The following is a 72,089-nucleotide window of genomic DNA, read 5'->3' as shown; positions in this document are numbered from 1 at the left end:
TCTCTGTGTCTCTCTCTGTCTCTCTCTCTCTTTCTCTCTCTCTCTGTCTCTCTCTCTCTCTCTCTCTCTCTCTGTCTCTCTCTCTCTCTGTGTCTCTATCTCTCTGTGTCTCTCTATCTCTCTGTCTCTCTCTCTCTCTCTCTCTCTCTCTCTCTCTCTCTCTCTCTCTGTGTCTCTCTATCTCTCTGTCTCTCTCTCTCTCTCTCTCTGTGTCTCTCTCTCTCTCTCTTTCTCTCTGTCTCTCCCTCTCTCTCTCTGTGTGTGTCTCTCTCTCTCTCTCTCTCTCTCTCTCTCTCTCTGTGTGTCTCTCTCTCTCTCTCTCTCTCTCTCACTCTGTCTCTCTCTCTCTCTCTGAATAAACAGATGCGTCTGATGAGAACCTGCATAAAGGTGTTCCGTGATGCAGTATGAAGCTGTTGCCATGGCGACATCCTCCTCTGAGCAGCCAGTGAGCATTCTGAATCAAATCTGAGATGACAGGCTCGATATCTGCTCATGATCCTCTGGGTCAGAGAGATCTGCATCTCCGTTTGCCCTTCAACACACAAGCTTTTCTATTCTGTCTCAAATCAGACCTAATACTGTCCATTCATGTTCATTGTGTGTGTTGTGAGTCTCATTAAAACTCCTGTGACACACACACACACACACACACATGTGACTCCTCTCAGCATGTCTCATGTGTTCTCTCTTTAGTCTGGCTTGTTCTCATGCTCTACTTCTCGTGTGGATGCGGTCAATGATGGATGAGCACGCTGGCTGAAGTCTCGCTCACCACAAACACCTCTCTAGAGAATCTGTGAGAACTCTCTCAGTGTATATTCAGTGTAGAACAATTCAACAGTGCAGATCCACAGGACGATGGTCCAAACATCAGCTTCTTGCGTTCATTGAATGTGTCTCATGAAGCAGAAGTTTTGCTTCCAAGAGTTAAAGAAAAACTTCTGTGGGCTGCCAATCATCTTGACCTGGCCCGCCTTAACATTTCAAAGGAGTGGAGAGATTAAAGTCCCAGTGAACTTAAAAATGAGTGTTTGTACAGGTGTCACTTTAGTAGTCCACTGTGAGTTCCTCCATCTTTCATTACATCCTTCAGAATGATGTTAAATCCGTCAGTGATTGACATCACGTGTGTTCCTGCAGGCTTAAAAGCAAAACACTACAGCAGAGTCTTCAGCTACTTTTCTTTGAGGGCCAGATTCCACATGTGTGTGTTTGTTTGTTTGTATGTGTGTGTGTGTGCTATTGTGTGTGCTATTGTGTTCGTGTGGTGTTTTCTTCTCATTCATTGTGTCCTAGAAAATGTAATTGGATACTCCTGACAGATGCTGCTCAGTCTATTTAAATGTGTTTAATTGAAATCTTTCCTCGTCTCCTCTCCCTGGTGTCCCTGGATACACCTTAGCAACAACATAGCAACCACCCACAACACCCTATAGCACAGTGGCACAATCACAATGGTGTGTATTTATCACAAACGAATGTGAGTTTTGTGTTTTTTTAATGATCTCATGTAGAGTCTCAGTCAGTCATACAGTATTTTTCTTTTGTGTTTTTATAATGTTTGCGTTTGTCTGAACCAGTTCAATAATTTAGACCTCGAAACCTCTAACTTCGAGTGAGAAAAGAACAGCGAGACGTTTGTAATGTGTGTAATGTGGCACAAGATGTGATGATCTACCGCCCCAGATAAAGACAGAAGAATGGAATCTAACTTCCAGACGCTTCAATATGTGAATTTAATTATGAGGAACAGGTGTGGAGCGCTCTCACCCCGCCAAACACATTTACTAATGTCATGTGAGAGACTGCAGGGAGTCCCACAACACACACCAACACACACACTCACACACACACATACTCACACACATCTGGTTCATTATCTCCGTGGGGACAGTCCATAGGAATAATGATTTTTCTACGGTACAAACTGTACATTTTATCCCCTAAACCTAAAGATCATTAAAATTTAACACAACTTTGTATAAATACATATGGTGTTTATTCAGGTTTAGGTCCCCTCTTGGATATAAAAACAAGATCCAACACACTCTCACTCACATACTCACACACTCACATACACAGACACATGTGCAGATGGTTTTCACATGAAAGACACACTCAAATACACACAAACAGTCTCTCACACACACACATGTGCACACATTTCTTCACATGAAATACACACACACACACACACACACACAAGACATATTTTATTATATCCAATCAGTGAAGAAATTAAGAGACCATTTCAAACTCAGTTTTTCTGACTTTAAATGTATATGACACATTTTGAATAATACTTCCTGTTTGTTCCCTAAAACATTTCAAAGACATTTTTATCGAGTGATTTGATTTTGTTCTCTCTCCATTTGTTTTCAGGTTACACTACAGACATAAACACTGACATCAGAAAACTGAACTAAAGCTTCAGAAGCGTGATGTTCAGGTAAAGTTTGACTCCTCATGATTATTATTTTCACTTGTGTTTGCTGGTGTATGTGAGCGCATCATTCATCACTGAAGGACACACACAGACGGTGAAATGAGTAAAGATGAGTAAACATATCTAGTGCACATCAAGTTCAGAATGAGAGCGGGCTGAAAACTTTCTTGTTTCTGCATCAGGTCTCTTTAGACTTTTCCTGCAGAATCTGGACTCTGTCAACCGGATGGTTTCTCTCTGGAATGTTTAAACAGGATTGTTGTGACAGTGAGACACAGAACGGAATGAAGACGTTATGACATGTTTGCATGAGCAGTATTCAAAGAGTTTTGTTCAATAAAACTACACAAAAAAATGCTGTGTTATTTTAACGCGTGTTGTGTTTTGGTGTATATACTTCACTCTCATGTGATATATGATGTGACAACTGAGCACACAAAGATCATGTGTTATGTTTAACACCGTATCCCACAATGCATTGGCTTCATCTTGACCTTCTGTCTCCGGTGTTAGAAACGAGCCAGAGATAACGTCAGACTACAGCTGGAGTTTTAACATCTCTTTGACTCATTAACGGTGTTGTGAATGCAAATATGAGGTTGTGTTCGGCCAGGTGCATTATGGGATACTGTATCAGTGTCACACATACTGTGCTCTGCCATTCAGAATCGTCATTTTGATTGGACGAGCCAAAGTAAAGAGATGTAAAGAGGCGCACCTGTGCCTTCTATTTTAATATTCTGGTTGCTAGGCAACCACGCACAGCCTGCAGCCTGTTTCTAGGTTCCGGATCATGAGTAAATGATGCTGTCTTTCCTCATGTCTGCTTGTGGCCTCCTGTGTGTGTGTTATTGCTTTGACATATGCAATTAATCAAAGTTTTCTATACATTATAATTCGCAGTATGCATACTACACATGTGTGCTTCTAAACATGCAAAAAATACAAAAAGTTTAATGGTTCAGTGCAGAGGCTTTTGAAAATATCTTTGCTTGATTTTATCATTTTTACACAAGTGTGAATTTAAAATACAAATCAAACCATTTATTTTAGAGATGATGACTGGACATAACAGTAAGTGCACTTATAGATGCATCAGAGGCTGCGTCTGAATTCTCCCACTATCACCTATGTAGTGCTCTAAATCAGGTGTCCGCCATTTTGTCGTGTTGTCCGAATTCTGAGTAAACAACTCATTACATTTATTCACTACATTTTACCCAAAATGCATTCTGATTTTGAGTGTACATCTGATCAGTGTTGGGTAAGTTACTCTGAAAAAGTAATGAATTACTACTTACTTGTAACATTTTCAATAGTGTAATTATATTACTGTACAAATGACTCTCTCCACAAAGTATTTAATTACTTGCTACTAATTTCTTTCTATATCCACATCAACCTTGATTAGTTAAGTGATTCAAGGATATGAAAATTCTATTTTAATTCATTCAAATAACTATAAAACTATATAAAGTAGTAATATTACCCAACCAAAGTATTACAAAAGTGAGAATTATACATTAAAGCACAGATTTTAAAGTTTGACTTGAATTTGCACACACTTATATTACACAAAGTATTGAGTTTAATTACATCAGAAGAAACTAATTAAATTATAGAAAGGGAAAAGTAATTAAATTAAATTAAATTACAGTAACTAACTACTTAGTAACTAGTTACACCCAACACTGCATCCGATGTTCGCTCACTCATATTTCCCATGATGCAACGCGAATCAAGCGTCAGATTAGAATCAGGTGGAGGAGAGTGATCGTTGTCGCTACCCGATCCGTCCCGAAAACACGATTTGTTCCGCGCATGCGCGAAAGTGCGTCTACTTCCGGTCGAAATAATTTACGGCAAACACGATTTGTTCCGCGCATGCGTGAAACTCCGTCTAATTCTGTTCGAAACAATTTACGGCAGTTTTAATAAAAAAAGTTGTTTGTCCATACCGGAAATATTTTTTTAAATAAACTCTGTATAAAAAAAGAGCAATTAACATCAAAAGACATCAAACATATTACAAATGATAATGGTTTGGTGAAACGTACGGAGGGATACACAAGGAATCCTGTAAAGAGTGAAAAGTAGTTTTTCTCTAATAATCTTTATGTTTCTTTTTATTATATTTTTTGATTCCAAGAAAATACAATATGACAAAATATTATATGTCAGGAGTGAGAAACTGATTTTTATATATAAAAATACTTCTTTATTTATAGAAAAACTATACAACTTAAAATGAATATGTTTATTAGTGATTCTCTTAAAACCTTTTTTTATGGCAAAATATGTCAAGGTTAATATGTGGCACAAATTGATAACCTAATTAGATTATTGAAATCCTTGGTTGCCCTTGACAAGCAGGATTTTCAGAATTCATCCAATTAATTTTTACATTTGTTCCTTATTTTCTTTAGTCATTCACTAAATCTCAACCTCCCACCCAGCCTCTCTCAGTCACACAATCAAACATCTATTCATTTACTTAACTTGCTGATTAAGGAACAGGGCATTGACCTTACTTTTCTAATATTTTAACAAATGTCTGTATTTAAGAAACACACAGAAAAAGTTATTTATGTATTTATTACATTTATTTACACATTTGGTTATTCCAAACAACCACCCAAACCCCACCCACCCACTCAGTCAACCTAACGACGCTCTGAAGGACTGACTAGAGAAATTTCTGAAGTCGTTCATAAAACACAAACGAATCCATTTTTGTACTCTCCAACATCGCCACTAACAGACTGTCGTAAAACATCTAAGATAACAGGAAGTGGCGCCAATTAGAACGCATCGAGTCGACTGTCGTGAAAATGGGAATTACCGGAAGTAGACGCACTTTCGCGCATGCGCGGAACAAATCGTGTTTCCGGGACGGATCGTGTACGTTCATACCAAGAGACAATCTTCCGGTCTCTCTCGTGGAACTAAGACGGAAGTGACTAAATCTGACCGCTATAGGCCGGATCTAAACACAGCAGAATCTCATTGAGCCCCGTGTTAAAATGGCCAACTTTACAGCATAAAAAAGGATGTTTACAGCCTGGTACAAAAAAATATTTTGGGCTATAGAGGTAATTTTGGGGGGTGATTTTTTGTAACTAATCCGTTTAGATTATATTAAGCATTAAAATTCTGCAAATTAGAGTTACAAAATTAGAATTACTTGAGTGACAAGTGGTTTCAGCAACCAGGTGCCTCAGCTCTAACCACTTCCCGCCTCTTTGCCCATTTTCGATTATCCGGTTGTGACGCGCTGCTAAAATGGCGAAGGCCGGCTCCTCCTACTTTAGGCTTCGTTATTTACTCTTCACAAACCTTCGGGTGACGTCACGGACACTGCGTCCATATTTTATTTAGTCTATGGTTTATACACTTGTGTTTGTTCTTGTTGACAGTTATATCACGTAACGAAATGTAATTGTAAATAAACGTGGCAATCATTTGTTTTGTTCTCTTTATTAAATACTAATATAATAAACGTGACAAATAATGTAACAATGAACGTTTACCATTTCACAGAACAAAACATAAATATTTTTTTTTAACAATCCAATCCACACAGGTGTAATATAATCGTTAAGACGTATCTCCTCGACAGTACTGTCAGACGCAGGATATATGACGTCATTGTCTGAAAGTTTTCACTCATTTTCATTCACTTCTTCCCCATATAGTGCACTATTTAGTGTTCGCTATATAGGTAACAGTGAATGAGTGTAAAAGAGAGCGTGGTATCTTCAAATACGTGGTATCTGTGTAGTGTGTTGTGTGTAGTGTGTTCTGTGTTGTGTGTAGTGTGTAGTGTGTAGTGTGTAGTGTGTTGTGTGTAGTGTGTTGTGTGTAGTGTACACCTCTTAGATGCGGACAGAACCGTGCGCGCTTCAGAGTGAAGTATGCAGTGCGCACTGTAGAGACACACTCAAGTGTAGTGCGTTGATGTTGTGTCGTGAACACAGCCTCCTGTGCACAGAAGAGTACAGAGAGATAGAGAGAGATAGAGAGAGATAGAGAGAGATAGAGAGAGAGAGAGAGAGAGAGAGAGAGAGAGAGAGAGAGAGAGAGAGAGAGAAACTAGTTTCAGCTCAACAGGAGAAAGATCAGATTCTCCATCACAGATCAGAAATCAGACCGATGGACACGAGCTTCGTCTCATCCGGTGAGCGAATCAATATTGACTTTACTCCACAAAAACTTGTCGGATGATGATCCCTGTGCTGTGTTGTTTGTGTAACTGTGTGTTATTGTGTCATTAGCGGTGTGCGTGTTTTATCTGAGAAAATGGAACAAAATCAATGACACTGTGCGCGCGCTTCTGAGACAAATGTGTGAGGAACAGACGATCATTTACCGTCTGAATAACAGCGAAAATGTGTGTAATGTGATTGATCTTTGTGACGTTTAATAATTCAGTTGTTGTCTGTTTCATTATGTCAGATGTGTAACACTGTCGCGTGTAGAAATCATTCTCTGACGAGAGGCTTTTACTACAACTAGCGTTGAGTGCGCGCGGACTGACCATGCGTTACTACAGTGACCAGTATAACCAATGCCATGCGATGTGGAGAAAAACTCTCTTTTATTTCCCAAAAGAAGCCTCTAGATTGTCATGTATGCTACTATGTCGCGTGCATGCGCGTGATTTGATTATATTCGTTTGAAATAAACACAAGGCGCTTGATTTTCATGTATTATGTAGCTATGCTTTAATATTCACGTCATTGTATCAAGTGAACACCTTTCAGAAGCTCACAGAGAGATCTCGTTTACATCTGAGATCCAGATCAGAGGATCCACATAAGACCATCATGACAGATAATGTTAGTATGACGTTTCTTATGTGATCTACCAATGAATAACCGAACCAGAGAAAAAACACCTCAATGTGACCTCAGAGCTGTTCACTTAAATAAATCACGAGCTCAAACTCCACGTGAAGAGGACCCGGGGCTAGTTGTCACAGTGTGTTTGATTCATTGCTTGTTTTTCTCTAGCAGTTGTTTTAATTGTTCACATTTGTGTCTTGTGAATATATTCAAATAAGGGTTTTGATATCATATGAAGAGTTTGGTTCTCATTTTTTTAATCAAAAATCATGTTTTTTTATTGTGCATTCCAATTAATATCATTCAAACTGCAGTTTGTTTGTTTTGATTTAGGCCATATTAAAAAATATATATAGCTAACGCAATAAAGCACAATAAAAACTGGATAACATGATAAAAAACATGATTTTTCAAAAAATAAATATCCCATTTTGGAACCAAGCTCTTCATATATTTGTCAGGTGTCAGTTAAAGCACATTCGGCACTAAAGCATGAAAAGAGTTCCTGTAACTCAGATCGTTGCATTAAAGCATCACAGAGATGGAGGGTTTGATCTTCAGAGAGCACACACACATACTGAAACCCCATCTAGTAATGCACTCAGAGTCGCTTTAGAGAAAAGTGTCTGCCGAATGCAGAAAGGGAAAGCGAGTGACCTAGAATAGATAATGAAGGTAGATCTTAACAAGAAGGTGGAATTGTGTTCTCAAGAGCATTTCTGATAAATGTCAGGTTGGTGTGAGCCATTAAATAAGTTTTACAAGTTTTAATTTAAAAAATGTGACATTTTTAAAGTAATGTAATACCCTTAGTTTCAGCACTATATTAAAGCGGGCGTAACACAGGGGGTTTCTGCCAATCTCATATTAATCTTGAGTATCTATAGAGTAGTATTGCAAACTTTGTATCTTCAAAGATTATTCAGTTTGATCACATTTATAAAAGATAGATACAGCTTAACAATTGTTTCTGAAATCATATGGCACCTGTGGGTGGGGGGAATGGTAGACTGAACTAAAGCACGTGAGTGTAACGGAGGCAAGGTAGTTTAGAGCTGTGCAGTATGTAAACCTCACTTCCCGACCTCAAGGACTCTCTCTAGTGACAGACGCTAGGGACTGCGGTCTTTAGCCTCCTCACTAGAGCGCCCGATTCCCATGCCGAACCGACCCGGTTCGAAGCCCGCCTGGTGCAGGTGTGGTTCATTCCGGTTACATGAACACACATTGTCAACTAAACACAGACATCAGTTTCACTTACTGCATGTCCGGCATCTTTTAGCGCTGGGAAGGCTCCATATATCAGTTCCAAACAATCTCCAAATCCAGCAGTATATCCACAGTTTATATAACATTCATAACCCTAATGCTGTAAACATACAAACATCTGAACTTCACTTCATATGCTCTCTCTCCTGCACACAAGTGAAATTGACGTCTGCGCATGCTCCATCTCCTGCTCTCCTGTGGCCGTCCCGTATGCTTTTCCGGGAGAATTTTCCAATAAGGGACTAAGAAAGGTTGTTGCGAAATGGTTTTATATGTTCGGAAAAAACTTTCCAAAACCTGTACGATCACTGGGGGAGTGTATCGGGAACACAAATAATACGTCATACAACCAAATCGTTTTTTGTCAAGTTGATCATGTAAAGCATGAGAAGACAGCACATTTAACATTGTAAAGAAGTCAGAATGGATGAAACACATGGCCGCTTTAAGAGACGTGTGTGAAGTATTCAGCGCTGTGTCATTCTGGGAGAGATGTTGTTTATAACAGATTAACCAAAACACCACCACCAGCTCATCCGGGTTCCTCAGATGACCGGTCGGATTTCTCTTCCAGCAGCATTTAAGGGACACTTCACCCAAAAAATGAAAATTCTGTCAACGCACTTCGAATTGTTCCAAACGTGTATAAGTGTCCCTTTTAAGGTTCATGGATGTGTTGAGATTTAAGGAGTAAAATGGGGTGAAGAGGAGACGACGCTGTAAAGATCACGAGACACAGACCAGAACATCATAAGCTGCGAAATTCATTCATCGTGTCTTCATCTCTTTGTTCTTTAAAGGTTAAACCGTTTGGTTGTTTGAGGAGTCGAGCTATGTGGTTGCTAAGGAGTTGTGATGCTGGCTGGTTACTAGGGTGTTGCTGGGTGCTTATTGATGTGCTGATCTTGTTTCTCGTGTTCTCATTCACCGCTCTGAAGTGTTTACATTAACGTTGATCCTTTGGATTTCGCTCTCGCGGTGTTTTTCTGCAGTTATGGAGAAGGGGTTGAAAGCGTCTGTGAAGTTCCACGGCCTCATTGACGTTCTCTGAAGGGGGTCTGTCTGACTCACAGCTTTCAAAGCACCATCCGTCCATCCATCCATCCATCCATCTGTCTGTCATTCACACACTGTCACATTTCCACCGACAGACTGTCACCACGGTTGAGCTGAGGATATTTCATCACATGAATTATTCATGAAAACATCAGCGTGTGTGATGGGTCCATCTGATGGGTTCTAGATGCACTGGAAGAGATGAATGATGGAGAAATCACATCTGCCTGTGTTATCCATTATCTGCTTCAACTCCAGAATGAGATTTGTGCACATGAAAAAAGACAATTGACAGGTGAGATTTGTTCTACATGAGATGAATACTCCTTTTCAAACCCATGCGCCCCACATCCAAATATCTCAAAGAAATGTCATCATCTCAGCATGTGTCGGTTAACAGATGTGTTACTAATACAAGATTATAAAAGTAAACATCTGTATGTTGACTTGAGATAAAGCGTTTCAGACATCCGACCTCTCTCTGAATCCCCAATTTCTTTAACTTATCAAACAGTTTAACTGAAATAATTGTATTAAATGCAGATTTATAATCAACAAAAAGGACTCTAACATAAGAATTGTGGGCTTCAAGATGTTGCAAAATTGAATGGAAACACAGTGCAAAGACCTTAACTCAGTGATGTTTCACCGCTTTATTCGTTTGTCTTTCTTTCCGCCCACAGGATGATTGACAGGCACATCATCCAATAGGCACAATGATAGCGACAGGTGGCCTCCTGAGGATTTCACGGCGCCAGGACTCTCTCCGCACCAAGAACCGAGCGGAAAACAGAAAGAAAAGGAAAGCGCAGAAGAAGCGTAAAACGGACATGGTTGTTGTGAAGGGAAAAGTCAAACTGTGCTCTCTCTCCGGCCTGGTGGCTGCACTGGGAATTCTCATCTTACTGGTGGGCGTCGCCATGGCTGTACTGGGATACTGGCCCAAAGAAAACCCCAAACACCCGGAGAGGTTCTTCAGGAAGATAGAGGCCACGCGAGTCACCTGGGACGCATCAAACGTCACGAGCAACAGAAAGTTCTTTGCGTTGAGCCAAGTCAACGGCACGGACAGCAGAAACTCTTCATCCCCAAGCGCGCGGCCCCTGGGATTCCTTGCGAGTCTCTTTGCCAGTTATTTGTACTCGGATAACCTGAAAGTGTTCGGACCTCTGGTGATGGGCGTCGGAATCTTCCTCTTCATCTGCGCCAACGCCGTTCTGCACGAGGATCGAGACAAGAAGACCAAAATCATCAATCTGAGAGACATTTACTCCACCGTCATAGACATCCACAGCCTGCGTGCCAAAGACCTGGCGCCCTTCAACGGTCTCATCAGTTATGTGCAGTCCAGGAGCGCCGAGGTCAAATCATCCAGCACTGGACATTCCAGACGCCTGTCGCACGCCAGAGAGTACTGCTCGAGCGCAAAGAGGCCGTCGTTTACAGATGCGATATACAGCATCTACAGAGAGCAGAGTGGCGGCCGTGAGCCATGCGGTACTCCGAGACGCTGGGAGACGCGTTCCATAGTCACATCCTCCGTCAACGCGTTCACTTTACCCGTCATTAAACTCAACAACTGCGACATGCAGGAGAGAGATGAGAAGGAAGCCCATGCGGCGCGTCGCAAGAGCTGCGGCTCGTTTATCGGCGCTGCCGTGGAAACCGCAGTGGAAGTGTCAAGGACAGGACTCTCCACATCCCAGGAATCTCAGCTGGATGACAGACCGATCGGGAACTCCCAGCTGCTGCCTCCCACCCCCGTGATGCGGGTGAGCAGGTCACATCTGTCCCTCAATGCTCTGTCGGATGCGGGCACCAGCTGGTGTCAGGACGAGAGATCACGGAGGTTCAGCTGTCCGAGGCTGGATCGCTCGGGCAGTAAAGGCTACATTAAACTGGCCGATCTGGCCGGTGATTCGTTTGACGGAACGTCCGGCGCGGGTGTAGGAGGATGCGAGGATGAATTGACGCGTGCATGCACTGACACACAGACTCATGAATAACCACAGATCTGTAAACAAACTGCTGTTCAGATGCAAGAACCTGTCATTGTTTGGATCAACGTGTAGCTGAAATGCGTTTCAAGACATTATTCTGCTGCCAACACAGCACTCGTGTAGAGAAATCTTTCACACAAAAAACTGTAAACGATGTCATGATTTATTCACCCTTACGTCACTCAAAACATGTTTAACCATCTTTCTACACTCTTAAAAAAAGTTGCTTCAAAAGGTTCTTCCTGACTCCGAAAAGGTTCTTCAGATTGGAAAAAAGTTAGAAAAATAGGGTTCTTTGAAGAACCTTTGGCTGAACTGATCTCTGTGGAACCAAAAATGGTTCTTCTATGGCATCGATGTGAAGAACCTGTTAAACCTGTTAACTGTCACTGCCCTTTTTGATGCACTATCCAAAATAAAATGGTTATACAGATCTAAGGTTGGTTGAAAGAAAACATTTAGCAGATTATTGCTGAAGTGGAATCACTTTTTTTGAAAAAAGTTCATTTGATGCTTATGAAAATATAAAAAATAGATATATATTTATAAATAGATATTTATGTAAATAAATATTTGATTCAGCAAAGAAATGCTAAAAATTCAAAGACACAAGTGTAATGAAGTTGCGTTTTGAATTTGTTTCAAATTTGTTTCGTTTGTCATTATTAGGATGGAATTTTATTGCATAATATTGAAACAAACCTCAGTGTTCCACCGGTGGAACAGACATTTGGCAGTATATAATAATTCTTATGCGCACTCCTGTCATAAATGCATCAATTACTGCAGCTACAAACACTGGTCACAAGTGTATTCTAGAGCCTCAGACCGTTCCAAAGATATAGAGTGTCATGGTTAGGATGGTGAATTTCTGTAAGTCAACTTTAGCGTGCAGTTTACAGGTTTTTAAAGCACCTTTATTTTCAAGAGTGTAAAACACAACTAAAGGACTGTTGTACTTGTTCAGGAGCACATTGTGTTTAGTACAGCACACTGCATACTCACACTAGTTTATTTAGTTGGCTACACAATCAAAAGAGTAAACACAACTACAAGTCAAGTTTGCTTGGTTATACTTTTAGTGTCTCTTGTAGACTTGAGCACTAGTCATGTATACTTAAAGCTTTAGTCTATTTCAGAGGAGTACATACTAATAGCACACTTGAAAAATCATTTTTTAAGTGTGTAAACAAAAGCAGTGGATTTATAAATAAAGCACGATACTGATTCAGTCGCTCTTTCTGTATTCTCACATCTCATGTTGTTTTCATTGAGCGCGTTTACATGCACAGTTTTACACCGATTACTCTTAATAAACTGATATGTAAGCTCATGTAAACTCGTAAAACGCTTTTGTTTGATCGGGAAAGCTCATAAAGGACTAGAGCAAAACCCGATCGGCAGAGGTAGTTTTTGGTGAATGACTCAGATTCGGCGCTGCATGTAAACGCCATTACCGCGTTTCTCTCAGTTTTGTTTATGTGCACTTCTCTGACAGCGCAGTAGTAAAAGTCCCAGACGGAAGTAATAAAATAACGCATAAAAGTCCGCCATGGAATCATGCAGTTAATATATAAACGACAAAACGAAAACTATTGTTGCATATGGATGTACTGCGTACATGAGAAGAGACATAGAAACACAGCTTATGACCGTTTTCCCGCTGCATTTTCAATGACATTTTCACGCGAGTAACACGGCGAGTCTCAAACTTCCATATAAATGCGGTTTTCTGCGTAACTTAGCCGGTTAATTACTCTGCATGTAAACACGTGAAAACACGTTTATTATTAATCAGATTTTTGATAGATATCCGTTTATTTTGTGCATTTAAACGCACTCAATAATCAGTAGAGATGCATTAACTGTTAATCTATTCATGAAGATGAATCAGATTCTTCTTTACAAATGTTTTAGAATGTATGCAAGAACACCGTGTCATACGTGGATGTGACTGTTTTAAACATTACCGGTGAAAAGCCATACACTGCAGTGATACAGTCATTAAAAAATGTTTATTCTGTCCATTAATGGGTTTATAACGTCCTTCTGTCATAAATGGAACGGATATAGTTCACTCATATATTACACATTATGTATTTGTGTTTGTTAGAGCACATGAACTAAATGAATATCAATGTGATGTTGTGTTAGACACGTCAGAGTAACATGACGTCACGTGTACACGCTGCTGTTTAGTTCATTATAAAGCCATGTTTATGCAGGTTTGTATGTGTTTTACATGTTTTTGTAGCAAATCACCTCTATCTTTCTTTAAAGAAAATAGATTGCAATGTTAACTGTATTTATACTGTTGTAAGTCAGAAACATTGTGTTTAAGATAAATATCACACCAGTGTTTGAGTAGAAATCGGGTTGTTTTCTGAATTTAGACAATGTTAAAACAACAATAGAATTGCTGTTTTATAAACTGGCTAATCATAAATACTAGATCATGACATTAGGATTAAACATCTCTTTGCACTAAAAAAATGTTCCAATCCAGGTAGCCTAGTTGTTTTTGTAATGTACGATTATGCAATGTTGCACATGTATTTGTGGTATCTTCACTCATTTTAGTGAGCAGGTTGTGTTAACACAAAGAGCAATAACAGATTTACAGTAGCGTGAGGACTCAGGTCTTGCGTTCATTCACATTGATGTATTTAGACAAGTGTTGAGAAGATATTGTGTGAATTATTGTGCATACATAAAGTTTAGATATAGTAACTCGATGAAAATAAAAGCATTTGTATAAAAACTGTTCTGGATTGATTCTTTCTCGTGTGGAATCAACTTTGATGTGATGGTGTCAGTGAGTCTATACTGACATCTAGCGGACAGTCACAGGTACAATCTCGTGCCTTGTCTAAAATAAAATAAAAAGTATCCTACAATACATCTGCAAGTATATAATAGAGTATAGAAATACAATATATAAGAAGTACAGATCAGATCATACACGATATTTTACAGTAATGTAAAACACATATCAAGAGAAACGCAATCACGTCAGAACGTGCTCACGGTTTAATGCCGTTGCAGTGATTATAAACAGATAGCGGGAGAGGTATGTGTGTGGGTGTGGTCTGCGCCGGAGGGACCCAATAGGAGAGACGTGGGCGGGGCCGTCACTGTGGGTCTCCGCCTGAGGAAACTGGACAGGCTGAAGCGTGAATGAAGTGGAAGGTCGACAGGTAAAAACTTTCTTTCTGAGAGAGAGTTTGAGGTAAACGGGGTAAAACCTTCTTACTCGAAGAGAGTTTGAGGTAAAACTGAGTAAAATGAGTGACAGCTGTTAAAGGACCTTCCGTGTGTCAGGTGACGTTTTTGCGTATAAGTGTCTCTTCGTTGACTAACATTCAGCGTTAGTTTTAGTTTACTATTCGTTTACTAACTTGTGTTGTTACTTTATCACGTTACGTTATTGCTATAAACGTAATGACGTCAAATCAAATCAGTGTTTATAATACTATACCAGTTGAACATATTCAGTTGTGATTTTACTTTTCGGAAACAGAAAATTGGGGTTGAATAGCTGAAAAGAAATCAATTTAATTCTAGAAATGTAATGTATATTTCTTTAGACATATTAAATACGATTTCAACCCATTCACTGAATTTTTTGATCTATCATTGATTTATTAGTATTTTATGTGTATACTCTTGAGGTTTAAATGTTTAAAAGTACAAATATATTTGACAAATATATGAAGAGGTTGGTACCAAAATGAGATGACTTCATTTTAAAAAAAGAACTAAAATCATGTTTATTTTGTTATCATGTTTTTATTGTGTTTTATTGCCTTTTTTTCTTTTTTATGGAATGCAATAAATTATTTTGCTACATGACTAAATGTAAATAAAAAAACATGATATTTGAAATGATTATTTCATTTTGGAACCAAACTCATCATATGAACACATGTGCGTAAAGACACGGATTGGATTCACTCATTAAATTCTAATGTTTCATGTTCTTCTTCTTCTGGAATATTGGATCTGTTTTCTGGATGTCACACCTGTATCGTGTTTCTTCTGTCGGTGAGTTGAAACTCTTTCGTTATTCTGTGATGCACTTTTGTCATCTGGGGCTTTTCCAGAATAAAAACTTCTTTCATGTATTTTTAGAGCAGGAAATCCCCAGAATGTGCCAGATTATACAGTTATAAGCCTTCAAGCATTGCTTTCAATCTGTGTTTTATATATATATAACAATAACAACAAAGGAAGAGTTTGCTTAGTGAGAAAGCTGACTGACGCTTATTGTTGATTTAAGGAAGTATACAGACAGACACTTGAATGAACTTTTTTGTGAGAGTCATAATAAATGATGTTTAAAAGTACAAGATGTGGTCATGATGAGAATAATATGATCTATATGTTGGCATGTTGATAATGTTAAATAGAGTCGAAATGTGTTGTTGAACGTTAAGAACTGTGTGTGTGTGTGTATGTGTGTGTGTTTGTGTGTGCATGTGATGTTAAGAGTGCAGATGGTCCTGTGGAAAGAGGAAGCTCCCGTCTTGAGTTTTCATTTCCTCAAACTGTTTTTTGCTGATGTGGATTTGACTTTTGTTGGTCCCTTCAGAAACCATTGCTAGAGAAAAGACGATCTTCACCCTACAAATAAATGTCGCTTTGCTTTTAAATGTGTGTAAACATCTGCTCTGCGGACTGTATCCTCAATGCTCTTTTGTGTTTGATAATGGCCGTCTGTCTTTGATAACATCTGTTGACCTGTTTTCTTCTTTGCCTGTCCTTCAAGATCGATTGGTTTGTCTGGAGGTTGTTTCTTATACGCGTAGATAAGCAGCAATGTGAATCATGTGGTGGGAAAGAGAGAAAGCGTCTGGCGGGTGTCACCGAACACCACAGCGTTAACCGTGTTGAATAAAAAGTTAGTAAGTCACCATGAAGATTCTAAGTTCATTTGGTGCAGGAGGATGCGGTCCGGGGGTCAGAGGTCGAGTGGGTGTGGCATATTTCTGCCTGTTTATCAGAGGGTGGCCGATAAGGAGACGCTCAAAGGTCCCTGTCGTCCATAGTACGCACTCTCCCGAGGTGGCGGGAGGCGTCCTCGTCTGTTTTTCCTCGCTGTTCAGCTGAGTTGGCACTGCAGACTTTGCTCACGCTCATTCATGCTCATCTGGCACTTTTTCCATCCAAGTTCCCGAACATGATGTTCATGTGACGTTTGTGCCGAGCTCAGCAGAAGACACACGGCGGTCCAGATAAAGCCAAAGGTCTGATAAGACGTCTGTGTCACTCAGCCGGAGGATTCTCGTGTCCATATAAAGACATCATCGGGGATTTATGATGAGAGTGCTTGTGTCACGCACATTCATAGATTCTGATCGTGTGAGCGTAAATGTGATGTTTTTCACGCTGAATTGAAAGTATTTGTGAAAACACATCCAGCCTATATTTGGCCCCAATTATTAGTGACATATTTCTATTATAAACGTCAGCAAAATCTCATGTGACTGTAAATATGTTAAGATACTTGTGTTTTTCTTACATCAGAAGTCAACGGGGTTCACTGTTCTGATCTTTAACATTCTTCAAAATATCTTCTGTTGTGTTCTGCTGGAGAAAGAACGTCATAAAATATTGGTTTAATGATCAATAAAGCTCTTGTTATCTTTATTATCTTTATAGGTTCACGGACTGTGAGAAAAACCTCACAGATACAGAAATCTTACGTTGAATGATGAATCTGAAATGAAGGTGAACTTGAGATTGAAGCACTGTGCACTTGTTACTGAGGTGCTTCGTTTAGAGGCGCTATTTATGGCTTTTATTTCATCACTTTTGAACAGTCGTGAAGGGTGATAAGAGTGATAATAGTGGGAATGTGCTACAGGCTCTGTCCTGGTTCAAAGGTCACACACGGCGTCTGTAGTGAGAGTGTTAGAGCTGTAAAGAGTGCAGATAACTCTTCAATGATTTAGCATATTTACCATATATATATATATATACATTAGGGATGTGCGAGACTAATCGACTAGTCGTTTAAATGGTTAGCTCCAAGTCGACATTGAAAACAACATTCGATTACACGCAAAAAATGACACAGAATGTTATCATTTAAATTAATGTTTAGTTTAAAAACCTTTTAAATGACATACTAAGTAATATCAGGGAAAGATTTTTTTTGTCAAATCTAGCATGTGTTTCCTTTGTGCCAATTGCAGCGTGGTCAGAAATGACAGCTAGAAAGATGAGTTAAAGGGCTTAAACAGGAGTAAAACGGGAAGGTTTAACAAAAACTATTCGTGGTATAATAATAATTTCACTGGAGCCATGCGTAACCATAATGTAATGAGTTCTTATTGTCACAACACGGACGGAAGCGTGAATGTGTGAATGAGCTGTGAATGTGGTGAATGCAGGGCTCTAGACTCATTTTTCCCAGTTTCTCAGTTGGTGGCACCCTTTTTATAATGACCTCAGTTGATGAATCGTTCAGTTAATTCGTCACTCTTTCTTTTAAAATAGTCGGCTATAGGCAGCTTCATATTTGTGCTGTAACACTCACAAGCCAAATAAACCCAAAATAAATGCAACGAAACTTTGTATTTGTTATTTTATATAGTTTATAATTTAGTTTTATATTCAAGAAATATATTGGCTATGAAATGATCTGACACAAATATATCCTGTCACTCTTCACAATCCTCCTTTATTGACCTCTTTGCAAAAAGCTGTGTTTGCCTCTTAAATCTATTTGGTAAAAATAAAGAAGGTCAATCAAATAAGCTAGCTTAAAACTCAAAAATAACTTGGAACTAAATTATTATATATGTAAACATTGTCATACTTTAAATCCTATCATTCTCCCTACTTTGACACAGCAGACGTGAGCACGCTGATGACGTATGATGTTTGCGTAAACAGGGTGCGCAGTGGTATGCAAAACATGTTTGCTGAAAATATACACATGGCCAGTCACAGCGTTCAGCCAGAACATTTTGATTGGGCGAAAGTTTTTTGGTCCTATGCCTTTCACAGACTATATATAATTTTACAAATATTATTTGACCACTATACTTCTTGATTGCTATCAGGATGTAAAGAGATTTCCAACCAGCATGACAAAAAAAATCTGGACAGGATCACCTATACTGCCTTTAATGTTTCCCGAAATTGTTTGCTTATGCTTGTGCATTTGTATTTTCGTTTGTGAACCCAAAAATACGCTGCTTATTTAAAGTGTAATGCTGTCCTTAAATATAATTGAAATAAACTAAAGTGTCTTTGCTCATTTTATTTCTAGAGTGCACTCTAGTAATTGATTAAAAATGAAAGACACAGCAAAGCGAAAACAAGCTAAATATTTGGGATTCAAATCTTTATTTAAAGGTACAGTTTGTAACAATTTCGCAGTGTGTTTATCCAAAAACCACATAGGCCAGTGTTATATATTTTGTTCAGCTGAGTACTTTGGCATTGTCAATTGGCGTCATATCCACGTTACTCTTTGTTTCCACCTTGACTGACGTAGAAACTGCATGACAACAGTGTTGTGGACAAATGCGGATGTCGTGTCTAGCATCTAGCAAGCCACTAGCTTGTTTAGAGACAATTTTAGGTTCCTGTCTGATTGATGGCATCAGCGGTGGAGTTGAGGACAACAGTTCCCATCATTCCACGCTCTTTCACAGCATTGTTGTTGTTTTGTTTTTGTGCGCCCTCTTGAGGTGGTTTTAACAAACTGTAGCTTTAAGTTAAATATTTTTGATATTCTTACCCCTGGGTCCGCCACGTTTCTGAGTCGGAGGCTGGCAATTAAACGGGTGTGCTATTTCCCAATGACCTTTATATTCTGTCTGGGAATTATGGGGAATGTAGGTTTGGGATTCATTTGCTTAATAGGGTTTTTTATATTTATATTATTTAAGTAGGTTGTATTTTTGTATATTATATTATATTATATTGTTACAGTACATTATATCTCATTTTTTGTATTTCTTTCATTTCACAACATGACGTCAGGCACAAAAAGGGGGTAGGAATATACTGGCCGTCCAATGGCGAGGCATTTTTAGCCCTTCCCTCGGGGCCCAATTTACAACAAACCAATCAGAAAGGGAAAGCCAAAATAAAGCTCCGCCCTACATTTTTTTCAAAACTCATTCACTCGTATATACGTCACGACAACTTCCGTTTCACGGTGACTTTATTCTGTTTTTAGTTTCAGCTGATACAGAATTATGATTTCAAAAATATAATAAATGAGATTATTGATGTTCTGAGGACCAGAGAATGTTTCATACATTTCAAGTCGTTCCGCATTACGATTTGATATCGTTATGTCCCGTGACTCCGCCCCTCAGTCCGTTGACTCCGCCCCACCTGGAGGAGAGCGGGGTCTTGTTTCTGCTGTAGCCGCTGTCAGACGCTCCGCGGCCGGGAGGAGAAGAGCGCGACACCCGAGGAGACAGCATGTCCGGTAACGTCCACGCGTTGTTTGTTTGTCTTATGTCATGCGTTAAGTGATATCACATTCGTGTTTCGTTCCACCGGCGCAGAAGACTGACAGAACCGAATGTTCCTCCGTGATTCTCCTGTTACACAATCTTGTGTAGTTACAGAACGTCTGCGTGAAAATAATCATATACGACCGCGCAGATCCTCAGTTATTTCCTCAGACACGCGAGATATTTCTCTGTCAAACACATCACGCGTTAATACAAACACACGAGTGGAAAGCGTGATTTCTGCAGATGTTAACATACATGTTCAGAACTACACGACATCACGACACAAGAACACCGGCGTAAGTGCGTTAGTGAGTCGACGCTCTGATTTGTTGATTCGATTTGTCTCGTGCAGTGTGAACAGATGTAATGTGTGTCAATCGACTGATGATTGCTAATCAATGTTTTCTATCGATGGTTGTATATTCTGCACGAATGTTTGATGATATATCGTGTAACTGTTTTCATTTTATTGCTGACTGGATTTAATTCCGCGGTTTACTGTTTTTCTGCACTTTTTTGGCCACAAATTGACTCTAGTGTCACAGTAGTCAATGCATTTGTAGTCAAATGTCAATCGATCTGCCAAAAACACTTTTACTATAGTAAAATCATTTGAATTGTTTGGGTGTAAATATAAAGTTGTTTACATTTAGTCATTTGGCAGACGCTTTTATCCAAAGCGACTTACAGTGCACTTATTACAGGGACAATCCCCCTGGAGCAACATGGAGTAAAGTGTCTTGCTCAAGGACACACTGGTGGTGACTGCTGGGATTGAACCAGCAACCTTTGATTTACCAGTTCAGTGGTTTAACCCACTAGAACACCATCTCCCTGTTTAAGGAGAAATGAGTTATTTCTTTCATGGATCGTTGAGTTTTATGTCTTCTATGAGTCTTCTTCATGGGGTTTAACTACAATGAATGTTTTGCAAAGATGTAGAAGAGTTTTATTGACATATTTTCTGTAGTGAATTACTGATCTTAGTTTGAGCTCATAATGTCATGATGTTTCTTGATTGTTTTATGAAATATCAAATCGAATGTGATAAACTCTCTTTCACGCGTAATTCGTTACATAGAACGTCATTACAGTTACATGTACAATTAATACATGTTATATATATATATATATAACATGCATGGGGTGAATACCGTTTTCGAGGTATACCGAGGTTTATAGAGTTTAGCTTTCAAAACAACTCAAGTTGTCTGTGATACGGTTTCTAAGGTATGAGCTGTGTTTACAGAAAGTCAATCATGCAATTTAATGTTTGATGTTTATCTCATATATATATATATATATATATGACAACAATATTTGTATTTAAAGAAAATTTAAAGGCTTTCTTTTTACCTGACACACATGTTCTGTATGTTGGTTCCAAAGAAAACTTATAGAGTTCAGTTGAAAAGTTGTTTTTGCATACGCAGATATTTGGAAGTAACACATTTTAGCTCCGTGATTTTTTGATTAAGGTTATTTTACCGCCAAATCTCATACCGGCCCATGTCTACTTGTGAAGGCAATTTGGATTAAGAAGTTAAAGTGATACTTCACCCAAAAATGAAAGATATTTGGAAGAATTCTTATAACCAGACCGATCTCGCCCCCCATTGACTCCCATAATAGGAAAAAAACAATGGTAGTCAAAAGTGCCCCAGAACTGTTTGCTCTCCGACATTCTTCAAAATATCTTCTTTTGTGTTCAACAGAACAAAACAAATGATAAAGTAATTGATCCTACAATGGAAGTCAATGGGAGGCAAAATTAACATTCTTCCAAATATCTTCTCTGTGTTCATAAGAAGATTGAACTCATCTGTGCTTTAAAAAATTGAAAGTGAACATCAGTGTTTAAATACATTTATTGTCTGATGTCAAAACTAGATGTTTGTTGTGTTTCACTCATGATCTATGATGTGGGTTCACATGAGTGTGTAAGGGTCAGAGGTCAAGGAGAAACTATATAATGTTGAGTGATGGATTGTGTAATGAAATGAGGATGATTGATTGATTCACATTCACAGTGTCTCTGTTATCTGCTGTGACATTAAAAGGTTGATTTTACAGAACACTTCAAATGATTCAGTCATTACAAACTCAACGTGACGACACGGCACTGATGAATCTTTCCTCCTCTGTTCTCTCTGAGGTTGTTTTCCAGACGTTTAGAGCTGGTCGGTGCTTTATTTTCTCTTGCGCTTGACTTTGATTTTGAGTTCATCAGGAGTTTGACATCAGAGCTGCACTTTGACACATGAACGCAGGATCTCTCGTGACTGTAACACAAGACACGGACAAGTTCCACGCTCATGTTCAACAGGGCAACAGATTCACATGTTTTACTCTATACTGTGATTAAAGCCGTAAATAAGCGTTGTTTTCGTCACATGTTTAGAGAAAACTGTGTTTACATCCAATGAGTGTAGAGTCTAGAGTCATTATATTTGAAAACAGATTTTGTCATTTAACATTTAGTGTTGTGTGTTTGTTCTGATGCTCATATTTATTAAACTATCTCCATGATTTGGACTGAAACAACTAAACACAGGATAAGTTGCATGTTGAAGCATTAATCAGAAGTGACATTTAGAGAACTGCATGTCTGCATGAACATGCAGCGTGTGTGTAAATCACGGGTTTGAATGCGTATCACATGCTTGGGCCGCTGGACCTCAGAGCTGCTGTGATCTTTGAGTGATGGTGGTGAGGAAAACCCCAGAGTGTGTGTGTGTGTGAGCCCATGCTTGTGTGTGTGTGTGTGTGTGTGTGTGCGCGATGCTTGTTTGTGCGTGTACGTGATTGCGTGCCCGCGTGTGTGTACGTGCACTTGTGTGTGTACCTGCGTGCGTGCCTGTGTGTGCGCGTGCGTGTGTTTCTGCCTTAATGTGCGTGAGTGCATATATGTGCGTGCATGTGGGTTTCTTCCTGTGCGTGTGCATGTGTGTGTACGTGCATGTGTGTGTGTGTGTGTGTGTGTATGCGTGCATCTGGGTTAGGGTTTCTGCCTGTGTGTGTGTGTGTGCGTGCGTGCGTGCATGTGGGTTTCTGCCTTTGTATGTGTTTGCTTGCATATGTGTGTGTGTTACACCTATGGACTGTCCCTACGGAGATAATAAAACATACAAATGTGTGTGTGCGCGTTTGTGTACGTGTGTGTGTGTGTCTGGCATAAAGTGAACACACATTGTTTATTTCAGCTGCTGTAGTGTGTATAAACTAACAGAAAGCTTTTAGTCGTGCTAATGTTGATGTTTATTGTCATCTGCTGTAAGTTTAATCATCAGAAGTCAGTGTGTTGTGTTACTGGATAAATATTCAGTTCTGTTCAGCCAGTTCTCCACTTTATATTTATTTATATATAGTGTGTGCGTATGTGTGTTAATTTGTTCATCTGATACACCGTGATTATAGAATATGTGATTTTTGCATTCCTGGGTGTGCAACGTGTGCATGAGTGAATGAGTGAATGAGTCGTGATGTGTTTGGTGTAGTGAGGTTATACACACTATATAGAATGTGAGTCTTTGAAACTCATCAAATCATAACTCGCTTGTATTTTACTGCCTGATAATAATAATAATAATAATTCTGTAAGTACTGTAAATATGAATGCATATTTTTGACCTTTTTATTTTTATAGACTAAAGCAAAATGCGCACACACATATTGTCAAAATTGGAATATTTTAAAGCCACACTATTGATCTTTTGCTCACGGCTCCCCCATGTGGCTGAGAAGCGTAATCGACTGTTTCCAGTGGTGTAAATAATGTCGCCGTATAAGGTTCCCCGTGGGCAGATCGACACGTGAGGCAGTTAAAGTAAGCTGATGGAACCGGCGAACGCAGAAGCGTCATTTTGTAACCATGTGGCACAGAGTAATTTGCTCGTATTTGATAGTAAAATGTGTGTGCGTTAATAAATGTCAATCACTTGTAAACAGGGAACGCATGCGCGCTCATTCACAATTAGCATAATCCCACTAAAAGAATACAGAACGTTTTAATATTTTACACGGCATTTACACGTGATAGTGTGCGGATGTAAAGTTCTTTCCTACCAACTAAAATTTGGGAAATTACGAACATTTTCATGAATACGAAAATTTACGTCAGGATGACTTTACGCAACATTTACACACAAAAAATTAGTTCTTTGCTTGTTTCATGAATGATGGCCATTATCTTAAGGTCGAAAAACTACAAAGTGTTGCTTTAAGTTTTCGGCAAATCAGTAAGTAGGAAATTCAGAGTCGCCTGATTTGAAGTCTAGTGTTTTATTCACAAAATGATGAATGATGAATCTGTGTGTGTGTGTTTTCAGTGTAACTCGTCATGACGACAGAAACTCAAGTCAGACCGTGTGACGATCGCCGGCAGCATTCACAGCGAGAGAGAGAAGAACTGCACATCTCATCCTCTGGACACATCAAAGCGGACACACCGTCAGCATCACACCTGACTCATCATACACGACAGGTCATCATGTTCATCATCTTTACTAGACATTAAAACATCCCATACAACGATACTAAAAAGGAGTGGGTGAAAAAAATCGATTCACATTTGAATCGCGATTCAGTCCTCTAGCGATTCTTATCGATTCAAAGATTTCCAAGAAAAAAAATTCTAGTTAAAATAACAATCGTTGATGTTGTCTGAAACAAAAATGGCAGAACTCTTTTGCGAGAGCGGTGCGGCACCCGGCCAGTCTAGAGATCGCACAGCATAAGCTCAGCAACAGCGATGTAGAAATACGTCGCCCCATTTTTTAGCGAGGGCAAGTTTTGGGAAATACTTCAGATTTGATCAACTCTATGGTAACTAAAATTAGTAGATTATTGCCAAAAAAAGAAATCAAGATTTGATAATGATAAAGTAATGATTTTGCTTCGTTTATTGTAATAAAAATACTATAAAACTTAGTTTTTCTTTTATAAAAAAGTCTCAAGGATCACCAATTGTTGTATCAAGTTTGGTCTGTACATCAAATTTTGATGCATCTGTGAGGTTTATAGATGTGATATTGCAAAAATCCACTAGGGGCCCATATCCTATCCATGGGTTTTGACACTTGTTCTGAGATTTGACCACAACAGACATTGAGAAGTTTTTTTTTACTTTTCCAATTAACAGACAGAACGAAAAAATACACAAGCACAGAAACAAAATAAAAACAATAAATTTGTATTAAAACTATACTGTGTGAAGTGAAATTACATGCAATCCCACTCTTTAAAAAAAAGAAACATTAACTCTTCATACACACATTATTCTATAAAACGGGCATGAATTATGTTTTCTACAGACTTTCCAACGATACAGTGTTTGTCACAATAAGATAAGAATTCACTTGCAAAATCTTTAAGTAAATCAGCCGGATACAGGACGGGGTCAGTTAAGGGGCTAAACATATATCACATCTAATTTTGAGAAAGAATCGTAATTAAAAACTGTGAATGAATTTTTAATTGAATCGTGACCTCAAGAATCAATATGAATCAAATCGTGAGGTTCCAAAAGATTCCCACCCCTAATACTAAAGATCCTTGTGGTCTTTACATGTGTGGTACTGCTGTAAAGTCACTGTTCATCATCGGCTCTAGAAAGCAGATCACAGAGATTATGTAACCTGATTAAAAGATGAAAATGTGTTTTAAAGCGAAGCAGTGAAAGGAAACGGTCATGTGATGTGATGCGACAGACTGAATGTTGAGAATAAGCCTCAGCTATCGTCTATAAGCGAATTGTCAACACGCCTCTCAAAATTTTTGCTACGGATATGAAAACGCAGAAAATTTAACACAGCCCAAAATTTTTATGACGGATGAAAATATCGTAGGCGTTGTGTAAATGAGTCATTAGTAAATAAATACTTTTTGGAGAGAGTCATTTGTACATTAATCTAATTACACTATTTAATATGTCGTTAGTAACTAGGATTCATCACTTTTTCATAATAACTCACCCAACATTGATTATGAGTTGTTGACTCGGTGACATGACACCTGTTGTCATTTTCTGTGTCTCAGCAGCGGTACGGAGGCGACGAATCAGACGTCACTTCACCAGATCACCCGCGCCATCAAGACGACGACCGCGTTTCCCAGAAGTCTTTGAGCAGCAGATTGTCGTGGAGTCACAGACTGAAGAACATGGAGTGTAAAGTCACACTGCTGGACGGCGCTGACTTCACCTGCACGCTAGAGGTGTGTCGAGATTCACACGCGTGAACACATGCCAACGTCTTCATCTTTTAAACTCACATTAATGCTCAACAATGAAGCGTAAACGGCATGGGCGTCGGAAGCACAGAAAATGTGTGTGTGTCCTCCCCCAGAATAACCTCGAGTTAAAACCATGTCAGATTACCAACAAGTTCAGTGTGTGAAGAGAAGTGGTTGTGACGCAGGTTCCAATCCACCGATCTCACTCTTCTTCATTTTCACATCACACATCAGATCATACAGGCAGTTTTATTCTCAAGAAGAAAATGAAATATTTGAGATGTGGCTAACAGGTGTTTAACAATAAAGTGTATGGCATGGTTAGGGGTAGTAGAGAGGTCTTTATTGTCACACTTACTGTCAAGGTATAGACAGAACCAAAACCCAGGCAGGTGAAGGGTTAAACACAGACTTTAATATAAGACACAAAACCAAAAACTTCCCACAAGGGGGACAAAACAAGCAGGATGATAATTCCAAATAATAATAATAGTCCAAAAACGAAATGGTAATCCACACGAATATACGTAATCCACAATCACAAGACCGGGAGCACAGAGGAGTATACAATGTGAAATGAACCGACAAAGACGGGAAAGAACAGCACTATATAAAGGGAACCACTGACGAGGGATAATAATACAGGGACGGTGAAGGACAGGTGACAAGACTTCACATGAAGGGAGACTATCAGGAAGATGGAGAGACAAGGGGGCGGAGCTAAAACCAAAGACAAGAGAACACGCAGCGAAATGTCAACACATAGCTCTTGTAACAAACTCTTCAGCGCCTCCACTGTGGCGTAATGCCGCTACTGCAGTTACAAATGACAGTCTGTTTAATGATCACATTGTTTTGTTGAAGGCACTCAACATCATTTTGCAGAGAGATAAGACCGATTTTCTGATTAGAATAAACTAATAAAGAGTAATAAGTGCAGCGCTATACATGTGTCTGTTTGATTTTGACACAGGAGAGATCTCGCTGAAAGTGTTGATGTGTTTATCGTCGTCTAATGAAATGAACAGGTTTATGTGTTGTTTATTTCCAGAAGAGAACTAAAGGTCATGTGGTGTTTGATCAAGTCTGTGATCATCTGAATCTTCTGGAGAAGGATTATTTCGGCCTGATGTACCATGATGCTGAAGGCCATAAGGTTCTGTGGGGTTTTATTCTTGTATTATTATTATTATTATTTCATATCTGAACTCTTTGAATGAACTCAAATGTTTTCTTCTGCTCACAGAACTGGCTTGACCTCTCCAAAGAGATAAAGAAACAGATGAGAGGTATGTCAGGCTTGATGAACACACATGGTCATGTTTAGCTCTTGTAGTGACTGTCTTCACGCTGGTGTTTTCAGATGATCTCTGGAGATTCTCCTTCGGTGTGAAGTTTTACACGCCAGATCCAGCACAACTCTCTGAAGATATCACCAGGTGTGTGTGTGTGTGTGTGTGTGTGTGTGTGTGTGTGTGTGTGAGTTCTTGCGTGCCCTCGTATGTATGTGTGTGTGTGTGTGTGTGTGTGTGTGTACATGCACGTGTTTGAGTATGTGCGTTTGTGTCCATGTGTTTTTTTATGATTATTTTTTAATCTTAATCTTTTAACTGGGGGTCAGGCGTGAGCGTCCAATGAGAGTTCTATATCGACAGATCATTTGGTCTACACTTGTAGTTTTGAGTATATCTTGATTAGAATATTCCGTGGCTTGTAGATGAAGGTGGTTTTGTACAGTATTTTGTGTGTTGTGTTCATAGTGCGTGTGTGTGTTTCTCAGGTACTTCTTGTGTCTTCAGTTGAGGGATGACGTGCTCTCGGGTCGATTGCCGTGTTCTTTTGCCACTCAAGCTCTGTTGGGTTCTTACATGCTTCAGGCCGAGTTAGGAGATCATGACTCTGATGTTCAGGGGTCTGGTCATGTCAGCGATGTGCGTTTAGCCCCAAACCAGACCAAAGAACTGGAGGAGAAGGTGACGGAGCTACACCGCAGCTACAGGTCAGATTCACATCTCTCACTGTAGTTCATCGAACACACTCTCTGTTAGGGGTGGGCGATCTAGAAAAAAAATTCAAATCACGATTTTTTCCAGATAGATCACGATTCACGATTTTATCGCGGTTCTTCTTCAAGTTGGTTTTAAGACTATTTTGCAAATTAAAGGGGCTTCAATAAAGCCAAACTAAGTCCCCATATAAAAATATACTCTTTACCATTTATATTATGAAGAATATTTTAATCAAGTTAATATTTAATGCAAGTGCAAGACCATAAATCAGCTGTTAGCAAAAAACTTTACATTTTGAATTTTGTTTTTCATCTTGTTGCGGCACTCGGAGTAAAGCTGTGGAATGGGCGTGGAGGATAAATATTTTTGGCTGGGTATTTCGTAACGTGGATCTACGACTTTGAGCAGTTTTTTAAAGCCCTCATTTTCCACAGTCTTTATGGGAATCATGTCTTTGGCCAGGTAAAATGCGACCGCGTCAGAGACATCTTTCCAGCGCTTGCTCATTCTGTCATACGGATACGGAGTTCCTTTCTCAAATGGTTCTTTCGCTAAAGTCGTTGTTTAAGCCCTTTAGTTTCCGTATGCTTGGTTGTACCTGATTTACTCGCGTGGGATCCCTTTATAATTTGACTGTCGGCATACTCTTTCAGTCCCTTTATTTTGAGGTGGTTAAAAAGGTTCGTTGTGTTGCCTTACGACGCTCGAATCTTATCATTGCCACATTTGCAAATAACTGTTGTTTGGGCTGTGTCAGTTGGGGAAAACCCAAACCATTTCAATATTACTGATGGAGAATTTTTTTTAGGACCAAGTCCTCCGTTTTTCCCTCCATCTTCACTGACCGCGTCACTTAATCTTACTGAATTCACAAGCAACGTATACGAGCTTGTTAATATGGCGCAATCTATCGCAAGTATGTGGACGAATTCTATAGAACAGCACTATATAGGACGATTTAACGATTTTCCCGAAAAAGTGGATCGTGCAGTCATTTTAATCGTTACGATCTAATATCGTCATATCGCACACCCCTACTCTCTGTCACTCAGACCTACACTTTCACACTCCTAGTGTTCATTCATCCTGGTGTGTGTGTGTGTGTGTGTGTGTGTGTGTGTGGGGGGGGGGGGGTTACTGAATTCATTAAGTGTGAAAGTCTGAACACACAAAGACTCACTCAGATGCTCAGCGCGTATCCAACGGACACACAATGCACTGCTTTGTTCATTCACTCTTGTGTTTATTCAGAAGTCAAATGTGTTTCTATGAACTGTTTTATGTGATGTCACAGGATCTCTCAGCCAATCAGAATGTGACACAATCCATAAGATTTCTTGTGCTTTCTGTGCTTTGATAATAATGATTGTTTGCACATACAGTATATTCTGTTCTTTTCTGGAGGTTTTCATCATCTATGTGTGTTTGTGTGTGTGTGTTTGTGTGGGTGTTGTGTTAAAGGTTTATTTTGCAGTATTTATTTGTGTGTGTGTTTTTGTGTGTTGTGTTAAGCAGTATTTATTTGTATGTGTGTTTGTATCTAATGTAAATGGTTTATTTCACTGTGTGTTGTGTAAAATGTTTATTTTGCACTATTTATTTGTGTGTGTGTTGTGGAAAGGGCTAATTTTTTGCTGTATTTATTTGTGTGTGTTTTTGTGTGTGTGTGTGTGTGTGGATACACGTGGGATATCTAGGCAGGTGTGTGTGTGTTTATTTTGTATTTATTCGTGAGTGTGTGTGTTGTGTGTGCGTGCGTGCGTGCGTGCGTGCGTTGTGTTAAAGGTTTATTTTGTATTTATTCGTGAGTGTGTGTGTTGTGTGTGCGTGCGTGCGTGCGTTGTGTTAAAGGTTTATTTTGTATTTATTCGTGAGTGTGTGTGTGTTGTAGAGGTATGACACCGGCTGAGGCTGAGATGCATTTCCTGGAAAATGCGAAGAAACTGTCTATGTACGGGGTGGATCTACATCATGCTAAGGTACGACTTGTGTATTTATAAGACCCACACAAACTGTGTGTGAGAAGATGAGATTGTGCTTGTGTGTAAAGATTTTGTGCACGTATACAGCACCGATCCTAGACGTCTGGGGCTGAACAACATTTCTGTGTTGTTTATCTCCAGACAGTGTTGGGTAAGTTACTCTGAAAAAGTAATGAATTACTAGTTACTCATTACATATTCAATAGTGTAATTAGATTACAGTCCAAATTACTCTGTCCTGAATGTATTTAGTTAATTATTACTAATGACTTTCTATATCCTACATCCACCTTGATTAGTTCAGTGATTCAAGGATAGACATGAAACGGCTTATTAAATTCATTCAAATAATATTATTAACTGACCAAAGTATTACAAATGTGAGAATTATACATTAAAGCACAGATTTTAAAGTAAGACTTTGAATTTTGATGTCAATTACACTATTGCACATGCATATATTTCACAAAGTATTTAGTTTTATTACATCAAAAGTAACTGTAATTTAATTACAGAAAACAAATGAGTAATCCCTTACTTTACTTTTTCAAGGGAAAAGTAATTAAATTACAGTAACTATTTACTTAGTAACTAGCTACACCCAACACTGTCTCCAGGAGAGAACTAAAGGTCATGTGGTGTTTGATAAGCAAACTTGTGAGGGGCTCTTGTACAAACAATTATAATAAGATAGAAACATTACTGTCAACTATCAAAATATTAACACACTTAAACGAATAAAGACTGAAAGACAAAAACATATTACACTGAAGGTCTTTGCAATACAGTCTGAAATGTTGGTTTGTTCGGTGTCTATGGATTGTCAAAATGCGAACTACGCATGCAAAAAAATGCAGAATATTAAAACCAGTCTGAATCTTTTTATCTATTTTACTAAGATGATCAAAGCATGATAAATAAAGTTTACTCATACGAAAACACGTCAACAATTCTCTAAATGTGATGGCACAAATGTGACATATTTCAAATAACATATTATCACAGACAAATGAAATACAATCTTTACTTCACTTTAAATCACTTAATTTATTGCATACTTTGGCTAAATAAGGCTTGTACAAAGTACTTTTTGAGTTTTTAGCTCCGTTTTGAAGCATTATTCATTTGTAAAGATGCAAATGAGTGCATTATATGCATATCATTACCTGCCGCCCGCAGCATGTTTTCAGAGTAAGTAACCGTAATTAAATAAATGAAGTATTAAAATGGATCGGCTCTGCATGTATGTGTATGTTTGATGTGTGTGTGTGTGTGTGCTCTGTGTTGTGTTTGATGTGTTGTGTCTTGTGTAGTGTTGCTCCTCTCATCATCAGCTGTTGTTGTCTATTCAAACCTTCATGACACGAGAGGTTGTGTGTTTCCTCATCATGACCTTTGACTGTGATGAATGTCTCAATGCTTTTACACATCTCTAATATAACACTTGTCCAGCACATCTCTCTCTCTCTCTCTCTCTCTCTCTCTCTCTCTCTCTCTCTCTCACTCTCTCTTTGTGTCTCTCTCTCTCTCTCTCTCTCACCCACTCAATGTTGTTGATGGTCATTCTATATCTTTGATAAATTCTGATTGGCTCCTTCAGCCCAACACAATTCTCTCTCGCTCTCTCTCTCTCTCTCTCTCTCTCTCATTGCGGTAAATGCTCATTCAAGAGCTAGATTCTGGTTGGCTCATGCAGCACAACACAATTCTGTCTCTCTCTCTTTTCCCCCTCTCTCTCTCTCTCTCTCTCTCTCTGTCGCTCTCTTCATTTCTCTCTCTCGCTCTCTTGCACTCACGGTCTCTTGCTCTCACCCACTCTCTCTCTCTCCATTTCTCTCCCTCTTTCTCTCTCTCTCTCTCATTGCGGTAAATGCTCATTCAAGAGCTAGATTCTGATTGGCTCTTGCAGCACAACACAATTCTCTCTCTCTCTCTGTCCGTGTGTCTGTCTCTCGCCCCTCCTCCACTCTGACAGCTGGTTGGCCGGTTGCTTGAGCTCTTTGCAGCTCTGCAGGAGAAGGTAAGATGCTGCATTGCTGCTCTCTGCACGTGTGTGTCGTATGATTGTTTTTCAAAGGCGTTTGTTGACACGTGTGTTTGGATGTTGTGTGTGTGTGTGACTGCACTGGAGTAGATAATGAAGGTTTCTGTGCGTGCGTGTGTGTGTGTGTCACTCGTGCATCCTCTGTCCCTTTGTTTCATCTCATCATCTCAAACACACGCATGAAAACTCACTGCAGAGAATTCACGATGTCACGTTTCTCCCGCTGAGTCATGCCGACAGCGTGCGTGTCCGTGTGTTGTGTTGTTGTCCAGCAATGATGTAGTGATTTGTGATTGGTTCAGGATTCAGAGGGGGTGGAGATTATGCTGGGAGTGTGTTCCAGCGGTCTCCTCATCTACAGAGATAAACTGCGCATCAACCGCTTCGCCTGGCCCAAGATCCTCAAGATCTCCTACAAGAGGAACAACTTCTACATCAAAGTCCGGCCGGGAGAGGTGAGACCCGTGTGACGGACACTTGCTAATAAATCTGATGGTGATGTGACTCGCAAAGTTCTGAAAACCATCATCATCATCTTCTGATTTAGCTTGAACAGTTTGAGAGCACGATCGGATTTAAACTGCCCAATCACAGAGCAGCGAAGAGAGTCTGGAAAGTCTGTGTGGAGCATCACACCTTCTTCAGGTGAGAGAGAGTGAAATCTTGTTTTTTCTGAATAAAAATGGCACTTTTATTTGCCATCACTGTGTCGTAACATGAAACAAATGTTGTATTATCTCAGTGGTTCCCAACCTGGGCTCCGCGACCCCCTTAGGGAGGCCAGAGTTCACATGAGGGGCGCGAGAGCTGACATACATTGAGGTTAAAAAATGCTGCATAAAATGTTCCACAAATCATGTTTTAAAAAAATAAGGTTCTTACAATGCCAAGATAATGAAGTAAAAAATAGTTATATCTTATAAAATAATTATTTCAATTTCCGGCTCCATTGGCAGACATTCACACAGAGCTCTGCAGTAGCTGGAAGCAGTGACATTGGCTGTTCTCGCTATGAGACTCACGTGAGAAATGTCCTCTTTCAGGCGTCAACGTTTGTGTCAACATAAAAATCAAAAGGAAAAATAGTTCCAAGTAAGGAAGGAAGGAAGGGGGCGGGAGCCGGCGAACATCAAACAACTTTTATCAAAATAAAAAAACCACAAAACAAAGACGTTTGTGCCGCCCACACAAACATAAAACATAACATAAAATCCAGACCTGGTCCTCTCTCGTCGTACACTCCTGTCACTCCTCCTTTTATGCTTCCGATCCCGTCCGTGAGAGATGCGAGACCGGTGCAAAGCACAGCTGTCACTCATCACTCGCGTTACCGGCCTCACGTCGTTCCCTCACGGCTCTCGTCCCGCCTTGATCGCTACAAACGTTAATGCGCTGATTCTGCTCTGACAAAACCTACTTAAATTGAGGTTTATTTGAAGGACAAGACACTTCTCAAAATGTGTGTTCTGTGGTGAACAATTGGTAAACGACAGCATGAAACCAAGCAAAATGAAAAGACACATTGTAAAAATAAGCAGTAATTGCCTGAAAAATAGCCTGAACTTTTGTTTGAGTATTCAAATTTTTGTGAGTACTGCTACAGTGCCTCAGATTAACAACTTTAAAGGACATTTTCTCAATATTTTCCTTTTTTTGCACCTATCTATCTATATATGTGTGAGTGAGTACAGATTATGTGTACACACTCACACAGGGGTTTGGGGGCTCCGATTGTCACATATGTGCGTGGGGGGGCCAAAGGAAAAAAGGTTGGGAACCACTGTATTGTCAGAACAAATCACACCCATCAAATGTTTTATTTCTAATAAGGAATCAGTTCAGCAAGAACAAGACATGAAAAAAGCATATTTAATAATAAATAAATGTAACAGTGTAATGGGTCAGAGAGAGATCCAGTAAAGAGATCTTGATGGATGGATGACGATGCTGTGATGATGTTCTTCAGGCTGGTGTCTCCTGAAGCCCCTCCCAAGAAGTTCCTGTCGCTGGGCTCAAAGTTTCGTTACAGCGGCCGAACTCAAGCTCAGACGCGTCGAGCCAGCGCTCAGATCGCACGCATCGCTCCTCAGTTTCAGCGCACGAGCAGCAGACGACACACGGTGGCCCTCGGCATGGACAGCGGTATAACACCAGCATCACGTGACCCGTCACCTCCAACCAAAAGTGGGACTGATGAACCATGTTTTCTGTCATCAGCACCGCTCGGCCATGACAATCCTCCCGATGCTGAGGACGACCTCATCGCCACAGAAACCCAGGAGAAGAACACAGAGGAACCCAACTCTGTGGAGGAGAACAAAACGAGCGCTGAGGAATCGGAACAAGCCCCACCCACTTCTATCACCAAGGTAACAGTCTGTTGTTGTTTGATCAGGTTCACGTCCGCCGTGCAGAACGCAGTGCATTCTGGGATGTGGTCCTCTGTACTGATGATCGATTTGGTGTAGACTGAACTGTTCTTCTGCTCTTCTTCCGATCACACACGCCTCCGTGTTTCATGTTTCACACCCTCCTGTTTCTCACACATCATCATCATCAGTCGAGCGGGTACACGTCCGATCCGTTGGGCTCTGAACTCTCCCTTCCGTCCTCTCCCGTCTCATCCACCAAGGTCCGGCGGAGGCACAGGGGAAGCGGTCGTCAGCGCGCCGCCTCCGTCAGCCCGGTCAAAACCACGGCGGGTTGCCGACGGCGACAGGCCCGGGCGATCGTAAAGCGGCTCTGCTGGAGGAGCGAGCGCTCCTGCTGTCCGCCCGTAAACAGAGGCTGGATCAGAAGCGCGGCACGCTCTTCTCTTTCTCTCTGCACCTGCCCGACCTCTCATCGCTCCTGGACGACGACGGCTACCTGTCATTCCCCGACCTGACGGAGCTGCGCTTCCTGCCCGAGAGTCTGCATCACTTCATGCCCATTAAATCTCCCTCTCTCATCCCCTGCTTCCTCTTCATCTTCTTCTTCCTGCTGTCCACGTCTTTCTCCGTCCCGTACGCCCTCACGCTTTCCTTCCCGCTGGCGCTGTGTCTGTGTTATCTGGAACCCAAAGCGGCGGCGCTGAGCACGTCACTCACACAGAGTTTCCAGGACAGCTCAGATGAGGAGGTGTGTCTTCGCTCAGGTTCTTCTCATCATCCGTGTTTGGAGAGAATGTGTGTGTAGATGAGTTCATAGATTCATATCTCGTCTCATGGGTTGCGTTTCTTTGCGTTGAGTCACATCATCACGTGATGTTCATCACCTCCATCGTCACAGTCTGAGTGACATCATGACGTCTCAACCCAACCTTTCTTTCTTTTATTGCTGCCATGTCGGGGAAACATTCCTGGATTACAGACAGACAGCGATCAAACTGACTTTGCTTGTGATGACGACACTGCAACTGAGGTCTGTGCGTGTGTGTTTGTGTGCGCGTGCATGGGTCTTTGTGCTTGTGTGCGTGCGTGTGTGTATCGTATGTGTGTATGTGTATCGTATGTGTGTGTGAGTGTGCGTATGTTCGCGCGTACTTTAGTATGTGTGCGTGCCTGTGTGCCTGTGTGCCTGTGTGTGTGTGTGTGTGTGTGTACATCGAATTTGTGTATGCGTGTGTGTGTGTGTGTGTGTGTGTGTGTGTGTGTCTGTCTGTACGTGTGTAAGCATGTGTGTGTGTGCGTATGTTCGCGCGTACTTTAGTATGTGTGCGTGCCTGTGTGTGTCTGTACGTGCGTACGTGTGTAAGCGCGTGTGCTTGTGTGTGTGAATGTATTTGTGTCTTCTTACCAGTTACACAGCTGTACAGATATTTTGTGAAGGCTCCGTGACATCCAGATCAGATTGAACTTTTACCAGCTGTACTTTATAAACATATTCATGTCAGCATTGATCTTTCTAACCTTCTCTTCAGCCTCTGATTGAATGAGAACACAAGGTGTGTGTTGTGTGTTTGTTTGTGTAATATGTGTGTCGTTCTCTGTGCTGATTGTAGTCGGACCTTGAGGACGACTGTGAGATGAAGACACAGGTAGAATCTTCTCTTTCATCATGTCTTGTGATCATCATCACACTCACACATTGTGATGTGTATTGTTCTGCTGTTGATGATGTCACAGCTCTGTGTGAGCGTGTGTGACATCATCATCACCTCTTGTTTGTTTGGCTTTTATAAGTGATCCGTCAAGTTTACTGATGATCAGACTTGTGAAGTCTGAAGTGTCTCTTCTCTGAATGTGTTTATCAGACGCTGTCATGTGTTGCAAGAGGATCATCAGGCATGAAAAACCTCACAACATCATTGTTTTTGTGTGTGAGCTTGTGCTAGTTGAACATGAGTTCTGCATGTTTGCGTGGCGTGTGCTTCATTTGTCTCATTATAACACGCAGTGTTGTGTTGTGTTATGTGTCTGTTTAGATGTCAGAGGAGGTGAAAGCTGATGAAGCGGAGGATGTTTCAGTGAAGCAGGAGCCCGACACCGATGCTGTGAGTTCATTACAAGTGTTCTTTTCTGTTGTCAATGAATAAACTCTGCTGATCTGGAGATGTTTTATAGTCTTCCGCATCGCTACACTTTCATCTTTCATTGAATTCTTATTGTGTACATGCGTGTGTGTGTGTGTGTGTGTTTGTGCGTGCATGCCCTTGTGTGTGCGTGTGTGTGTGTGTGTGTGTGTGTGTGTTTGTGTGTGTTTGTGCGTGCATGCGCTTGTGTGTGTGTGTGTGTGTGTGTGTGTGTGTGTGTTTGTGCGTGCATGCGCGTGTGTGTGTGTGCTTGGGTGCGTGTGTGTGTGCGTGTGTGTGTGTGTGAGTGAGTTTGTGTTTGTTTGTGCGTGCCTGTGTGTGTGTATGTTTCTGCTTGCATGCGCTTGTGTACATGCGCACATGTGTTTGTTTGTGCATGCCCGTGTGTGTGTTTGTGTATGTATCCTCTTGTGTACATGCATGTGTGTGCGTCCGTGTGTGTTTTTGCTGGCGTCTGTGTGTTTTTTGTGTGTACGTGCAGAGGTGTGCGTGTTTGTCCGTGCGCATGTGTGTGTGTGCCTGTGCTTGTGTGTGTGAATGTGTGTACATTTTCATCTTTCGTTGAATTCTTATTGCCACATTAAAGGAGATGAAAGACATCATGGAAGGATATTGATTTATTATTCTGGGTCATGAAAAATTATGCCTACAATCTTGACGCTTCTAAATGGTGTAACAAACATCTCAGGAAGAGAAGGGGATGTTGAGCGAGTCCTCTTGTGTGTCAGACTGTAGTTGAGTTACAGGAGCAGTCGTCTTCTTCTGAACATCATGAGGAGCAGCCGGAGGAGAGAGAGATGAAGACACAACAGTCTGGACTTCACAGAGTTTTGTCTCCCTCTCGTGGTGATAAAGAGAAATATCTGCTGGCTCTGAATGAGGCTATAGCGATGGGCAGACGCTCTTGCTTCCAAACAGAAGAAGAAAGTTGTGCTTCAGACAGAAGATGTGTTAAAGTCATGTTAGTGAAGCAGCTGGAATCTAAACGCTCTGATCAGAATGAAGAGAGACCTGTGATGTGCCGTCAACAACATGATGATGATGATGATGATGATGAAGAAGTGTCTGTTCAAGAGCAGTCAGTGAGCTCTGAAGACCACCAGGACGAGCCGTCACTCATGTCTCCACAGGAAGTAGAGGAGGTGAAACAGGAAGTGCACAGATGTCGTGTATCTCGTGTGTGTGTACCATCAGCTTGTGGTTCTGCGTGTTTCTGCAAAAGTTCTCCTTCTTCATTGAGATCTGTGTGCTTATATCTGCACCTCACCTACACACGCATGAACACACACCTGAACACGCCAACAGCTGGACTGAGTTTTATGAAATGACTTCGTTGTTGTGTGTATCTTATCCTTTTTTTATGTGTTTATTGCTGTTTTCTGACTTCACGACAGCACAGATTCACGTCTGCGTGTTTGTCTTCTGCATCATCACAAGAGACACACAGTGACTGCACACACACACCTTTAGCCCTAATGTCACATTCTCAACTCATTTTGTGTTTCATCATCATTGAGCTTCTGTTCTCTAGCATCAGTGGTTTCACTCGACACTCATCATATAATCTGATTTGAGATGATGTTGATGTGATTGCAGACGGAGGAGGCCGCTCAGGATGAGCAGGTGAAAGCCATTCCTGTGGTTCACACAGAGACAAAGACCATCACATATGAATCCTCAGAGGTAACACAAACACACACAATCTCACAGAACACGCATGAATATTCAAACACGTGATGATAACATGTCTGTGTCTGTGTGCAGGCCGATGCCAACGGAGACTCGGGTCCAGGAGTTCTCATGAGCGCTCAGACCATAACATCAGAAAACAACAACACAACCACCACCACACACATCACAAAGGTCTGTGACATCACGTCTCCTGACAACATCTTGCTGTCCGTTCACTTTATCAATCTTTTATACGGTGAGTTTCTATGAATTGGTGTGGTGTTTTCTCTCTGTGTGTCAGACGGCGAAGGACGGGATATCAGAAACACGCATCGAAAAGAGAATTGTTATCACAGGAGACGCAGACATGGATCACGATCAGGTAAAGTCAGAATAAACTTCACACACGCAGGGAACTTAACTGTTCTGAGATCTGTTTTATTGACACAATATACTGATACTGACAACAAACCTGAAGAACAATCAAATCAACATTTATTTATAAAGCACAATAACACCAACAGAAGTCGACCACTGTGTCCTCACAATATCATACTCAAATTAACATAAAAAGTTAATATATGTAATGATGACCGCAATGCAAATGAGATAAAACACCAATGAATGAGGAGGACTTTATGAACAGCTTGGTCTGGTCTGGTTTAAAGCCTGTTGAAGCTGTACTGAAACTGTCATTTTCACCTTCAAGCGTTTGGAGTCCATTGAAGTCACTATATGGAGAAAAATCCTGGAATGTTTTCATCAAAAACCTTCATTTCTTTTCATCTAAAGAAACAAACACAGAAACATGTTGGATGACATGAGGCTGAGTAAATCATATTCAACATTTCTTTTGAAAGTGAACTACTCCTTTAACCTTCAAATTCAGATTCTGCTGAAACCTGAAGATTATTCCACAGTTTTGGCCCAACAAGTGAAAAAGTTCAGTCACCTCTCCACTTTAACCTGAAACTCATGAGCGTCAACAGTCTTTGTCCAGAAGACCTCAGAAATCGAACAGATGAATTAGGAGCTGCTCCAGTCAGAGATTTGAAAACAAAGAGTACAATTGAAATTCACTTCAGTTAAACTTGAACTCAAATATTCATTTTGATTCATTGAAGCAAAATAAACTCAATTACAGATGAACTTGACAGCTATCATTATTAATACTTACAGTTTTGACAATAGTGTAGTTTAGTGTGATTTATTGACCAAAACAAAACAAAGATCTTCATCAAGACCTTCACTAAGGCCCGATTCACATTTCGCGTCTCTCTGCGTCCACATTCGTTATTTGTAATGTTGATTTCTTTTTTATGTTTTTTTTATCTGGCCTTATTGTATTTATTTTCATTTAAACGGAACACGAGAGTGTTGAAGTGTTTGACGAGTTGAACCTGTTTTATACTAAGAAACGCATCACATGTGGTGTTAGATGCTGAATGATTTCATCACAGTGATGTCATTACTGACTCTCTCAGAGAACAGGAGTTATACCATGGTCTGTTTGAATACTGGATTGTGATTGGCTGGAAGGTGTGCATTAAAAGCCTTTAACACACGGGTAGCTCCAGTCAATTTGATTAAATTTAAAATGAACTGACAAAATAACACTCATATATTTACCTGTTTGATCTAAAATGACACTGTAAACATCAATAACAGATTTAACTTGGCAAATGACCGTGGTATAAGTGGGATAATCCACGGCTAGCCGTACATTAAAGGATTTTAATGCACTTCGTGTTGGGTGGTTATTCGCCTCCACGTCGTGCATTAAAATCCTTTAATGTACGGCTAGCCGTGGATTATCCCTTACATGTTTCATGTCTGTGAGAGTTCATGTGAGGATCTTGATCTATGTGCTGAGGTGTTTTATGATTTGTGTGTGAATTGTGACATTGGTTGCGGGATGATGATGATGATGATGATGATGACGGTGGTGACGGTGTTGGTTGGGTTTGCGTCTCAGGTTCTGGCTCAGGCTATTAAAGATGTTAAAGAGCAGCATCCTGACATGTCTGTGACTAAAGTGGTGGTTCATAAAGAGACTGAGCTCTCGACTGAAGCGCAGGTAAGCGCAGGTGTTTCTCATCTCTCATGCGTGTTGTGCTCTCTGCATGACTCCAGCTCTTCTGGGTTATATGAGTGAAACTGACTGATGCTTTCATGTTTGCTGAGCACATCAAGAGCACGCTTAACCCATGCGTGCAGTAGAGAAGATGCATATCACTTCTAAACATCATCAGAAAACTTTTTCACGTTTCGCTTTGACTTGTAACACTGCTACGGCTGGCTGTAAATCTCCTCAGTGCTCCAACGCTTTCCTTACTAACAAGTTCAAGTAATCAAATCTTATGTCATCTGATGTGGTAAAACGAGAGATGCACAACATTATCACCAGGTCAAATTGACACTCAGAATCCAGTTATTTATACACAGCAAACTTGTAAAAAAAAAAAAAAAAAGAACACTATCAAAGTGTGGATTATAGATTATGTTTGACCTTTAATTGTTAATTTGATGGGATTGTTCTGAGTATTAATATCTGGATGCCGTATTAGCATCTGTTTCTTTAGGCCGCTATGCGAAGGTCGTCGGCCATATTGGAACGGTGCGAGCTGGTCTGTGTTGCAAAGTCTGCAGCTTTCCTGTGGAATTTCCTGTGGAATTGCAAGCCGGACCGTTAACACTCAAGAGCAAGACTGTGCATGATTAGAAAAACATATTTGTCGGTGCTACACTAGCACATGACAACAATGAATGGGTGTACCATTTTTTACAAAAATTAAATTATTTCACTAACTGGGAGCGACGTCAGTGGACTGTTCCAAGATGGCCGACGCGTCTACGTGCCAGAAACGCTTGAATCAGGCATCTAGGTGTTTATATCTATGGGTACAACAGAAGACATTATATTCAACAGTAGAGACTGGTGTAATTCATGGAGAAACATCATTACCTATCATGGTCATGAAAAGATCAACGGCTTTATATTCCTGTTTGTTTGAGGTCATTTAGAGCAAGTCAACAGATTCTTGTTATCATGACTGATGATTATGTGTTCTGGACTTTAAGATGATAACACAGGTTTGTCAGCGAGTTGTTTCATCGTATAAAATCTGTTCAGACATTGTAGATCAGCATTTGGAGAAAGTGTTTGTGTCAGGCTGTTGAGGTTAACCGGCCGTCGAATAACATCTACATGATTGTGTGATTTTAGAGTGAAATTCAACAACAAACGCATCAGGCAGTCTCAACATTAACAGCTGATGAACCTTTACAACTGCTTGAGATCATCAGCCATCATTCTATATTATCTGTCTGCGGTGTTTATAAGACTTGACATGTCCGTCTGTACCCAGAATCCCTTTCAGCATCAGTCTGTGACTCTTGTGTGATTGTCATGTGTTGTGTGTTAGGAGCTTGCAGAACAAACACAATGCGTTTCGTGCGGATGTGTTCATGAAGTCATGTAGTGTCTGTGTGATTGACAGAGAGAGTTCTCGGTGGACCAATCGTGTGGCTGAGAATCTAAACTGCTGTACATGACTTCATGTTTCTCTGTGACTCTGGCATGTGACGTTTGTCCCATCACACCGCTCACGTCTCATCTCACCGGCTCATGTTTTTACATCACGTTAGCCCTGTGAAAACTCTTGGACTGATTCATCTTTCTGTGTTTAGGAATAATGTCCAGACCTTTCCATCAGGACCTTTGACCTCCGACGACACAAGAGGTCACTCGTCTCATCACATCACGGGAAGAACAGAGACCTGCGGTCAGGCGACCGCAAAGCAACATAAAACATCTTTGACTGCCTTAAAGATCTGATTTATCACAATGATTTCAAGTGTTTGATTTTTAGCGTATTTATAGTCCAGTGCGTCTCTTGTAAACACAATGTAAAGAGAAGAAATACCAATTCTATTCGCATGAAGAAACTGAGGCCTGTTGAAATTGAAATTCTCTTCACTGTAATGAATCCTTTTACTTTCATTTCCATTCTTATTCATCGTCTTTTATTGACATTTGCATAAATCAAAGTCTAACCGTGATGTGATGTTCTAATTTAAATCTTTGTTGTTTTTCACGTGTCATGTAATGAGCTAAAGAGGATTTTGTATTACAGTTTTTGAGAGTTTGAGGCCTAATTTTCTGCATTCAAATATACTTCGACTCATTTGAATAGTGTGTCTGTGCACAGATATTATTTTATGTCGAGGTTTAGATTTTGGAGTAAACCAAGACAATTCGCTCATTTATCAAATATAAAGAAGCGCATAAAAGATGTGCCATTATGACGCCGTGAGCTCTGCGGTCAATTATCAGATGAACAACTCTTGATTTTAAGCCCATTATAATGGTATTTAAAGTTTTGAAGCTTAAACAAGTTTCCTTTTCAGATGATTTCTACTCGAACGTGTTTGATGGCAGTGGATGTTTCACACTTCTGCTGTGTGTTAACGGATAAGAGTGTTAATGAGTGATTTTAAGGGCTTTTAGTAATTTTGTAACTCATAAAGGTTTATTTTTGGCACTGTGTTCAGAGAATGAGCTGGATGAGCTTTGGTACTAACACACACACACACACACACGTTTGAAACAGAAACCTGTCTTGACCTTTGACCTGCCATACCTTTCATGCTAAACCTGACCCCCACACACACAGAAAATGTGACATCCACACAGTGAGAATTCAGCCGTGTGATTTCTTGTTTGTATTTTGGAATAAAATATTGTTGAAATCTGAACAGTTTGTGTTTTTTGCTCATTTGAATTGTTGATTTGAAGTTCAGTCTAATCAGTAATGTGATGTTTATTTCTGCATTGGGCATATCATCATTATTCTGTATATACCTCACTGTCAGCATCTCCACCAGAGGAGGACATCATCCGCAGTCATCCGTCTCCTCATGTTTCTGTTTTAAGGTCAGCATTCACTTCTCTTCATTTAAACACATGAGCTTTTAAACATGCGTGTGGATTTTCACCTGAAGTGTTTTTACACTGACTGTTTACTAGTTTATAGGGCTGTCAAACGATTAAAATTTTTAATCTAATTGATCACAAGGTTTCTTGAATTGATTTCGATTAATCACAATACTAAATATGATTGAAAAATTCACGTTTCCTGTGTAGCCTACTGTTCTCAGAACAGAAAGATAAATGACAAGAAGCAGATATTACATTTGTCTCTTCTTTTTTATTATTGACAAATCCCCAAAATTATTTAGATTCTAAACAATTTTGGCAATTTAGCCATTGCTCTTAGCAAATACAGGATAGGTGAATTGAATGTTTTTCTTTTCGAGAAAATCTATTTTTTTCTTCAAACTTCCACTTGTGTGCCACGGTTTGAAACTGTTGAGCACATATCTCTGTAAAGTGATGCTCTTCTGTTTTCATTAAGGTTAAAGCAAACGACATTAGTTTCCAGGTTTCCAAAAAATAAAAATAAAAAATACATTAACCCTTTCTCTCAACAGATAGTGGTCTAGCTTTAGTTGAAACCAGTAACTCTGTATTGGCACCTAATGTATTATGGCTTCTGTATGAACTTTCGCTTATTGCTCCTAAACTCTTTGTTAGTCGCTTTGAATAAAAGCGTCTGCTAAATGACTAAATGTAAATTTAAATGTTTTAGTGATGTGATGCGCCGTCACACACCGATTATTGTTGTTTCTAACGGAGGTCCAGTGGTCTCCTGACAAAGTTACATATTCCGCTGAAGTCAAATCCTCTTCCTTCGTTTTCTTTTTAGCGTCATATAGTCTGTAGATTTTAGTCATCACTGTGCCTCTCGACGGTAGATTGTAGAATGCGTCTAAAGTTGCCGCTTTCAAAACTTCTGCGAGTCGCGTGTCCTCGACAATATTAATCAGTTTACAGTTCTTGTTCATCCAGAGGATCGACGGGTTCTTCCGACACCTCCATCTCGCTCGTGTCAGCGATGATGTTTACGCGACGAGGGTTTAATTGTGGGTAAAACATGGCGGGAATGCGTTAATGCTTTAATAAAATTATCGCCGTTAATTCCAGAAATGAATCATCTCGCGTTAACGCGTTAATTTTGACAGCCCTACTAGTTTAATAATTCTAACACAGTTTATAGTTGATAAAAGCACACCATGGAGTACAACTAAAAGCTAAGAATACGTCATTATACTTGTCTATTTTCAGAGTATACTAATATCATTCTACAAGAGATGAAACGGTATTTTAAAACAATTATGTTTTCTTCTCGCTGCCTGTGACGTCACATGCAAATCGACACAAATACACCGGACAATTTATCAGAACTCCAAGGATTATATCTTAGTATTATTTTATTTAAAATTTAAATAAAGTATGATTAAACATTAAAAATTAATGTTATATTATAATATAACGGCAAAGTCTATCGTATATATCCAGAGTTAGAAAAAGGGCTCAGAAAATCATCGTCACAGGAAGAGCAGGTGTCTGTGTGCAAGTTGATGATTCAGACTAGTGAATGAATCGGTTCAAATGAGTCATTCGTGTGCGAGTCGTTCTGAACGCAATGTGTGCTTATAATGGCGAACTCGCTGTGTACAGTATTCTGTGATTTAACGATCCAACTGCACATCTAAAGACATTACAGTGATGTTCATTTCATACATTTCATGAAATTAAACGTACTTAGATGTAAAACAAACAGCCGTGGAACACAGCTAGCTCTTGTTCTGCAGCTCTTGTTAGCGCTTCAGTGTGCTGATATTGAAACAGCGCCTCCACTGTGGCGTGATGCCGCAACTGCAGTTACAAATGACAGTCTGTTAAATGCACGCAACGTCCTTCTGAAGACACCCGATTTTTTTCCGAGAGTCTGAGGCGACACCACATTTGATGGAGGCGACCGCCTCTAATATCTCTATGTAGTTAAAACCTTCCATAAAAACCTATGAAAGTATTAATAAAGCCATGTATACAATGTGTACGTCGTTTCAATCCGTCAGTTTCTTAGAGATGAGAATCTTCAGACACTTTAGTCAAACATGTTCAGAGACTCAAAGTGCTTCAAGTAATGAAACCCTGTTGAGCTCTCAGTTCAGGTCAACACAAAGATGCTTTAATCTAATATCAAGACTTAAAGTTTATTACGGGTGTTATTAAAGCTTTGTGTGTGTGTATGACAGTGTGTCAGCTAGACTCAATTTGACAGACATTGTACAAGTACCTCGATTATAAATGTAAGAATAAAAGAGTTTTTTTATGATGCCGTTGTTTTAAGTACAAGTGTGAACATGATGATTTACATTGAGAACACAAGCCACGGCCTCATATCAGAGAGCCAAATAAAGAACACACACGGAACGCTCAGATTTTTTTATTTTTCACGTTTAATTTCTTCAACGTCCTCTAGTATGAGACAGTAAAGAGATCTGTGGAAATAAATGCTCTGTTTGGAGAGAAAGTACATGAATAATAATATTATTAAATGATAATAATTACAGTAATAAAACAGTCTGCGTTGGTATCGTTAGGAACAGACGGAGAACAACTGTACAGAGGAAGGAGGCACCTGTGTCACCCGGCCAACTGTTGACATCACCGCTAAACAAACCGTGAAGTTGAAAGGTCTCTGCTGTGGCGTTTCGTGTTCGATCGGATGAAAGAAAATAAAATAAAATCTAGTTTTAGGGACACAAACGGCTGAACTAAACTCATCTTCGTCTTTCAGTTGATTCTGTGTTTCTCAATTCATCATTCCAAAAACAATCAGTTCATGGACTCAAGCGCCCAACCCAAAACCAAGCGAGTGATTTCTGTGTCTCTCGTGCTGATATGATGTGGCTCCCCAGAGGACGGGGCTGGTGGGACGTTTGTGTTACACAAAGGGGCCGGTGATGCAGCTGCTGGTCACGTCAACAGAAAGACTTTCTCATCAGGCTGCGTGTGATCCATCGCTGGCTCGGGAGCGCTCGCCGCGTCAGATCCCCCCGCCGACGTCTAAAGGACGAACTTTGCCAGGAAGAATCCGATGAAGAGGGCTGCTATGACCACCAGGAGCGACGGAAGCGAGCTCATGCTGGACTCTCGTCCAATCAGAGCATTGGAGTTAGACGTTCTATGTTCGCCTCGTTGGGTCTTTCGCAGTCTCAAACCGTCGTCCTGATAATAAGACACGAAAGGTGACGAGGACGTCACATACACAGAATCGACACTAGAATGACACAGAACCCACTCACCTTTAACTGGCGGTTTTCCTCACACAGCTTGCTGATCTGCATCTGCAGACGTTTGCACTCGTCCATGATTTTCTTCATCTCGGAGTCGTCCACAGCGCCGCTGACACTTTTAGGGGGCGACAGCCCATCTCCTTTGGAAGGGTTGAGAGCCGGCGCCGCTTTAACTGCGTCGACATCGTTCTTTACGAATACACAAATAAAACTTGGGTTCATTCTTTACTCTGATTCAGGAGAGATGTCTGTTGAAGGTCATGCGGGTTTAGAATAACATTAGTGAGACAGAACCTCGTCTCTCTGCTGAACACACGACCGTGACTTAAAGCCGGCTGACTTTACATTCATGACATCACAGAGGAGACCATGTGCATTGTGGGTGTTTTATGATGCTAAACATCTGTCATAACCAATCGCTAATCTTGACTGATTGGTGGATGACAGTCTAGTATTTGCTTATTTTTCACACGCACACCTTTCCTCTCCATCTCAATCTCTCTCTTCACGTACCACTTTATCGTTTTCAGACGGCAAGTCGAAGACACATCTGAGTTTTGAATCCATGAGGTCATCTGGTTTTGCCTCTTTCCACTTCAAAAGAAAAACATGTGTTACATTCATCAGACACATAAAACACACACACACACACATCATGAGCATGACTAAAAGAAGAGTTTGGTTCCAAAATGAGATAACAGCTCCATAGGTTTGTTTTGATATGGGCCATAATAACACAATAAATACATGAAAGCATAATAAAAATATGATTGTTGAAAATGATCTCATTTTGGAACCAAACTCTTCAAATAGACTAAATTTATGCCTTGTTTTATGAACTTGACTTTTGGTGTCCCGTTAAGTGACATCATGAAGCAGAAGAAAATAACTTTATAAGTGAAGTCAATGTATAGAGAGATGTGTGGCTGAATATAATGTGAAGTCTTACATTACTAACATTTGTCGTCAGAAACAGATCAAATATTTTCAATTCTTTAAAATGAAGCTAAATGTAATTCTCATTTTAACCTAAGGAGGGCGTCGTGTTCTTTATCAATGATGTAAAATGATTGAACACAGGGATGCCAAACTGAACACAGACACACTATAATATAAGAATATATATATATATATATATATATATATAAATAATACTGAAATAATAAAGACAGAAGATAAAGACGCTATTTGGTGTATCTTCATACATTTTAGTATTGTTGGTCAGAAACAATACAAACATATTAATAACCAAAATTTATTTGAGTTTATTATATACACGATGTCTTAATTAAAATGCATTTTATCCAGATTTTGACTTTTTGATGTAGATTTATCAGCGTTATTGTCTCGATCTAAAATCATGACGAGATTGAGTCGTTTATAACGTGTATTTGAAAAAGCAACACTCGTCTATCATCATCACTATAAATCAACTTAGTTATCATAAAAATACCTGAAAAGGTTTGAAGAACAGCAGTAGAATATGACCACAGGTATTTCCTGGAATTAATTGTTCTTTTTCTGTTTCCCATGTTCAGAGTTTCTGGAAAAGAGCGCCCTCTGGCTTTGGGATGTAGTGGCATTTAACCGTTATTTTGGTTTGATGTCTCATATTTTACAGTTATATATAGAAAACGTGTATCATCTTTGTTGGAGCATTAAGAGAACGGGTTAAGGTTGCAAACATTCGACGTCACAGATTTGGACGCAAAAAAATGTCAGCCTCCGAGTAAAAATATTTGTTTAAAGTTTATGAACACTGTGACAGTTACACTGTTTTTTATTTCACATTTAATTGAATTATAATTTAGTCATTTGGCAGACGCTTTTATCCAAAGCGACTTACAGTGCACTTATTACAGGGACAATCCCCCTGGAGCAACATGGAGTAAAGTGTCTTGCTCAAGGACACACTGGTGGTGTCTGCTGGGATCGAACCAGCAACCTTTGATTTACCAGTTCAGTGGTTTAACCCACTAGACCACCATCTCATTTATAAAGTCAATGCCAGTGTTAATCTATTGAGCCACAAATCTCTCTATACTCAAGGATCCTTTAAACGCACACACAGACACACACTCTCTCAGTGCTGCCACCTGCTGTTCTGAACACAACACACACACACACACACGTGTAAGGAGCGTTACCACGGCTTCTGGGTCTGTGATGTTCGGGGGTGCGAAGACGCTCTGAACCATAAACTTGTGTTTGCTCTTCTCATTTGGATCATATTCGAAGGGCTGCAGCATCACTGTGACGGAGACAAATATGAACGCACAATATAAACACTGCACACAGCTGACAAACACATGCAAGCTTCATCAGAACTTGTGTCTGACCTGAGATAGTGACCGTGACTCCGGGTTCAATGATGCCGCTGTTGGGCCGCACGCAGTATCTGCGCGGTGCTGTGGTCTTGACTTTAAAACAAACTCTCCCTTCTGATGGATTCTTCAGCTTGAGATAAGCCGTGACCACATCTGTGAACGGACCTGAAGAAACACAAACCATCGTCATCATCATCATCATCATCATCACTCCAAACATCAACATGTCATGTGTGTCAGTGGCACAAAGCGATCGAAGCAAGACATTATTATATCATTTGTGAGAGAAGAGCCGTTTGAAAACACACATCTCTACTTTTGTGCAAATCCGCGTGTCAACCTTACCACAAAAAAAAGTTTTTTTATTTAATTTTAGAACATTTGGTGATTGAAATACTCATGTGAGATCTCTCTTCACATTTGTAAAGCATTTGTTTTATCTTTAGTTCATGATTCATCATATTCAGATAAGAGCCATCTTCAGGATTGTCACATCCATAACGCTTCATATTCCTCATAAATGGACAAATGAAAATGAATATAAAGAAACTATATGATGTTCTATAAAGAGGCATCACTTCTCCATTCATTTGGTATTATTACTTCAGGATTGTGTATTTTATTTTACAGAAATCCTTCAGAGTTTGTCGTCTCCTAAAAAACGCATCCTATTTTGTCACATCCATGTTTATTTCCCTTGTTTCTTTTAAATATATTTTTTTCAACTCAATCAACAAGAGTTCAGTAAAATATAAACAGAAGATTCAATATAATCGTAACAAATTCATTCTCTGAGCATTTTAATGTCACGTCCTTAGTGCTGGAATTGCACTTTTCATATTGATTTCGACTTTCGTCATGTTGTGTCACATCATGTGCTTCAGAGAGTCAAAGCTTCTGTGTTCAGTCAGATCTTGATAAAGCACAGAACTGATGAATGACTGTAAAATCTCAGTTCACCGCTCTCTCAAACAGCACTTCTGTCATCTGTTTATAAACCACACACTGTTCATATTAAACATCATCATCCTTTTCAGTATCAGCATTTCAATTTGTTTTCATGGGAATAGCGCCGTCTCAGTGTGGATGGGAGACCAAGAGAGAGAGAGAAAGACAGCGTCACAAAGGCTCAGATGGTCAAATTATCCCCCAAACTCAAGATCTCACGACATCACATGATGTCACGTCTTACTGGAATCAAATGAATGATGTGAAAGATCGATTTCTGCAGCAGATGTTCCTGCAAACACATCACATGATGAGAGCTTCAACATCTGAACATCACCACCCGTCCACATGACCACACACACAAACACACACCTGTACAACTGGACACACAACCCTACAGCTCGAGCCAGTACACAACATCCGCATGTTTCTGAACATCTAGTTCTTAATATGACTTGTCACCAGGAATGTTCCTATATTACAACAAACACTATGCAGCATATTTCAACCTGTGACTCTTCAGCAGGTGAAGTGTCTTATGGGTAATGTTGATCTGTGCATCTGACGGGAACAAACATGAGAAAGGGAACTTGGTTTACAATGACATCAAATCCATTTTCATCTCCTTTTTACATTCTGTTTGCTTAGAAAGTTTCCTGTCGAGTGTTCCTGAAGTGTAGAAACTGGACTGCTCTTGATCGCCCGATCCAAAACATTCAGCACATCACCGGTCAATACAGGGTCTCTGTAAGTCAATGGTCAACCACACCTCTCTCTCTCTCTCTCTCTCACTCTCTCTCTCTCTCTCTCTCTCTCTCTGTCTCTCTCTCTCTCTCTCTCACTCTCTCTCTCTCTGTCTCTCTCTCTCTCTCTCTCTCTCTGTCTCTCTCTCTCTCTCAAGATTCAAGATTCAAAGGAGCTTTATTGGCATGATAAAAGAAAATGTACATTGCCAAAGCACAAGATTAAATATAAACATGCAGAAATACAGATTAAGATAAAAGTAAGATAGAATAAAAATAAAGTCTATAAGTAAATATATATACATTTCTCTCTCTCTCTCTCTCATATACACTTTTAACCTCATCTGAGCGCCTTCAGTTTAACTCCTAAATAATCTTTTACACACACACACAATAAGCAGTATAATCTTCTGAGAAGAACATAACTTTATAATGGTGGCACCTGATCTGACGTCAGTCGGCAGAACTGGATCTCACACATATATGTAGTGTCGATGTGTTATGATATTATTGGACTGCACATATATGCCTCCGTCATGAACACGACACTGAGTTCCGGTACAGCGGGTTTATATCATCAAACACCAGCGCGAGCTCAACCATACGGCCTACCTGCCTGACCGGTGTGGCTGTCAGACCGGGCGGAAGCGTCCGAGCGACCGCAAGCCAGTCATTTACTCGAGGTCGGGGATCTGTCGAGGCCCGCGCCGCCTTCCCGCATAATGACGCGTCTGAAGCGAAACTGTTACAAAACCCGCTCACGTCTCACAAGACCCCCATTGACCTTCATCACGACGTTCTTACCTTTGAACTTCAGGTCGCTCGAAGGCTCTAGAATCAGGATCTGCTCCAGTTTGGACATGTTTGTGGCCCGGGAGGAGACGCTTGGTTCCGGAGTGCAGCAGACGGTCGCGCGCGCGTATCTCCGAAGCGTCCACTGAGTCACTCACTGCAGGGTTGCCAAGTCCGCATAAAACAAACATCAAAACTACATTAAAGATTATATTGCGTAGAGGTGCACCTTGTGCAACATGTAATAATAAACCTGAATAAATACACATCCCATAACGTTACCTTTATATGAACAGCTTACTAATTGGCACAGACACAAAAGTGTTGTGATTTGTTTCAGTACAAATTGGTCAAATCATTACATCTGTCATGTTAAAGCGGCCCGAACTGAGCGTTAAAACCGTGGATCTGGCAACCCCTGCGCGCTTCATCAAGACTCTGTGTGGTATTCGTCTCAACTCAATTATAAAAGTTTAATGCAAAAATGTAATATAGCCTGTAATGGGAGCCTCGTGGACATCGAGAACATTCTTTTGCTTTAATGTTTGGAATTTTGTTTTTCTCTCGTTTACAACATGACCTCGCTCAGCAGGTTTTACAGGGTTTGTACATGTTTTAGACTGGAGATCAAAGAGGTGAAACATCATTATAATAACCATAAACGATCATCTCTTGTCAAAACAGTCTCATAGGTATTAATCGTGGTTTTAGTGAAGAGTCGTGATGTAAGTCAAACACTCTCAGATGATCAATAGCTCTGACTGAACGTTGATCTGCACTTGACTCAATGATGCTTTTGTCTCTCATTCATATGATGCTCACATGTGTGGATTTGTCTGTGACGTGTAAAGCACATGTTCATTCTCATTACTTTAATGTGTCCCGACATCTGTTTTCCTATAAGATGTACTTTTCATTTCAGTGCGACTTTAATTAGATTTTCATTGTCGTGTATATGTGTGACATACAGTAACGACCGATCATCGTGTGGATTTGACCCATGACAACTATTAACTGTATTTAACCAAAAACAAAATATTTGGATTATATGTGATTAATTCGAATAACTGATACAGTACTGAAAAATTGTCCGTAGGGTGTGAGTGAGTGAGTGAGTGAGTGAGTGAGTGTGTGTGCCTGAGTGGGTTGGCACTCCATCCAGGGTGTATCCTGCCTTGATGCCCGATGACTCCTGAGATAGGCGAAGGCTCCCCGTGACCCGAGGTAGTTCGGATAAGCGGTAGAAAATGGAATGGAATGGAACTGATACAGTATATTTAAACGAATGATAATTCAAAAAAATTATATACAAAAAAATACACCATTGCTCACAGAAACACTCAAAGAAATGCTGATACTTCGTTTCTAAACGCTTAAAATACTGAGAACGTGAAAAGAACCTGTCAAGAATTAAAGGAAACTAATTCGTTTTAAAAATCAAGACATCCATCCATCTTCTTCCGCTTCATCCTGGGCAGGGTCGCGGGGGCAGCTAGATGATAGATGGAAGAAAACACTAAATTCATCAATTTACATTTTTAATTTACATGTATGTATTCACCACATTCTTAATGTTAAAATAATTGCAATAGATGTTATCATTTTGTATTATAAAATTGGCCTGTCGTAAATCCGTACGTCACGACTCGTAAATGAGGTTTGATGTGCGCACTGCCTCACTCTAAAGGCAGAACAGCTCGTTCTATCCCCGCAGGACACTTGTTCCAAACACACCTGTAAGTAAACTTCAGGTATATTTCGGGACTGTGTTGTGTTCGACTCCCCTCATTAAAACTGCGGCAGGATTAGCTAATCCTAACCCCTCCCCCACACCAGTGTCTGCAGGGATGACGATTGAGGGGGCGTGGTTACATGCATTAGGAGCCATAAGTACAAGACAACTATGGAAGCAAATAAGAGACATAATGTTTTGAAATTTAACAGCCTATGAATACTTGATTTTGAATAATTTTACTTTGGAAACCATGTATCTGAATTTATTTGTTTCGAATTTACCTCTATGAAATTTAAATATGAAAATTCTTGAATTCCAATTTAAAAACGTGAATTTAATGCTCACAAATTCAGATACAAAAAAAAAAACTTACAGAATTTCAGATAAAATACATTCAGATTGATCAAATTTGATTGCTCTTATTCAGATCTCAAATTTCAAGTTAATACTTTTCAAAGAAAACATATGTCTAATTTGACTGCTCAAATTCAGATCGAAAAATTCAAGTTAAATATTCACATGGTAACATCCGGGCTACCCAGGATAGGAAAAACAGTTGAGCCCAGAGCCCGTCTGTAATTGAACCGAACCATTGAACCGAACCATTCGCCATCCAACAGTAACTTGTTGCATCAAAGAGTGCAGAACAGTACTCTACTCTCAGCCAGTCTTGTCTCTTTGTTCCAAGGTTACCGCAGGATGCAGTTCATGCCCAGACCTGATGGCAGAGCTGAGAATGGAAAGCGGTGACCTGACAAGAGCTAAGAGGATAGAGCTGGATAAAGGACGCGACAACTTTGTTTTTCCTACAACATTTCAAATGCTATTAGATTGTTAATGATAATCTTAAATCCTTAATTTTTATATTTTATTGAGCCTTGTTGTGCAAGCACAGAGTGTACAGAGGCAGCAGCTTTTGCCAGAGGGTTAGGTTAATCCCCTGGTTGGGCCTGGGTTCCCCTGAGGTTTTTTTTCTCGATGGGAGTTTTGGGTTCCTCACCACCGTTTGCATATTGTTTTGCACTATCTGCCTGGCCGGGGGGGCTGCTTTAGAATTCATACTTGTATTCAATGTGTCTCATGTACAGCTGCTTTGTAACAATGAAAATTGTAAAAAGCGCTATATAAATAAAGTTGAGTTGAGTTGAGTAGAGTTGGTCTGTTTACTCGCAGCTCCATGCGTTACAAGTAACTAGTAACCAAAATCAATAAAAACACATTTGAATGACAACAAATTAAAAAAAAAAACGGAACAGTGCATATTGGACTCGCCGCTGAACATACACAATGCACATTATTGCCAACCAATAGCACAACACGTCTACGCTTTGCCTGTCCAATCATATTTTAGTGCGGTTACTCACCTGAACTAACATTGGCAAGCAGAGGTCCATCCCATCATCATCCTGTTACCTGTGAAATACACAGACAACGGTGAAAACCAAAACAGTTTTAATTTTAGTTAAAGTTTCTCCATTTCTTTTTTAGAAACTTTGCCATTAATATTAAAGTGAAACAGAGGGGGCACAAACCAGGTCGGAGGGTGCAATGCCCCTTTTTCCCCCTCGTGGCACCGGGCCTGACTTTGGAGCTTTGTTAGGGTTAGATCTATATTCTGACAGTATCAATCATCTCTTGTCAAGATTTTACAGACAAGTCGCCAGCAAATGCGATAAAATGATTTTTTTTTGTTTAGCGTTTGTAAATGAAGGAAAACGACGTCACATGATTGATTCATGGTTCTTACATTTACATTTAGTCATTTAGCAGACGCTTTTATCCAAAGATAAGACGAATTACAAATGGGGTTAACAATAGAAGCAATCGGAACAACATAAGGACAAAAACATTCTTCCATCTGTCTTACATCTGGGACTGGGGCTGTGTGTGTGTGTGTGAACACCACCTGCATGCTGTTCATTATTGAAATGTTTATTATTGACATTCCCAAATGATTTACTTTATTACAGTTTAAATGAAATGCACTCTTATTAGTGAAGTGGTGTCCTGTAAGCATGAAGAAGAGATGAGTGTAATGAAGAGAGCTGTAATAAGAGCTTGAGTTTGACATTCTTCGGTCTTAACACGTGTTAAATATAACCCTCACGAGCTCATCCATCCTCACACTGAACACATAGAAATAATATATCGAATGTTGTTGCATCACTAAAGTTCTGTCTCAAAATAATACAGTTTTAATAACAACAAGCATGAATAATATTATATCAGCATGTCCCGGGGTGAAGATCCGATCAAATCTTTGATGAAGTGAGCGTTTGTTTGATAATATTGACAAATGTTTCCTGTATAAACGTTGACAATAGTCGGTTGTGTTTACATATACATTTAAATGACAAACAAATATTTAATGAATGTTTTCACACGCAAAAATGTTTCTAAATGTACAACTGGTGTAACTTGGGACTCTCGAAAGGTCCACACATCTGTCGCGCTAAATCGCGGGTGCGCGCTCGGTCGGACTGCTCACTGCTGCCGGCGCCGTGCGCGCTCACGCTATGGCGCTCGCGCGAACGAACGATGGGAGGGAGGTAAACAAGATGGCGGCAGCCTTGAAGCAGCAGCTTGTGTGAAGAACGGTTGATAGAAAATAAACGAACGGTAAGCAGAGGAGGAATAAAGGAGAGCCTTTTCATACGTCGACGGGTCGTGTTAATGAATGCCGACCTCAGGTCAGTTGATCCGACGGATTTGTTCCGTTACAGAGATATGTGTTAGCCGCTGCTAACTGCTGCTGATAAAACTCTCTGTTTCATCGACACAAACCGTACAAACATCACACACAACACACACCTGACTGACAGACGGACACACACAACAGACATTTTTATTTTAATAACGCTCTCAGGTTGTGTTTGATCGTTTAACGCAGTGGAAAATCAGACCAATCCGCAAACATGTCAGTTTTTTAACCGCTGATCTCGAAAGATTGACGGTTGTTTTCAGTCCCTGACTGACTTTTGTCTATAGAGTTTGTGTATGTGTCTGGACTTTACTGTTCATTTTACATCCCTAACGTCTAGGGATGGGTATCGTTAAGATTCGATCGATACCGTTACTTATCGATATTACGCTCCATAATTTGATGCTTAAACACATGATGTGAAAAGATATTAAACATTTGAAGTTTTTATTACAGCTGAGCTTTAGAACTGCAGTTATCAAATGCTTCTGAGCAAATGCCACATAACAAAACATATGTGTTTTCCTTAGCATACCACTTACAGCACTTAGCATGTGCATAGAAACACATCATAATGTAATTCAACATATATTTACTTTACATCAGTGTGATTATATAGCTGCCAGACCGTAATTCTTTTTTGGTGTAGGCACATTTCAATATCCTTTTAACGTTTATACATAGGTCCAGTAGAGGATACATGATGATTTTACTATACTGTTTGAATACTGGATTGTGATTGGCTGGAAGGTGTGCATTAAAAGCCTTTAACACACGGGTAGCTCCAGACAGTTTGATTACATTTAAAATGAACTGACAAAATAACACTCATATATTTACCTGTTTGATCTAAAATAACAGTGTAAACATCAATAACAGCTTTAATTTGGCAAATAGCCGTGGATTATTCCTTACATAACCATTAAATCCTGAACATCATTGCATTAACTTCACATATTCACAAAACATCACACAGACACCAGCTGATTGAAAATCAATGGAAAATTGAGTCAGAAACCTGCAGGGGGTTTATTCTATTGTCTTTTCTTTGTTTTAGGTATTTTGGATGTTCATTTTCTCAATAATGCTGAACAGAAGTTGGAAATCGTAGTTCCCCATCGCACGTTCCAGAGGAGACGGCGCTCATGGTTGTGTGGTGACCCGACAGCACTGACATTCTAAACACACAGAGAGGGTTTCGGCGGATTCACATGTGCAGACACTGCTGGATGCTTTTGACTGCACAAGATTTAGCCGACGTGTCTGCAGAGATGTGCTGGGTTCCCATGATTCCAAGCGTGGGCTAATCCAAGCCTCTTGACCAAAGACACCAAACACTTGTGACCCTCGGGAGGTGCTGTAGTTTCTGTGGTGTGTGGAGCCGTCGAGTGGATAACAGACGTGGACATCAGCAATGCGACTGCTGCGGTTCTCCAGGCCTGACTCGGTTCTAGTGTTGTCCTACTAACTGTTTTTGCTCGATCAGGACTGCGCCTAACTTTCTTTGGAAAAGCATTTTTCATTGAGGCTTAGAACACACTGAGAGAGTGAGAGGGCAGAGAAAATGAGCTTGGGTGGTGAACTTCAACAATTGGATTACCTGACGGAGAATGAGCTCATGGGAATGGACACCTTCATCCACCGCATCGACTCCAGCGATGTCATCTACCAGCCCCGCCGCAAGCGTGCAAAGCTGATCGGGAAGTATCTGATGGGTGATTTGTTGGGAGAAGGCTCGTACGGGAAGGTAAAGGAGATGCTGGACTCGGAGACGTTGTGTCGCAGAGCCGTAAAGATCCTGAAGAAGAAGAAACTGAGGAGGATTCCTAACGGAGAGGCCAATGTGAAGAAGTAAGATCTGGGTTTCATATTTAAACTTTTATCTGCATACGGCTCCACTATGAAATACCAAGTTCTTTAGAATTGGAGTCCGAATGATTTCTGCATTAAATACACATGATGTGTTTTCATCAGAGGTCACTTAACTCACTTAACGTGATTGTTATTGAAAACCCTGTCTTGATTGTTCAGGCTACAAGCGGGTGATGTTGTTTCACAGTATTTGTTACCGGGTGACACTAGCAACACCAACATGACGGGTTTGATTCTCAGACAACACAAATAGTGCTGGAGGTGTAAATGTAAATATTGATTCTTTGAGAGAGAGAGAGAGAGAGAGAGAGAGAGAGAGAGAGAGAGAGAGAGAGAAAAAGAGAGAGAAAAAAGAGAACTGACCTTAAACTGGGAACAAGCTCACAAGAATAATCAGTCCCTGCCAGATTTTGCGATCGCAGAAATGATGAAACTAACTCCACAGAATGTGTGGCGACTTGCAATATTTTGAGATTGTGTCCGATTTTCAGCATAATTTGGCCAAAGACGACCTCATAATGGCACATTCTGCTCAAAGTCAATCACAGAAATACCACAGAAGGAAGATAGAAGGGTCTGTAACGCTTACAATTTGCTAACATCATTCATTGCCATCTATTTTAAAAACTAGCCTCTGGTCCCCTTTCCTTCGTTCTGCTGAAGGCGTAAGCATTAGCCGTTACACTTTTTTGGCTAAAGGTTGTAGGCTAGTGGCTTTGAGTCAAGTGAGCCTTACTGATGTATGCGTCACGTTCTTAACCACACACCTGGAAACAACATAATTTTGTAAACATGTTTATTTCGGTGTCAATGAACATTCATCACAATCAACTAAGGGCGGATTTCTTAAAAGTATGTGAGCTTCATTGCATAAACTCATTGCATAGACATTTCAACAACCATGAACATGAAACGACATGTGATTCGTTGCTTGACCTGTCAGTCAAAATGGCCTTTTGGACGGGCCTTAAATTTCAAGCACCCAAGGTTTCCATCCGTTCATGAATCTGCTGCATTCCTTTTGATCATAAGTAATGCAGAGATTATCTTTTCACTGGTGTTAGTTTTAAAGAAGAACCCTATTTGCACGTCCTGAGACGCCACATCTTTGAAACGATACTGACGTCTTAAAATGACGTGATTTGATCAGTCAGTCCAAGAATGCTAATGTTCTTTACAACGTTATAATCTACAATCTACAGCCACAGACATTGGGGCGTGTTCCAAACGAGTCTTGTGCAATTGAAAGTAGCTGCAGTAAGTGTACACAACGTGATCATTGTCTCTGATAAGGGAGAACTGTGTTGTTCACTGCATTCATTATGTATGATTAAACGGCTACATTTAGGAAAAAACACTGTTCATCTCCCTCCAGAACTCGCTCTACAAAGGGTATGCCCTTGTAAGTGTGTGAGGCACATGAATGCGATTTGGGATTCGCATAGTAGCATTCGGTTGAATTGATTGGCTTTATAAGACACCAGTTTAAAGTCACAAGGGGCAGGGATAACTTTTGAGCGTTTTTGACTTTCATTGATTTAAATTTCATCAATTCAACCGAATTTCTTCATAAATATCTTCTTGATGTCATCAACATCTTGGATGGACTGGGGTTGAGTAAATTAACAGCAATTACATTTTTGGGTAAACTATCTCATCAAGGAATAAACAATGAAATAAAGAAGACAATATCCCTTTGAATTAATTTGCATAAAAAGGCAGACGTACCGGATGCAATATTTGTGTGCATGTATACCATCCATCCATCCGTTTTCTTCCGCTTCATCCTGGGCCGGGTCGCGGGGGGCAGCAGTCTAAGCAGGGATGCCCAGACTTCCCTCTCCCTAGACACTTCCTCCAGCTCTTCCGGGGGGACACCGAGGCGTTCCCAGGCCAGCCGAGAGACATAGTCCTTCCAGCGTGTCCAAGGTCTTCCCCAGGGTCTCCTCCCGGTGGGACATGCCCGGAAAACCTTCCCGGGAAGGCGTCCAGGGGCATCCGGAAAAGATGCCCGAGCTACCTCAGCTGGCCCATCTCGATGTGGAGGAGCAGCGGCTCTACTCTGAGCTCCTCCCGAGTGACCGAGCTTCTCACCCTATCTCTAAGGGATCGCCCAGCCACCCTGCGGAGAAAGCTCATGACCATAGATGAGAGTAGGAGCGTAGATTGACCGGTAAATCGAGTGCTTCGCCTTGCGGCTCAGCTCCTTCTTCACCACGACAGACCGGTATAGCGACCGTATTACTTTAGAAGCTGCACCGAATCCGTCTGTCAATCTCCCGTTCCATCCTTCCCTCACTCTTGAACAAGACCCCCAGATACTTGAACTCCTCAACTTGAGGTAGGAACTCTCCACCAACCTGAAGTGGGCAAGCCACCCCTTTTGGACTGAGAACCATGGCCTCGAATTTGGAGATGCTGATTCTCATCCCAGCCGCTTCACACTCGGATGCAAACCGTCCCAGTGCATGCTGAAGGTCCTGGTCTGATGGGGCCAGCACGACAACATCATCCGAAAACCGCAGAGATGAAATGGTGTGGTCGCCAAACCCGACACCCTCCGGCCCCTGGCTGCGCCTAGAAATTCTGTCCATAAAAATGAAGGACAGCCCTGCCGGAGTCCAACATGCACCGGGAACAAGTCTGACTTACTGCCGGCAATGCGAACCAAGCTCCGGTCTACCGTTCGTAGACTTTCCTGGGGATGCTGAGAAGTGTGATCCCCGATAGTTGGAGCACACCCTCCGGTCCCCCTTCTTAAAAGAGGGGCCACCACCCCGGTCTGCCAGTCCAAAGGCACTGTCCCCGACCGCCATGCGGTGCTGCAGAGGCATGTCAGCCAAGACAGCCCCACAACATCCAGAGATTTGAGGTACTCAGGGCGGATCTCATCCACCCCCGTTGCCCTGTCACAGAGGAGTTTCTTGACTACCTCTGTGACTTCAGCCTGGGTGATGGACGAGTCCGCCTTCGAGCCCTCAGCCTCTGCTTCCTCAATGGAAGACGTGACCGCCTCGGGAGTCCCACAAGCCAGCCAGTATACATTACCTTAAAGTAACAGCAGCTACAAAAACTGAACAAAATGCTATAAATTACAGAAATGAGGATATGGTTCAAAACTGCCCGCATCCTATTTACAGTATAGATTTTGAATCTGGGCATCTAAGAAAAGAAAACGGTTCTATAGTATACACAAGCCTACACTCCATCATTGTGTGTTCTCTGGACATTGAACCCATGACCTTGTGTTGTTATTGTTTACCAGAATGAGCAAGTCAATATCTGTCGCGTCATAGCGCCGTCACACCAGACATGGGAAGTTAATTTGGACGGTGCTGCACAAATGGGCAGGAGAGATCCGTCTTTTACATTCACGCTGTGACGTTTTGATCTTCTATTGGTCTCACATAACTTGACCTTCGCTACACAGCGAAATATCTTTATACAGTTTGCTTTACTGGTCTGTCGCATTGGCATGCGTATGATTGGAAGACAATGGAGCAAAAAAGAAAGTGTGAGCGGGGCTTCAGTCGTGATACATGTCGAGGTTAACGGGTCATGCTAACCATACAAAACCTGTGATAACGTGACCGGCTGACTTTACACAATACAGTCAGATGAGCGTATAAACCCAAACACATAGAGAATAAATTTCTTTATTAAATGTGAAAGCGTCAGTTTGTTCAAGAACAATTGTAAAAGTACAGTGTCTTGTGCCTTGTAGAGCCGCTGTGTTTTCACCAATATTTCTCTCTTTAATTTATCATCAATATATTGATTTATTGTTTACTATTAAGTGACTGTTAGATCAAATGATTCAAAATCACTTCCTGTAACCCCTCAATCTGACCAATCACATTTACATGACCACACGCAGCACGTGAGCTTTAATAACAGTGTGTTTTTATGATCCGTGTTTGTGTTTAATAATCAGTTGTACGTCCCTCACACATCATCACGTGTTTGTTCTGACTGTTCATACTGGTGACGTGTGGTGTGTTTCTGCAGAGAGATTCAGCTGCTGAGACGACTGCAGCACAAGAACATCATTCAGCTGGTCGATGTGCTGTACAATGAGGAGAAGCAGAAAATATATCCTTTCCTTTCAAACATCTACACATTTACACTCCGTTCATCATAAATGTGTGTGTGCTCAAAAAACAACAACAGGGTCATTCCGTATCCAATCTTACAAATTTGGAATATTTCCTGGCTCGAATTTTAGATATTTCTTTCTATTTTTACAGAGGCAAGACCAACATCTGGAGTAATGTTAAAAAAATATGAAATGCCACAAGTGTATAGTTATTAAGTCATCAATTAATTTGTAGAGGGAGGTAAATATCACAATTTTAACCTGAAATTTGGAGCCATATTAGAGGGCGTAAAAAACAACATGAGAAATATGCCTGCATCATTATTTCATTTTTACACAAAGATCAGAACATCTGTTAGAAAATCTGTTCATTTTAAGAATCGTTGATGCATTTTATGCCAATGGTGACAACTCAAAAATGATGAAAGAGCTTTTTAGTGTTCTTTTTACAAAATATGCATGCCTTCAACTCCAGAACTGTTAGAGATACCTTAATGTCCTTTTAGATTCTTGTTCTTGACCAACTTGTCTATTGGGAACTACATTTTTAAAGCACAATAATGTGCAGTCCTAGAGATATGAGGATCTAAATGTGGCTTCATGAGAAAACTGATCAAATGCACACATTTTCAAATCTGCTATTTCATTTCTTTTATAGCTGAATATGTGAAGAACAAATAGTGTTGAATCTAGAAACATATATCTTTTCTTTTTTTTAAAACAACCGTGTTGAACATATCAATTTGAACAACATCTTAGTACAAAGCTACAGAAATTGCTCTGCTCTGCTTTGGTCTCAATAGTTAATTTAAAAGATATTATAGTTCCAAAGGAACATACTGTGTCAGATAAATGACTGAGAAAGGATGTCTTTAGCCATTTTTGAATGACCAAGAATTTAAATATGTGGTGTAATATTCCCTTTTTAGGGCAGTAATTCGGTGGCATTTCATCTCTACTGATGATGGTCTTGCTTCTGTTAAAAGAAATCCAAAATTTGAGCATGGGACCTATGGTTGAGTTGACACGGAATGACTCTATAAGAAAGAATGTCAATTAACATGGATGCTGGTTATATCATTTTCAATGATTCCATAAACTTTTGGACAACCTTTCACAAACGCACAGAATGATCATGTCTTGGATACCCAGTGTGCATATTTCGTTCATATTTTGGCACACAAACATGACGTGTGAGATTTAAATGCGGTGTACATGCATTACACACTGTCAATGTTTGTCTCTAAAGGCGTGAAGTGTTTTCCTCCCTGTTTCTGTTGATCCTTCCTTTACTCTTCTCTCACGTATATGATCATGGAGTATTGTGTGTGTGGGATGCAGGAGATGTTGGACAGTGTTCCGGAGAAAAGATTTCCAGTGTTCCAAGCTCACGGGTCAGACATCCATTCAGTTCAAATGTGATCTAGCAGCTTAAAATTGAGAACAAATTTGTTAACTTGTGAATCAGCATTATTTTATTCACATCCTTTTCCTAAGACGACAAATCCTTTAAACGCAGTATTATTTGAAAACATTCTTCTGATGTTGTGGAATGTGAGGAGACTGAAGTGAAATGATTTGATTTGATGTGGAGCAATCGGATCATGTGGTGGCGTCTGTGTTTACACAGGTACTTCTGTCAGCTGTTGGATGGTCTTGAATACTTGCACAGCCAGGGAATCGTGCACAAAGACATCAAACCAGGGAATTTGCTGCTGACCACAGACGGGGCGTTGAAGATCTCTGACTTGGGTGTAGCAGAGGTGAGCCAATCGATGTGTGTTCTCTCTGTTGTCATCTTTAGGTTTAAAGCAGCGCTCATGAATGTCGACTGAAGGAATGAGGATCATTAAGGGATCATTGATATCAACATTTCAAACCTAACTTGGGTTAGAAACAACTGCCACATGTTAACCTTTGACCTCCAGGCTCTACGCCCCTTCGCAGAGGATGACACGTGTCGGACGAGCCAAGGGTCTCCAGCGTTCCAGCCGCCCGAGATCGCCAACGGCCTGGAAACGTTTTCAGGGTTTAAAGTAGATATCTGGTCTGCTGGAGTCACACTGTGAGTTCCCATCAGACACAAATAAACAAACAAACACATGCATCCATAAAAACAAAAGTCTGTGTACTGCCCTTGTGGTCTCTTCATTAGGGATGTTACGATTCACCGTGAGCCGACTGAAAATCAATTATAATATGCAACGATTTAAGCCGCTTGAGATGTCATTTGAATCGCAATACATGATTTGAACAACTGGGGTCGCTGTTTTATTGCAAACTCGGGAAAGGTGGATATGCTGATATTTCTTGAAAATCAAAATAAAGTCTTAGTTTGTTTAATTTAAAGAGACTTTGTATCATAATTTTTTTATTGTAGTTGAAATTTGTTTCAAAATCGCAGTTAAGTTTTGTGATTTGCCATTAAAACTATTTTCATTTTACAAAGAAATGTGCAGCGTTTATAGGATAATAACAGTGCAGTTGTTCATTTCTAATTTGTCTCAACTCATTTAGTAAAAAATCAATTTTGAATGAATCGTATCGTGAATCGTTACATGACTGCTCTTCATATAGCCCGTAGAACAGGATTGATTGCAGAATCTGCACCTCTTCTGAGGCCATCACTCATTTCTTAAATGAAACTTCAAAATGTGCATAAAACCAGGGTTTTGGAAGCCTGGCTACAACACCGAGGCGGCCTACTTTGCGGGGGTGTTTAAAAAGGGGGCCATAAATTAAGAGTATACCCACTTCTCCAGGCACTGACTTAACCCGTCTATCTGTCTGTCTCTCCCCTCACAGATACAACATAACCACAAGTCTGTACCCGTTTGAAGGAGACAACATCTATAAGCTGTTTGAGAACATTGGCAAAGGTGACTACACTGTTCCTGAGGAGTGTGGGCCGCCACTGTCTGATCTCCTGAGAGGTGAGGTCATATACTGTAGAAATACCTCCTGACCTCCAGTCAACTTCAACATCAGTGTGATTCCTGTTCAGCATTCATGTTTGTGCATGTATACAAGTATTTTAAAGGTGTAGTTCATAGGTTTGACCTTCAGATGGGGCTGTGACTCCATTACACACTTCATTTTATCTCATAGATAGATGAATTGTTTTGTTTCATCTCAGAAAGATCACTTCATGTCAAACAAAGTGTGTGTGTCAGGGATGGACATTTTTCAATAAAATCATATTCTTGCTCATAAAAAACTAATATTCATTTTATTTAAATAATGCAAATAGAGATGTCATTCATTCATTTTTAGTCACAATTTCACATCAAGATTATAAATGTAATTAATTATAATGACGCACTAATATTATATCCGGTATATGTGTTTTTTTTAAGTGAAGAAGAGCCACGTTGAAAAAAGAAAATGTGTGTCTATCACATTTACACACCGCCTCCGATATTTTGGTCCGTCATAAATAAAATTCGGACTGGGTTTGATTTCCGTGATTTTCGCATCTGTTGCAAGCATTTTTTAAAGGTGCTTTGACAATTCAGAGACACAGTACAAACAAGCGCCAAATAAGAAAAATCGCATGCGAACATTTCTGACTGTATGTGCAAGGACCTTTAAGATCCTAAAACACATGTCCCGCTACAAAGACACATCCAGTTCCCGTTTATTATGTGACTGTCATCTGAGGAACACATTAGCTAATTCTACTGAACGGCACTGTGTGTTAATGTTGTTCTTTTTGCCGTATCAGTTTCAGTGTCTGTTCTATCTATCTATCTCTCGTTGTATCGTTAAATAAATAAATAGCGCTTTGAAAAAACAAAACAACATACGGCAAACGTCAACCAGAAATTCATCGCCCCATCAAAGTTTTTAGAAGGAAACTGGCTGTTAGGTGTTGAAAAGGGCGCCAATCTTATTCTAAAGCCAAATTCATTATTTGCTGTGAAATGTACGTTTATGTGTTAGGTGATGTATTTTTGACAAAATAGCAAGTTTTGGTAATATACAAATAATGTTAACCATTTAATATTAATGGTATTGAATACCTCATTGTAACACATCTCAATAAAATGGAAGGAAGGAGGCGGGAACCGGCAAACATTTAAACATTTAATAAATTAATATAACAGCCGGCGGCCCCTCACGGACGACCGCCGGCGAACAAAACATGAACATAAATATAAATACAAACATAACATAAGTTCGGGCCCGGTCCTCTCTCTTCGACGGTCCGGTCGCTCGTTCCTTTTATATGCTCCCTATCTCCTACGTGATTCGAGCCCGGTGTGCGCACAGCTGGCGCTAATTCACAATTACTCACCGGACTCGAACCACGGTCTCGCCCCGCCTACTCTACTACACTCATATATTATGTAAACGCATTCAGTTGACTAGCTTTTTTTTAAATCATCTTAATAGGATGTGAGCAGAACTGTAAACTATTTCAAAAATATTTCAATTGACTTGCGATCTGAGTAAACAAAGATTTAGGAACATATTTACAAATGATAGATTTTGATGTGTATAATTAAGTACTTACAGATGAAGTGTTAAATAAGAAAGAGCATTAGTGTGAAGCCGTGTTGGATTGTTATTAACCATTGTTTGCTGTCTCTGTAGAGTGAATAATAGAAACCAGACGTGTTTTACAGATCATACAGACTAACAGCACTTCACTAGACACTTTACACACACTGCATACTTCAGTGTGACGGCTGTTGATTGTGATGACGATTGTGTTTCTTCATCGCGTGTTGACAGGAATGCTGCAATATGATCCTGTGAAGAGATTCTCAATACAACACATCAGACAACACAAGTGAGTTCAGATTACCCATCAGTCACTGCTGCGGCGCTCACACACACGTTCAGATTTCAATCTGTTAGATTGCACCCACCGTCTCCCTGTTTTATTTTCTCTTCCTGTTCAGCTGGGTTCGTAAGAAACACCCTCCCTCAGAACAGCCGGTCCCCATCCCGCCCAGCGCTGAAACCCATGACCCCTGTAGGAGCATGACAGTGGTGCCATACCTGGAGGATCTCCACGGTTACGGTGAGGAGGAGGACGATGATATGTTTGAAGATGACATCATATACACTCAGGACTTCACAGTACCAGGTGAGTTCAGTGTTTCTGACCTCGACACGAACCCTCAGGACTCCAGACAGCCCTTCACAACACATTCTCTTTGTCTGAGTCTGAAATCTTGACAGGGAAAGGATGTACATAAAGTTAAAAACTACATGTGATTATAAAGCGTGTTATGATGGTCTTAAAGACATGATTGTGTGTGTGTTGTTTTGAGCAGGACAGGTACATGAGGATGAGGAAGAGCGTCCTCCAGAGCGCACGTGTGCTGTGGCCAAACCGCCGTGTGTGAACGGGATGGAGTCAGCGGCACTGAAACCCAAATCTGAGCGGCGTTCCAGCTCTTCATCAAATCCCTCCAGGAAGGGTTTATCTGCAGCGAGCAAGATCCGCAAACTTTCCACCTGCAAGCAGCAATGACCTCATCTGTCTGATCTTCTGCTCCTCTGTACAGGTGAGACTGCACACACACGCACTGCTGACTTTACTGTCACACAGGAGAACACACGTCCTCTTGAGTGTGAAATGACACAGACAGATGGTTCTAAAAAGAATCAACATATCATTTAAAGGACTGCACCAGTAAACATTTGTTCTGAAAGTGTTTGCGTAAATGTCTTTTAAAATGTAGTTACGACATAATTCTCATTGTTTTATTTGATCATTTTGACGAGTTTATTATTATTCTTAAATATGGAAATAATATGAACACATCAGTAAGTGTCCAAAAACGTTTCACCAGTAGTGTATATATAAATGCACACAGACATTTCTTCTGGATGCGATTGAGAGAGAGAGAGAGAGAGAGAGAGACAGAGAGAGAGAGAGAGACACACACACAAAGAGAGAGAGAGACACACACACGAAGAGAGAGTGAGAGAGAGACACACACGAAGAGAGAGTGAGAGAGAGACACACACAAAGAGTAAGAGACACTGAAAGAGTGAGAGACACTGAAAGAGTGAGAGACACTGAAAGAGTGAGAGACACTGAAAGAGTGAGAGACACTGAAAGAGTGAGAGACACTGAAAGAGTGAGAGACACTGAAAGAGTGAGAGACACACACAAAGAGAGAGTGAGAGAGAGACACACACAAAGAGTGAGAGACACAAAGAATGAGAGACACTGAAAGAGTGAGAGACACACACAGAGAGAGAGAGAGAGAGAGACAGAGAGAGAGAGACAGAGAGAGAGAGAGAGAGAGAGAGACACACACACAAAGAGAGAGAGAGACACACACATACAAAGAGAGAGAGAGACACACACACAAAGAGAGAGAGAGACACACACACACAAAGAGAGAGAGAGACACACACACAAAGAGAGAGAGAGAGAGAGAGAGAGAGAGACAGAGAGAGAGAGAGAGAGACACACACACAAAGAGAGAGAGAGACACACACGAAGAGAGAGTGAGAGAGAGACACACACAAAGAGTAAGAGACAGAAAGAGTGAGAGACACTGAAAGAGTGAGAGACACTGAAAGAGTGAGAGACACACACAAAGAGAGAGAGAGAGAGAGAGAGAGACAGAGAGAGAGAGAGAGAGAGAGAGAGAGAGAGAGAGAGAGAGAGACACACACACAAAGAGAGAGAGAGACACACACGAAGAGAGAGTGAGAGAGAGACACACACAAAGAGTGAGAGACACTGAAAGAGTGAGAGACACTGAAAGAGTGAGAGACACAAAGAGTGAGAGACACAAAGAGTGAGAGACACTGAAAGAGTGAGAGACACTGAAAGAGTGAGAGACACACACGAAGAGAGAGTGAGAGAGAGACACACACAAAGAGTGAGAGACACTGAAAGAGTGAGAGACACTGAAAGAGTGAGAGACACTGAAAGAGTGAGAGACACACACAAAGAGAGAGTGAGTGAGAGACACTGAAAGAGTGAGAGACACTGAAAGAGTGAGAGACACTGAAAGAGTGAGAGACACACACAAAGAGAGAGTGAGAGAGAGACACTGAAAGAGTGAGAGACACTGAAAGAGTGAGAGACACTGAAAGAGTGAGAGACACTGAAAGAGTGAGAGACACACACAAAGAGAGAGTGAGAGAGAGACAGACTGAGTCATCCCATTCACTGCGGCAGCAGCATCTTATGAGAGTGACAGAACCCCTCCCTGTTAACACTGTCACACACACGTTTGTTTTGCTATACTAGTGGGGACCTTCCATCGACTTCCATTGATTTTAAATGAGGTTTATGATAGAATGTATCCTCTAAACCCACCCCAACACTTAAAGCCCCAGTGAAATCAACATGCACAATGTTTAATTATTATAAATAAGTGAGCTTTAAGGACGTTTACAGGAATTGGAGACACTATAGCGGATCATTTGCAACATTCATACATCCAAATCCACTGAGATATACAACAGTTGTGTTGTGTTGTGTTGTGTTAAAAACATCATTAGCGGAGCTGTTGTATTCATTCCTGCATGGCGTGTGTGGTTTCTCTGCAGGTTTCTGTTGTTTTCCCTGAACACTGTTCCCACCGCACATTTCTGCCCTCGACATGAGCTCCACACACTAGACGAGACGGCACACGGACACTTGTGTTTCTCATCCCACCGCATCCGGAACGGACCCACTTCATTTGAGGAAGCTGTTCAAGAGCGGACATGTTTTTCCCACAATCCTCCTGCTCTATCTCTCTCTAAGGTGTCTGTTGCACCAAAGACGGTGTGGATGTTTATTGTGTAGCGAGCCGATGGTGCACATGTGACCTCACAGTTTAGTTTTAGAGCCTCTTTTTCATTTCTGTTGGACAAACACGTCCGTTCATGGAGAGAGACCGTGGCACAAACCAGAAGAATATAAAACCATGTCTAAAAAACAAACGCTTTCAAACACTGCATGCTGGGAAGAGTTTGGAGGACGCAGACGACCCCCCCCCTTTTGGCTTGTTTTTTGTTTCTTTTCAATATTTTTAAAGTATTATTTATATAAAACACATCTCAACCGATGGAAGCGGAGTTGATGGTCGTTTGTTTGTTTGTTTGTTTGTGGGAGAAAAGTGATTTGTGTCTTTCCTCTGATTAAAGGCCTCACGTCGTGAGCAAACACTTAATCCCCATATACTCAAACATTTATTCTCAACTCAACTGCAAAACCTTTCCCTTTATTTCCCTTTTCTTCAAGACACACCAGCAAATAACCGACAGTGTTATTGTACGCTAAGAGAAAATCTGTTGAATGGAGTTTCGGTGCAAATCTACTTGAGTCAGATTATAAATGGAGTTTGTGGGAGAAATAAAAAGGTTTGAAAGCTGTGTGTGCGTGTGTGTGTGTGCGCGTGTGACTCATCTCTGCAGAAATGCAGAAATACTATTCCACTCATGATGCTCAACACCTTCACATTCAATCTTCACACGTCACACACATCAAACATGAAACAATCCACAGATTTCACTGCCGTCAACCATTATTAACTTATTGCTTTATTACCTTGTGGATCAGTTTTTACATCAGAAAGAAGCAAATGTCGCATATATCCATGAGTTCTGAGTTTGAGCGAGACGCTTTCACAGTTTACACACTCATGTGTTTCTTTGACTCTTGAATGGGGTTCATGTGTCTGTTACTTCTGATTTTAGATTTGATTTTAAGTACAAGGAAGGAATACTGCTTTATCTGATGTAAATACTGTGACGTTGTCTCACAGACCTGAACATCACACAAGGGTTAATCGGGTTTAACATTTTCAACAGAGATTTCTGATGTGTACAAAACATTTCTGCTGCTCACTCCATATCTGAAGAGCACATGAAGAGTTTGGTTCCAAAACGAGATTAAAAAATCAAAAATCATATTTTTTTATCATGTTTTATTGTGGTGTTAGCTGTATTTTTCTAGTTATGGCTAAAATCATAACAAACCAACTGCAGTTTGATTTGAAAGTAGTTGGGATGGACAATAAAACAAACATATTTTTTATCTCATTTTGGAACCAAACTCATGTTTGTTCATTATCAGAACAGGACAAAAAAATAAAACGAAATCAAAACTCAAAAGGAGGTTTTGAATAAACATGAATGATGATGATGATGTGTGTCGATAACGCTGAAGTTTTGTGATCTCTACTGTGTCTCACATACACTTGTGATTGTTGAATGTGTGTGTTTGTGTGTAAGTCTTCAGGATAATGACGTCATGCAAACTCACTTTATCTCTGTCTAAAACGTCACTAAAGAGAAACGAGTTTATAGGAAGCCATAAATTACGTCATGACTCGAGAAGCTCCGTCCTCTCTGACTGATGGAGATCATGTGATTTGTGGTCCGTTGGAAAATTGTGCAAAATAAGTCTGATGAAAACATGACACGAGTGAAAGTTAAATGGAGAATTATGCTCGTTGATCTCCTCTGTCTGTTTCCATGGCAACAGCCGTTTCCTGTGGTGACGTTTAAAGTCCTCGTAAAGTGAAAATTTCTGTCGTTCTGACTGAAATGGAATTTCTAAAGAGAAAAATAATGGGCGTGGCTTTCGTCTTTCTCGGTGAATTGATTGGATGTATAAAAACAGCCTTTGCGTTTCGAAATGGAACTGGCAGCAGATTGACAGTTGAATGGGGAGGAGTTAACGGAAGCTCCGCCCAAGCCGTCTAACAGGACGGAAGTGCATTTTCAAGATTTTGAGGTCACACGAATTGTAAAAGGAGAACGACCCACATTAATAAACTATTAACTATAAACGCTGATTACAATTATTATTCATTATTACCCAAAATGAGACCGTCCGTCGATCTGTGGCCAAGCACTCTACGATAAAGCGGTGTTTCGTGCGTTCTGACTTCTTTACAATGTTAAATGTCTTCTCATGCTTAACATGGTCAACCTGTCAAAAAACGAGTTGGTCGTCTGACGTAATATTTCTGTGCTCGATACACTCCCCCAGTGATCGTACAGGTTTCAGAAAGATTTTTGTAACAACTTTTAGTCCCTTATTGGACAACGCTCCCGCAAAAGCACGCGCCACCAGCATGGAGAGCAGGAGATGGAGCATGCGCAGACGTCACTTTCACTTGTGTGCAGGAGAGAGAGAGA

The 72,089-nt window shown here is 40.4% G+C and overlaps 4 protein-coding genes across 8 annotated transcripts; 3 read left to right on the top strand and 1 right to left on the bottom strand.

The window, feature by feature from the left end:
- Positions 1-6,517: 6,517 nt before the first annotated feature.
- On the top strand, positions 6,518-14,355 carry LOC130417546 (transmembrane protein 200C). 4 transcript variants are annotated; one of them, XM_056743163.1, is made up of 3 exons: positions 6,518-6,626; positions 9,714-9,913; positions 10,302-14,355. In XM_056743163.1, the coding sequence occupies exon 3, from the start codon at positions 10,335-10,337 to the stop codon at positions 11,622-11,624; it is 1,290 nt and encodes a 429-aa protein (XP_056599141.1). In that variant the 5' UTR covers positions 6,518-6,626; positions 9,714-9,913; positions 10,302-10,334; the 3' UTR covers positions 11,625-14,355. The 4 variants fall into 4 exon arrangements, with proteins under 4 accessions (XP_056599141.1, XP_056599144.1, XP_056599142.1 ...); XM_056743164.1 differs by having other exon boundaries at positions 6,522-6,626; positions 9,555-9,913; XM_056743166.1 differs by lacking the exon at positions 9,714-9,913 and having other exon boundaries at positions 6,521-6,626.
- Positions 14,356-19,947: 5,592 nt separating this feature from the next.
- On the top strand, positions 19,948-43,312 carry epb41l3b (erythrocyte membrane protein band 4.1-like 3b). Its single transcript, XM_056743150.1, is given in 23 exon segments — positions 19,948-20,073; positions 24,433-24,587; positions 26,141-26,317; positions 27,387-27,491; positions 27,582-27,624; positions 27,699-27,774; positions 28,116-28,334; positions 30,236-30,323; positions 32,302-32,346; positions 32,673-32,825; positions 32,918-33,015; positions 34,337-34,512; positions 34,588-34,739; positions 34,931-35,093; positions 35,096-35,490; positions 35,722-35,772; positions 36,353-36,388; positions 36,776-36,844; positions 38,480-38,566; positions 38,648-38,746; positions 38,856-38,936; positions 40,530-40,631; positions 42,245-43,312. Coding segments are annotated over 22 exon segments (2,565 nt in total). The 5' UTR covers positions 19,948-20,073; positions 24,433-24,443; the 3' UTR covers positions 42,251-43,312.
- A 2,581-nt stretch (positions 43,313-45,893) lies between these two features.
- Positions 45,894-51,743, bottom strand: vapal (VAMP (vesicle-associated membrane protein)-associated protein A, like). Its single transcript, XM_056743174.1, has 6 exons — positions 51,585-51,743; positions 49,102-49,254; positions 48,910-49,013; positions 47,276-47,356; positions 46,772-46,951; positions 45,894-46,694 (listed from the first exon to the last, which is right to left on the bottom strand). The coding sequence occupies exons 1-6, from the start codon at positions 51,640-51,642 to the stop codon at positions 46,533-46,535; spliced, it is 738 nt and encodes a 245-aa protein (XP_056599152.1). The 5' UTR covers positions 51,643-51,743; the 3' UTR covers positions 45,894-46,532.
- A 4,058-nt stretch (positions 51,744-55,801) lies between these two features.
- Positions 55,802-70,316, top strand: stk11 (serine/threonine kinase 11). Of its 2 annotated transcripts, none has more exons than XM_056743162.1 (11): positions 55,802-55,926; positions 57,066-57,859; positions 61,889-61,972; positions 63,281-63,370; positions 63,607-63,739; positions 63,905-64,041; positions 64,782-64,909; positions 66,714-66,771; positions 66,884-67,071; positions 67,262-67,495; positions 69,507-70,316. In XM_056743162.1, the coding sequence occupies exons 2-10, from the start codon at positions 57,573-57,575 to the stop codon at positions 67,459-67,461; spliced, it is 1,305 nt and encodes a 434-aa protein (XP_056599140.1). In that variant the 5' UTR covers positions 55,802-55,926; positions 57,066-57,572; the 3' UTR covers positions 67,462-67,495; positions 69,507-70,316. The 2 variants fall into 2 exon arrangements, with proteins under 2 accessions (XP_056599140.1, XP_056599139.1); XM_056743161.1 differs by having other exon boundaries at positions 55,841-55,997.
- Positions 70,317-72,089: the final 1,773 nt, after the last annotated feature.

This window comes from Triplophysa dalaica, chromosome 3 (genome assembly GCF_015846415.1).
Source record: "Triplophysa dalaica isolate WHDGS20190420 chromosome 3, ASM1584641v1, whole genome shotgun sequence".
Lineage (NCBI taxonomy): Eukaryota > Metazoa > Chordata > Actinopteri > Cypriniformes > Nemacheilidae > Triplophysa > Triplophysa dalaica.
This window is presented reverse-complemented; position numbering and strand designations above follow the sequence as displayed.

Excerpts from the sequence above, each read along its gene's own strand:
- stk11 (XM_056743162.1), top strand. The coding sequence starts at position 57,573 with ATGAGCTTGGGTGGTGAACTTCAACAATTGGATTACCTGACGGAGAAT. Across the intron at positions 57,860-61,888 it reads GGAGAGGCCAATGTGAAGAA|AGAGATTCAGCTGCTGAGAC; the intron begins GTAAGATCTGGG and ends GTGTTTCTGCAG. Across the intron at positions 64,910-66,713 it reads ACTGTCTGATCTCCTGAGAG|GAATGCTGCAATATGATCCT; the intron begins GTGAGGTCATAT and ends GCGTGTTGACAG.
- LOC130417546 (XM_056743163.1), top strand. The coding sequence starts at position 10,335 with ATGATAGCGACAGGTGGCCTCCTGAGGATTTCACGGCGCCAGGACTCT.
- vapal (XM_056743174.1), bottom strand. The coding sequence starts at position 51,642 with ATGTCCAAACTGGAGCAGATCCTGATTCTAGAGCCTTCGAGCGACCTG. Across the intron at positions 47,357-48,909 it reads TCACAGACCCAGAAGCCGTG|TGGAAAGAGGCAAAACCAGA; the intron begins GTAACGCTCCTT and ends TTTCTTTTGAAG. Across the intron at positions 46,952-47,275 it reads CGTCTGAAAACGATAAAGTG|AACGATGTCGACGCAGTTAA; the intron begins GTACGTGAAGAG and ends GTATTCGTAAAG.